Genomic DNA, 72089 nt, shown 5'->3' with positions numbered 1-72089 from the left:
GCCTTCAGACTCCAGAAACATGCACAAATGTGCAATTCAAGTGCAGTTTTCCATGTCAAGCCATAAATGTGCAATTCAAGTGCAGTTTTCCATGTCAAGCCACATTGTTCTGTGTGACTACTGTATCAAATTTCTCTCGATCAAGACAAGGGATTTCTCAGGTTTTTATCGATCAGAAATGAATAAGATCATAACTTCTATGTGGATACTATATAAATTATGTTACTCTGGGTACAACAGAATGCAAGCCTCTAGTATATACGTCGTTCCCTATTTGAACTCTCTAATTCATGTGCAGTAAACAAATATACAATTGACATTTCCACTTTGCTCACTGTTTGTAAACACTTTACCCATGAATTATCGAACAAATACAGATACACAAGTTACGATTTCATGAATATATTATGAGGTGTAATATTAACAGTGTCATTTCATGCCATCTTTGGGCACAACATGTGGCACCATTATCAAATCACAACTTACAATTCCATAGACATGAGTATCCTCTGATCTTTTGAAGTAGGAGATGAAGCTGCCTCGACAACCTGCATGGAGTAAACATGGAGGTACAAAGACATTACTCAATTTACAATTATCATTATGAACGAACTTATCAAGCCCAGGAATGCGAAAATGCTTGAAAGGTGACATAATGAAATTAAATGATAAAGTCAGCAATATTGGTATGTCAAATGATATGGGCCTCTACAGGTTTTTCAAACCATGTTAACCATCCAACTAAGTAAACTTTATTGAAGGAATTATGAAACCCTGAAAGTATTTTAGTTCCAGACTCAGATGGAGTTTTGGACTTGGAAGCCACTAATTGTGTTTTCACCAGATAACATATCTCAAAGACCATATAGGAAAACCCATTTACCATATAGGAGAACTCCTTTCATAGATGGACTCCTCAATAGGTGCCGAACAATATAGTTTCATTTCAACACCTGGTTTTTAATCCCACTCAGTATAGTACAGTTTTTAAGAGATGGGAGACACCAGTGGAATACCTTAAAAGAGAGTCGAAGGAAGAGAACTAGAGAGCAGGAGTCCGAAAAAATTCAAGGGAAGAATTACAATAACACCCCCTATAAAATGGCCAAAATACAAAAATAACACGTCCTTGTATAATTAGTCGACTCCGTATCAATCAAGAAGTAGCTAGAAAGAATGAAAAGACTTACATGCTGTTCAAAATTCTACTCCTATGTTTGAAATTTTCAAATTAAATCGTTTTTCCCCTTTTTTTATTTCTCCCAACAAAACATGTCTTCTATCTTTCTTCTCCTGTATATTTATTATATATTGTTTACAAATTATTAATTAAACTAATAACCAAATGATTAAATAAAATATATTTTAAGTTCTATTTAATTGTATTACATCTCAAAGAAAAGGAAAAGAATGAGAAGATAATAAATAAGAAGTAAAATAACCAAAAATAAGGAAATAGAACAATTAGAAACATCTTTTGAAGTAAAATATTTAAGATACACTGAATACAAGAAAAGTTGCATTGATGGTATTAAAATATAGCAATTAATCTCTTTTTTTTTTCACTTGAAAAAGAATTTATTTATAGAACTTCCAATGTTACAAAATTATAATTTTGTTCAAAATCCATCGACACTAAAAATAAGTATAGTAATATGTTCTGAAATACTGAACGAATTAAATTGGAATATTAGGTTTTGGGAAAGTATTAGATTAGACTGCATAAATTCTATAATCATATAAATACACCATCTTATATGGAGAGGTATTTTTATCCAAATAATAGTCAAACTCTAAACCAAAAAAGTCCAGGGATAAATTAAAATTTTCTTTTGTTATTGGTGGTGACATTAGCACTTTCTGGACCCAAACATGTCAAATGGGATATCAGTTGCAAGGCAAGATTTAGTCATAGTAGGTACGAGTGCAATTATTCAAACATCAATCATTTGTGTATTTTGACCACTCTGCAGGACCTGCCAGTGTAATTATCTCAACAAGGGAAGATATAAGCATATCTACAAAATCAAGAAAAAGAAAATAAACCTCACATTTAGGGTTTGGAAAGAAAACCTGAAGCTTCAAGCAAGAAAACAACCCTCATGAAAGCAAGAGAAGTATAGCCAGAAAAAGGCAAGTGACTACTGAATGTTAAAAAACACATATGTCATGAGAAGATTACTTGGATGGACAAAAAGGTTCGAGCAACAATCACCATGATTCAACCAGATATAATGGCAATTGCCAAAATAATTATCCGAGTATCTAGATAAGCATGGGTTCCAGGACTATTAGTTTTTAGCTCAGGCAAGGTCAACCATCAAGAGTGGCTTGAAGTCAAGGAGGCTAACAATTCAAAACAATGAGGTGAAAATGAAAATGCAAACAAAAACAAACAGATTTAGCCAAGCCAGTCCAGTGAAGCAGAAACCACATAAGAACCCTAGGATGTATATCCATCCTGCAGTTCTCTGAAAGTACATACAAGTGTCCCCCAGGGGGGCGAACATAAGATTATGGACAAAGTGATGAAACAATAAGGCAGGACATCTAACTGTATTATGAGTGAGAAGAATACTTAACCTCAGAGTATCACATGTAAGCCTCAATTTTTTCTCTCTAAATGGTAATTCATGGACCAGAGGATCTCTACATATTGTCTTAAGACTCAAGGATAGAGAATATGTACACATGGAACACAAATATTCAAACTGTCCACGATATATCAAGAGAACAGTGGAATATCATCATATACAAAGGATGACGCTGCAACAGCCAGATGGCCCAAATAGTAAAGGTCAAGAAGTAAAATGAACAATTAGTACTTCTCAACATCGTGGCCCCCATCATCATGTTTTTCTTCTTTGTCATCTCTTCACAGAGATATCTACATCTGTGAAGGCTCCTTAAATTGATGAGTACTCTCAGCAAAATGAGATACAAAATCAATCATTTTTGGCTAGTTAAAAGAAGATGGGTTTCTCGAGAAATATTGGCAACAAACGAGGAATGGAAAGGTCAGTAATGTCTAGATATATAGGAGTAAATGGAACAAGAATTCATGGAGAAGAAGGATGAAAATCAATAGGGTTGCATAGGCAGTGATCACCAAAGCAGCAACAGAAATTGGCATGGAAGAAATCTGGGCAAGGAGCAAGTTTTAAATCTCAAAAGTAAAGGAAAGTAAAAGGAGTGATCTTTTATAGATGAAATTATGAAAACAACACAGAGCTATACCATAACAATTGTACAGGTTTTCAGAATGTGCACACAAGTTGAGCAATTAACCTTAAAGCCAGTCTTTATGTAGAGATCCTGAGCAGGCTTGTTGTCTGCATTTACATGAACAAAGAGCTGCTTCATCCCTGGTTGCATAACCAAGAAAGAGGAGAAACGATATCTATTTCAGTATCCACAGAATTAGACAACAATATATGGAATACATGGGGTAACAGAAATAAGCAATATGGAGCGAAGAATATTGAAAGTCGAGATATCACACCTGCCATCATGGCTACTTCAGTAGCCAAGTATAACATGTTTGAAGCAATACCCTGGCGTCGAGCAAACTTTGCTACACAAACATTTGCAATATAAGCATATTTATGTGTATCAAAGGGCTCTGGGGTAGCCAAAACAGCAGACAGTTTCTTTATTTCCTGCAAATTAAAGAATAAACTTGTAAACAAAGCAATGGTCAGTTTCTCAGGAAATAAATAAAGTAATCTTGTCAAGTTGTTCAATTTATACTCATCCCAAAAATGTGATGCATGCAACTAACAAAATTAAATGGTGAAAAGCAAGAATTCTCTTTACAAACTTTTCCAGGCAAAATGTTGAATAATGCACACCAAATCAAATGTGAGAAGTAGCAAACACATAGTCACTTCCCAGGGTTTTTATATATATGTATATATATAGATACTTCCTAGGTTATAGTGCTGGTGGTCCACCACCACACTGTTCCAATAAGGAAGCTAAATTACACAGCAGTTAACATGTTATGCCATCTTTGCAATATGCAGCAGTTCACAAACTTGAGATTGTACCCCAGGATATGTTTCCCCTTGCAGAAACTGCCTAATACTTAGGTCCAACGTTCCCACTATACTGTTCAGGACTGTTCTTCTGACACTTCTATCTTCTTTCTTCATCTGCAACATAAAACCAAAAAAAAAAAAAATTACTAAAATTTGTGAACCACCAAAGTGAAACTGGAGTTGAAGTACTCTAACACTCATAATATTCAAGATTCTAAGCAATGGAACAAGTGCTCATTCAGCTATACACAAAGGACAAGGTTCTTAGGACATGGTTCCAGTGTCCAGCATACCATTATAGAGAGAGAAGGGGACACACACACACACACACACACACACACAGAGAACTTTCTCTAAACATGAATATTGCCAATTCCTGACTGCAGAATTTGAAATCTTATGACTTAAAAAGAGAACAAGCGACCGAGCTTGACAGTGAGAAAATACTTCTCAAAAACTTCAGCATAAGTATACTGGATGGATTAAAGAAACAATCTTGAGAAGTACAACTGTTAGAAAACTCAAATAGATTTGGACAAAGGAATGGAGCAAGAGTTCGGTATCCTTACTGCAACAAAACAATAGCAGTTCAATGAATTTCCCTCCTGTCCAAAACATCTTCGCTTCAAAGCATAGAACTCCTGCACATATAAGACGAATCAAGTTAAGAAAGTAATATTTCCTGAGACTAGATCATAAGGTTGCATGAAAAGTTAGTTACAGAATGAAGCATACTGGCAAAAGAAAAACAAAAATCATAAAGCTATTTGATGAAAACTCTGGAGGCAGCCATCTAAATCATGAGATAGAGGAATTATTATAATTATATCAGTAGCAACTGCACCATAAATGAAAAGCCAACAGAATTTGACACTAGTTCACCAACAGAAAGGAGCATCAACAGTCTGCAAGGTCAAGGTCGCATTCCAGGATGATCAGTAGGACCTATTAGATTTGCTATTCACTTAATGCTTATCACAGAATGAGGCAATACATATTTCATAGCCAATTTCTACGTCAACCGCAATAAGAAAAAAACTTAAGGGGATAGAGAAAGTGAACCTAGTGCACTGATCAATTCTTTCTACTGAAACTCACCTCTTCAGCATACTTCCTTTTATAACTGTCAACATGCCTGAAATATGGCACCGTTATTGAAGTAAGTAACTCACTCAAAAGATGACATTAATAGGGCACGAAAGAACAATCCCATAATATAAATGCTATTTTGCATCCAAGCGTAGGTTGAAGCAAAATTAAGCCTAAAAGGATATTAAATGCATATTATTACCTCATATAAGATAAGGACTCCCAATGGGCTTCTGCTCGGAGCCATGCCGCTGTCTGCCATTGTTAGTCAAACATGGAGACAAGAAATCTGAAGTTCTTTTAGAAAAATATGTGAACTAAGATATATACCAAGCATATAGAATACTTTCTTGTGTGTACATGCATGTCTATGCAGATGCACATGGTTAGGTGCATCTACATACATCATACGAGTAAGAAAAAAGGAGCAAAACCAACCCAATATTCTTCATCTAGTATAGCCTCACGAGCAACAAAACGACCAAAGTTCCTCCTTTGTAGTCCAGTACATTCCTTGTCAGTAAGCTGCAGCCGGTCAAATGAGAGGTCAGGCAGCTTTGAGCTCTCATTCCTAGAAGGAGCCAAGTACCTGATGCTTTGGTCATTGTTGCAATGAACTTCAAGATTCTTCCATCTATAGTACTGAGCAGGAAATGTCTCCCTGAGATGTTTGGCACCCAATGTAAAAAAGATGTCAAGTACAAGAGTTGAGTAATATCTGATCCACTAAGCAATAAGAGAGTCTATTTTACCAGTCATGTAAAAACCATTTCAAAACAACTTAATAACCAAATCATCATTCAGACTGCTGGACCAAACATCAGGTAAATTGAACTTGAGGGCAATATGAAATCACCAATCTACCTGAGATTAACCATCTTCATCCAGAATTGTAAAAACTTTGATGATGGAGAAAAATAGTTCAGTGTGATTTTTCGGCTTAGTAGCAGCCAAAAGTTTGTCTACCATAGTAAAGAGGGATGGAAATATCTTGAACCTTTGGAGACACGCAAGCAGTATCTGGTAACCAGAGTGCATAGGGTAGGATCTTATAAGTCCATATCATGGTACCATTAATTATACTAAAGCAAATTTGATATTCCAAATGCTCCTGACATCCTCAAAGATGTCTAGGTTTCTATTCTAATTTGTCCAATTGTTCTTGTCGTAATTTACAAAATTAATGTATTTATTTATTTGAATGCCTCTTATACTCTTCTATAAAATACAAAAGTATGATTGAATTAGAATGAACTTTATCATCTTTAATCTTAAAACCACCTTAAATATAGAAAATTTCTCTAACACCAACTTTCATTCCATATGTTTGGTAAAGCACCATTTATGCTTTTCATAGATAAAAATTGAGTTGTAATGAATGTAAATCATTCCCCTAAGAAAAGACTGAATCAACCACCACACACCATTAATGCTTTTCTTAGGTAAAAAGTTAAGTTCTAAGCGAATGTAAATCAATTTCCAAAAACGAAAGAGAGATGCATCAGCCTGCAAACAATATGCTCATTATTTTAAGGTTCATTAGTTAATTCAAATAAATACAGCCATATTGTATCAATTAATCAACCTATAACAAATAGAGAAAAGATTACAGATTAGGAGAAGAAAAAAGAGTCACTGTGGATACGACATAAAAGAAGAAAACTCACATATCCTCCTTCAAAGTGTTGCCAATTCTGGTCCCCATGGAAACAAATGAAAAAAGAAAAATGAAGGGATGGAAGCTTAAAGATACAAATGAACTGACACTCAATATACTGTATCTCGTCATCCTTGAAGATGATCAATTGCATCCTTCACAAAGTTGTCCTTCAAGTTCCAACTTGTACTTATTCGTATATGGGATTTTGTAATTATTGTCTACAAAATTCTGGTATACCTTGATCATATGTAATTGTAAGGACAAGAATACGGAATCGGGCGCCTCCATAGGCTATTCATCAAAATCTTTTTCAACTGCAATAACTAATTCATTAATCATTGATGGTGCTTCTTGGTGTTGCAGAAATTAAATTGCTCAAAAGAACCCAAGATTGAGTACATTGTGTCTGTCATATTAGATGGCTAATAACGTGATAAATGAACACAGGACCCTCTTTTCTAGCGGCTTCTAGAAAATCAACATTGTTTATATCAATTTGAGGTTCAGCATCATCTTGTTGGCTATAGATTGGACTCACACCAGTCTAGAGGCCATGCACTTAGAAATGCGGGCAAAAGGTTGTCAACTAAATCAAGTAAGAACAACAGGTTTAAGTTATGGTAGATCATATGTTTATATCGAAGGTTCCAACTATATATTTTACTGTTACTTTTGACAGGATCCTTTAAAGCAAACGGAAATATCCAAATCTTCCTAAAAACAGTTTGATGCATGCAGTACCAATCAAGAATGAGTTACTGCAGGCAAAAGCATGACCTTTTTTATAATCTTACTTTGGCACGTTAATGAAGGTTTAAGTTCTACGTGATGAAGATAATATTTCTCAACTGTCTTGGTTAAAAAACCATCAAAATAGACATAATTGTACATATCAACAAACTAGGTGATAGTGTGCAACATACCTTGATCTATCATTGACATAAAACACTCAACCTTGCTATTTTTTTCCCGTATCAAATGAGGTGAATGTGTTTGTATGGTTTAACTTTACCTCCTCTAACCCTCAATGCACTGCTGACTTTTTTCATATTCAATGCATTCGCCATTGATTATATATTTTTATGGTGACAGCGCAAGGAAATTTCTTTGATTTAATCATATTCAATCTCAACTCTTATACGCACTATATTTTTGGATAGCTTCAAAGATACATCAACTTAAGTACCTTAAGTGAACAAGCTCGTGCTCCATGCCAAATTCCAAAAATGGTTCTCAAAGAAATTGAAAATTAGCAACATCTTGGCAAAAGATCCATTTTTGGGGTAAGCATATTTGCTTCGCATCAATAGAGTCTGAATAACTAGTTGCCTTTGGTCATTGGTTAATTCTGTTTCCTAAGAGAGAGGGTAAGGTTTCTTTCATGCATGAAATTCCATTTAAATGGAGATTGACTAGTAAGGTAATGGTGTATATAGTTTGCTATTTTTAGTAATTACATATGACCACTGAAAATTTTTCAAAAATATATCTCAGACTGAAATTTGGTGCAACGCAACTTACTTTGTTGAAAAATGAGGCACCACTGATTTGTGTAGACATGAATTGACAACATTAAAATCCTTCAGATGATATGTCTGGGAAAATGCTTTTAAACCTAATTTGATCTTAACCAATTTAAAGTACCATTCCACATTATTAGACAAATTCCCTGTATAAATCTGCTTTGGTGAAGGCCAAAAATTATGCTTTGGTTATACTTATTGAATTAATTACCATATGAGTTTTCTTAAATGGGAAGTCTAGTTATTATACATCTACTTTTTATTTTCTTAATAAACTAAGGGTAATGTTGGAAGAAATAGGTATATTTTGCAATAATTCTATCTCCTACAGAAAAGGTTATACAAGACATTCTATGCAGGGGAGAGGGAGAATTGAATGCAATTGAATGCTGCTCATTTGACACCATACCAGCACTATATAGTGGTTTTGGGAAGTATGAATGGAGAACTTAACCAATTCCACCAAATTTAACACTACAAAGAACTGCTCCAAATTGGTACGAGTGCTCAAATTCTAAATTATGCCAGCATTTGCTCGTTATATATGATTTTATACTTGGATGAGCGTGGATATATCTGATACATCCATGCACTTAAACGTAATTTTGTTACTCTTTAGAGCATCCGATACCATATTTAATAAAAACCCCTTTGATCCTGCAGGTGACCAGGGCAAACTATTCAGAGAGGGAAAGAAACAAGCCACATTTGTTAAACCTGTTCTCCCTGGAATATAATATTTTCATTGAAATTGCTAAAAACATCGAGGCAACAGAAAAGGAAACCCCGACCTTACACCGACACAGTTGCCTCTGCACTTAGATTATGCTTGCAGAATGAAGTGGACAAACCAAGAAGGATATCTACTTCTTCATAACTTCCCTCGACTTAATGTTCATCGTCACAATTCCTATAAGGACTGTCTTGAAGGTTTCATCAGTGGAATCATTGTACTTTGATAGTTTCAGTTAACAGCATACTTCATAATATTGGTTTCTTCAATCAAGCAGTTAGGGTTATGTACAGCAACTTGCTCAACCCTCATCACTTTCTTCTTTCTCTAAAAGCATGTTAAAAGCATTCCCTTTAACTACAACCAATAATATTGGAAATCCAAGAACCTGAAATCTTTGAAGACATGAATTCCATTCCCAAAACAAAACAAATACAACCCATATAAACTTGCAGACAAAGAGCAAGATCAAACATGGCAACTCGAACTTGCTGATCTAAAACCAGGTGCTTATATTGTTTTATCTTGTGTAGCACTACCAAGAAGAATGCACAAATGAATATCATCACAAAGTCACGGAGAACAGATCAAGCAACAAAACATATAAAACAATGAATTCCTTTTTATATCTATTGCTTCATTATAGTTGTATTACCAACTAAGAAGGAAAAAAAAATTAATTGCCTCAGCAGATTCTTCTCTTTCTCTTTCTCTCTCCAGTCCCAACTAAAGATAAAGACTTCTACCTCCAACCCGGCGTCCATAAAAAGAAGCAAGACACCAACAACTATTACAACCAAAATTAACTAAACCCAAGCATAAACTATTAGCATTAATCAGAATAATAATCACATAAAACACTAAACCAGTCACAATAAACTCAAAACTTGTCAACTAAAATTAGCATCTAAACCCACTTTAACAAGCAAACATATACAGCTTCTGATACATATATATGCTCCATAATTACAGTTAAAAAGAATACCTAGTAAACATTCCGACGACAACCATATATTCGCGTTTGCCCGAGGAAGGCAACACGAATTGGCTTTCCGGAACTTTAAATTGAGGCAAGAAATTTCCCTTCAGCTCCATTGCTTCCACCTTATCTTGTTTCTGAACTTCTTCCTTTTCTCTCTCTCCCTCTCTCTCTTCCTTTTTTTCTTTTCCTTTTCCTGTCGCGTTACATGGGTGACAACCAAACCTGAATTCCGATCGACTCAGATTCTTGTACAGATTGTCATGTTGGCACCCAGAAACGAGAAGGAAAACCGAGGAATTGAATGCGAAAAGCGAGATTTGTTGAGTGAATTATAGGAAAATTTGGATTGCACTTGTGAATAAATACTACTCCCACAAATAGGAAAGATTGAAGGTCAACAACCCAACGGCCGGTTCATGATATATATCCACTCTTCGATAATATGGGTCCACGAATTAAACAACGACTTTGCGTCAAAGAGAGAACGCTGTCGCCTGTCGGCATTTCCTGTACCAAAAGTCGCATTTGTTATTCTTCTTTCTTTCTTTCTTTTTTTTCTTTTTCGTATTTTAAGAAGAAAAAGAAAACATGAACTCATGTAAACTTATACTTCATTTTTACAATAATGGTGGTATGTGAAGATAATTAAATTTATAAAATTATTAAATGTTTTTTCTTATATATCATATGAAAGTTAAAATACGATTATAAATTCCAAATTTAAATATTCGTTGAATATAAAAATACAATACTCAGATTAAAATCTGCATAATAAATTAACTAAGCTTAGTTTTGCGTATTGATAACAGACTGGTAAATAATAGAAAAGTCGAAAAAGGTGACAAAGTTAGAGGATTTGTTGATATAGATTTAGAATTCAGGATTGTGAATTTGTATTTGATTCTGAAATAAAATATTGATATCAACTAGTAGAATTTAACGACTTACAACTCATTTAAACACGTATTACTATTAAATAGTATTGAGAGAACATGAGATAAAAGAGTACGCTTGTATCAATAGAAACTCAGGCTATACAATTTTTGAAGTAGATCTGATGATGATATTTTAAACTGAAAAATAATTAAAATAGCTGCAAAAAAGCATGGCAGAATCTCAAGGATGATTTTTTCCCTGATCGCTCGGTTGCAGCATGTGTAGGGATTGCAACGAGGTGGCTGAGGCAGGTTTGCCAAAATACAGGATCGAGAACCTGCTTTATCCTGGACTCAGGACCCGCTCCGTCTTAGACTGGGGATTCATTAGGTTGGACCCAATTATTATTTTTAAAATATAAAAAAATATATTTTTTAAAGCAAATATTGCCACAATTTTTTTAAACACGACACAATAATATTGTTGACAGTTTTTTTTTGTTAATAAATTTATATGTGCATGGTTTAGGCATCTAGATTAAAACAATTTAAAATATGTGTTACTTATATATACATTAAAACACTTATAAACAATTTGTCTTTATAAAAATATTAAATTTATGTATTATATGTAAGTATAAATAAATTATATATTTTTTATATAAAATTTACAAAAAAAAACTGAAAAACTAAAATATAATCGAGGTGGGTCCGAATCCAAACCACTAAGACTCCTAATCTACCCTGGGACTCACTTATCTGCCCCAATTAGGGCAACACTGAGTTCGGATTATTGTCATCCCTAAGCATGAAAAAACTTTAAAAATGCTAGAGATTTTCATAATAATCCTCCGAACGAATCAACAGTCTTGATTGTACTTATTTTACCATTTTAATCAATTTCATTTTAAATATTGATTATTTTTCTAAATTCGAGTCTAGCTAATTAAAGTGCCATCGATATCGATACACAACTTCAAATTACAATAATTGTATGAAAGTGCCATCAATTAACCTTTACCTCCCTAATAGCAAACCATACAAGAATCAAATTGAAATCATTGCTAATAAAAATCGTACGTACTTTTATTGAATCAAGTTGCAAAGGCTACAAACTGAACAAGTACAACACACACATATATACTTCTTATTAGTGCTAGTCAATCCAAGTGTGGGAATCCAAAACCATCAATCACACTTGTCTTTTGGGAGCACTTGTCTGCCAAAGCAAGACACCACACAGGCAATGTTGCCTGCGCCACACCCTTGGTAGCAGGCGACGCCGCCCAGCCCTCCTCGCCCGCTACTTCCGCAATCTAAGGCGCACGAAATCGCCCTCTGACTGCACCCCAGCATGCACTGCCCGGTCGGCGTTTGCCCTTCCGCGCGTTGGACCAGCTCCACACGGCAACACAATGCAATCAAAGCGACGATAGCTAGCCATCGTGCTCTAGAGGAAACGGAAAACATCATGGTTTACGTGAACGTCTTATTTTGAGATCGTATATATATGGGTCGGACGCAATTTGGCCTTTTTATAGAGGGATTATGGGAATCGTGTGTCTCAATATTTTGCCATGCTGATGTTGATTTTTTTGTTTGAGTTAGGAAAAGGGTTTATTTTCTTTTCCGAAGTTCATGAGAATGGTGTGAAGGTTTGTTAATTAATGTCTTCATATGTGTCTTTTTGTGCATAGTATTGTTGTTATCTGCTTGTTTTCTAACTTTTTGCTAGGGAATGCCGGAATGGTAACGTATACGTGTAGATAAACTCTCTCAAACCCATCCATTCCTTTGTAAATTCATTTAATATTTATTGAATTTAACTTTTTGATATAATATAAAAAATATGAAAAAAAAAATACAGTTTTAGTCCTATAGTTATGGGAAGTGGCAATTTTGGTCCCATTGAAATCAAATTTCATAATTTGGTCTTATAATTTAAAATATTTTATAATTTAGGACAACTCCGATCAATTTTATCGGAATGCTTAATTTAATTGGGCCATGAGGCAAGTCACATGTGATTCTCGATGAAGTTGGTTGGAAGTGTCCTAAAATTGCATATTTTTTTAATTACATGACTAAAATTTTCACTCCTCATAGTTATAAGACCAAAATTACATTTTTTTCCTAAGAGTAAAAGTGCGGAGAAAATATAATTTTAAACCTATAACTATGAGGGGTGGCAATTCTGGTCCAATTGAAATCAAAACTCACAATTTGGTCATGTAATTAAGAAAAAGAAAATGAAATTTTAGGACAAGTCCAACCAATTTGCCGAATTCCCAATTTAATTAGATAATGTGCAGGTTACATGCAATTTTTTGATCAAATTGATGGAAAAAGTCCTATAAATTAAAATATTACAGGACTAAATTGTGAAAATCAATTCATGTAGAATAAAAAATGCCACCCCTATAAATTACAGAACTAAATTGTATTTTTCCCTAAGAATTATTTCATATAATAGTTGCACATACATACATTTTTTTTTAAGAAAATGCACAAATAATTCTAAATCAACCAATATATTATTATTATAATATTTAATACATAATATATCAATATTTCTAAATTAATTAATAAATTCAAAATAAACAAATAAATAACATACTACTGTACCTATGTCCAAAAACTCGATTTTGTTGTTTTTGAATTATTATATATTTAAGTTGCGATTGCAAATAAAATGTGGGGTAAGATAATAGAAATAAAATCTATAATCCGCCGGCCAAGAATGTCAGGCTCAAATGATTTGATTTTACAAGAAAATTATATGTTTATAATTTCTTCTTTTGTCTATCTACATATTTTGTGTAGAAATCAAGTAAAATTTGAGGGATAATTAATTTATTTATATAAATTATTCTTATTTTTTATGTAATTATAAAAATTATTTATAACAGAAAAAAATAGAAATAATTTGTGTAATGTTGCCGACGTTTATAGGGAATATATGCATAATTTTTTAAAAGTATAAATGATTTATATCAATAATATTGATATTTCAGATGGATGTACGTGTAACTTTTTAAAATATGGGAATAATCGATAAATAGACCACAAGTTAATTAAATAATATTTTAATTCCTTCATTATCCCACTTTAAACCTATCGTTCTTTACAATCTTGGGCAGTTCTTGCCAAGCCCATGTTTGGGTTTAGGGCCAATCAAGGCCCCATATGGATTTGGGCAAAGAATTTTATTCCCTTCTCAACCCAACAATTAATCAAGAAAATTTCTCTCCATTTTTTACTATCGTATCAAATCAATCACAGAGTAAGTGTGATAAACTTTTCATATGATTGATCACTTTAATTTTCTAGACAGTATAGGGACCAAATCCGATTTTGTATTAAAATTTTTAGTTTCATTTGTACAATTATAAAGAGAAAAAGGTGCTATAAAAGCGAAGTGGCGGTTTTGACACTGCTGCATCGATTTTTTTGTGATCCCCGAAATATACCTCAACGGATAAGATAACTAATTTATTAGTCAACTTTTCAAATTTTATGTTAATAACTTAACTGTTCAATTAATAAATTTTATTTTTATTTATATTTTAAGACGTAAAAGATTACTTTGTATATGTGCACAAGATGCCATGCGGGGGACGATAGTTCAAATAGGTCCAAATTAAAAATACTACCACACAATAAAAATTAAATAATATAATTAATAAATTACAACATTCACAAAATCTTGACAGGGAAAGAAGTGTATGAATAGTCCTTGAGAGGGTGTGTGTGTGTATATATATATAAATACTTTTATTGATGAATTTTGTTTATTTAATATGATGGGTTTACACCTCCAAGAACCCTAGCTAGTATCCATGATGATAAAAAGCAAGGCCTTCAAAGCATATAAACTTAAACCCCATGCATGGCCATTTGGCTGCAGCCATATCATCACTTATATTTTTCCATGCAATCCTTGATACAACATCGTTCGGTTTTCCCACATTTCTTGCAGCACGGAGTTTGGTCTAGATGCACTGAACAAGCGGAAACACACATCTCCCCATGTTTCGAGCAAGTGAGCAGGCAAAGCGCCAAGCCCGTCCCCTCTACCTCCTCTACCATTGCGCTGCACATCACCAGCACAAGCACCACCACGAACGCACTACTACCGCGTTGTCCCATTCGTTTATGTTTATCTGTGTGTTGATTGATGATCAATGTAATAATAATGAGTATTTGGAGTTGTAGTTTCTATAGCATATGTATATATAGAGGGTGCAAAGTTTGGAAGTTGCTTCTCGATTACCTTTTGCTCCCTTGAATGCCAATGGCATGATTGTTTGTTACAGCTAATTAAGTGAACATGGAATTGTCGTTTGTTTCGTTGAATTTAATTGTTTAATGTGTGTTTTTGTTATGTAGCTTCGTGGGCATGTATGTGTGAGAGAGAACTGTAATTTTAGTCCTGTTGTAAGTTTGGGATTAGCAATTTTAGTCATGTCTTGTGTCGTCTGGCGATATGATTATAGGCCAACGATGAATGTAGACCGACGGCCCTATTCATATTATCGCTGATACTACAACTTTAACCCGTCTCACATAATTGTTCAATTTAGTTATGCAAAAACTACATTTGAGGGATTGCATTCATGTACCTGAACTTGAATTAACAAACATGCACAGATCATAAATAGCAGTAGTTCGGTGGATTTTTCCTCTCAATTAACCGAGCCAACTCTGATCAAGAACACAAGAAAACAACCAAAAAAAGAACGTGGAAAATGCTGAGAACTGATAGCTGATTAGTCTCATTTGTGCACATTGTTCATCAGCAACTTCCCTGTTAAGCCACAGGCAAGAGCCTCATTAGGGATCCTCTTCACGCGTCGAACGCCCTCCGCGAAAACGACTCCCATCCCCATATGCAAATGGGGCTCGATGTGGCAGTGGAACGCCCACACGCCTGGATTATCCGCCACGAACCTCAGTGCAGTCCATCCGTAGGGGAAAATGACGGCCGTGTTCCTGTAGGGAGGGTTCTTCAAGTTGAATTTCGAGACGTCGCTCTCTGTAAACTTCCCTTCTCCGTAGCCAAGAATCCAGAAGTCATGGCCATGTAAATGCCAGGGGTGGATTTCACTCACATTCGCCTTGAGGGCATTTGCATTCTGCAGTATGACATCAACTGTTGTGTTGAATTTCAGCACGTAGACTCCGTTTCCGGATGTTGTGTTCTGATTAGGCGCGGGCTTCATTACATCGTAGTCGTGTTTGAAGTTGTCGGGAGGGCGTTTCTTGTCGAAAGCGTTGCTCAGGCCGAACCTGATGGAGCCTAAGTAAGGGGTGGCAGGGAGGACTAATGACACATTGTTGATAGCCCATTTGGTGTGTCCGTCCATGAAATTTTGAGTGTTTAAGAGGACTATTCTCCTGTCGGATGTAGTTGGGGGCTTAGGCGTGCCGGTGAGGGCAAGAATCTTGTTCGAGAAGGCCTTGCTGGAGCCGTAGTCATCCCATCGTGGTGAGACGGGTGGTGGTGAATTGGGGAGCTTTGAGGCCGATGTCGGGCTGTAGTTGAGTATGGTTAGGCCGGGCGGCGTCTTGGGCTCTCGGCCTCGTACGTTGGTCGATATCCAGTAGTTGTTGGAGGGATCTTGATTGGTTGTAAAGAGGACTGAGTAGCTCTCACCGGAGTATATGTCGATGTTGTCCACTGAAAATGGCCGGAGATAGTTGCCATCGGCTTCCACCACCACCAACTTGTGCTTCTGTTAAGACAACGGGAGTCAATCTCCTTAAATTTATTTGGATAATTCTAAATTTAAAAAATTTCAAATCATTCAATTTTAAATTTGATCTATATTTTATTAAATATTAATAAATTTAAGTTCTTCTAGTGTTAGGTAGAGTGATTTAAAATCCTTCAATTCAAATTCTTTCTCTCCAACGTTAAAATTGGGACATTTCAAAGCTCAAAAGCCTTGGTACCTATGAAATAGCCAAATGTTGCAATAGCTATGATACGTCCTTTTGATGAACCAGCAGAGCAAAAATGGCTATCTTATGCACGTCCACCTCACTTTTCTCCACTTGGACAACACGTTTTTCAATTTCCAGTGGAAGAACGACAAAATGTCATCTTTTATGATTTTTTTTTCAAGTTCTGGAGTTTTCGTAACCTACGCGTCTTTATTTTGACAAGACGACATAAAATCTACGAGTAATATCACCAAAATTTTCAAAATTCCCAATTTTATTTCCTCATGTGGTGTACACAGAAATATCTGTCGACTTTTCAATTATCAAATCAATTTTTCACGAAATTAAAATTATAAAACTTGTAATATACAAGGCGAAAATTATAATTATGCTACGATAAAAAGCCTACCCTAGGGACAAAAAGGTCAAAAACAAGAACATGGGTCAATTTCTGTTTGTGAACACGAGGAAGACTGAAATGAGCAAGACTATCTGGTCCCATACTTCCACTAGCAGAAAAGCATGCATTATCTATATCCTTTTGCGAATATTATTCTTGTAATAATTAATCTAGCTCACACAATATCTTATCTTACCCCACTTGTTCCCGAACAATTACACCTTTTTCTTTTTTTTTCATTTGTATAACTTTTATATATATATATATATATGTATATACTCCCTCTAGAGTATCGACATCGTGGAAAAATAATATTTTTTGTTGTATAATTTAGAGTCTTTTATTTTTGGTCTTATATGTTATGAAAGTTTTATTTTTAGTCCCTTAACTTTTAAAAAATCGTATTTTTAATCTTATAATACTTTTTCGTTACATAATTTAACCAAAAAAGAGCATGTGGTTGTAGGGGTTTTACACTTTTTTTTGTCTCGTTGGATTTCATACTTTTGGTCTTATAAATTTTAAAAAATAGTACTTTTGGTTCTATATACTTAACGGCTATGTGGTATTTTTCGTTAAATATGTGATTGAAAGGTGCCATGGGACTAAAAATACTATGTTTTGAAAATTACGGGATTAAAAGTGAGAATCCTATAATAATAGTACCAATGTGGAAAGATCCTAAATTATGGGACTAAAAATGCTAAGATAATTTACATAAAATAGTATGAAAATAGCATTTTCTGTCCCGTAACTTAGGACTTTTCTACTTTTGGTCCCATTAGTTATGAAATTCTCACTTTTGGTCCTATAATTTTAAAAAAGTAGCACATTTTGGTCCTATAACACCTTTTCATTATATATTAAAGAAAAATATTACGTGATCGTTAAGTGCATGGGACCAAAATTGCTACTTTCAGAAAGCTATACGACCAAAAATACCACTTTTTGAAAGTTATGAGATCAAAAAATAATAATTTTAATAATCAATTGGCCTGAAAGTGTAAAGACCCGTACGTGGCATTTATCATTAAAATATCAAATGGAAAGATATTATAAGACCAAAGTTACTACTTATTTTTCAAAATTACAAGACCAAAAATATATAAAATTTTTATAACTAATGCAATTAACAGTAAAAACACACTATATTACACGTGAAAAAGTGATATTTTCCCTAAAAGCAGTGGATGATATGAAAATTCCTAGTGGATGGCTAAGGTACATTGGAATATGAAAGCAGTGGCTGTGGCTAATACACATCTCTCATATATATTCAGAGTGTTGTTTTCTATGAATTGTCGTTACTCTCCAGAAGGAATCTACTGCCCTGTCTTATCAACATACTAATTCCAATTTTCTGCCTAGAGATTCCAAACAATAAGTCACAAAAACTATGTACTTCATCTGCATCTTCATACTTCACAATATAAAAAATTCTTAAATTATTTTTTGTCCTGTAACTTATGCAGATTGGTGGGTGGGGGTGAGAATTGACTATCTTGTAAGATATACCAACTTATAAGATATTTTAAAATAAGTTTAGAGACGTACTTTAATTTCAGGGGATTTTGGGCCCCGACAATCACCTATAGTTAAAATGAACGATTGTGATTGTTCAAAAATAAAAAATTCGACCCATTTAATAATTAATTAGATAGATTATATAAGAATTAAATGAGAAGCCCATTTAATATTTAATTAGATATATTATATAAGAATTAAATGAGAAGCACTGTAAATTAGATTGGTCAATGGTGTGTGTGTAATATATATATATAAATAGATGGGATAAATTAGGGAAAAAATGCAAGTAACCCCCTTGTGATATCGCAAATAAACAAATTACCCCCTTATGAAAAAACAAATAGCGATTTACCTCACTATATTTTTTAAAATACAATAATTTACCTTTCTATGTTTTTAAAATGAAGCAATTTACCTTCCTGTGTAAGGAGGTAAATTGCTTCATTTTAAAAAGTATAGGGGGTTAAGTTGCTATTTCTTTTTTCATAAAGGGTAATATACTCATTTTCAATATCACAAGGAGGTAAATTGCTATTCACCCGATAAATTAATATATGTTGTTACCCCAATGGCCAAGTTGAGGGAAGCCAATGCAGTGGAGCTGGCTATTCTGAGCCTGTAGGTCTTGTTTGGCTGAACACGGAGGATTTGGGGTGCATACTGCTCATTTCCTCTTAACCTGCACTCGTTTGCTGTTGAGGAACTGCTAAAACGCGCCGCTAACGAGCAATTGAACTGCCCTCTCCCATTAATCAGCAACGTCTATCATATTCAAATATATCAGAAAATGGAAAAGTTTTCTATTCATAAGACTATACTTTATGGGTCTCCTACCCCTCCCCCAACATGCTAACATACGCGCACACACACACACAATTACTTAAACTTTTAATATAAACAAGACGTGGGATATATATTTTTACGTTCGACTCGTGAGAATTGTATTGATATATAATTTGTAAATACAATACAAACAACTTACGGTCCGTCACAGTCGAAATCATTTAAATTTTGAAAAAATTACACTGACACGTTCTAAAATCAGGTTAAATTACACAAATACCCCATATATTTTACAAAATTACAGTTACACTTTCTGAGGGGTTTTAGTGTAATATTTTTCAAACTTGTATAAATTTTGCATTCGAAGAGGAGGTATAGTTTTAATTACAACTATAATCTCTAAAAGTGTATCCATCATTTTGTAAAAAAGTCCAAAATATTTATATATTTTAACCTAACGTCAAGGGGTATGAATGTAATTTATCCTTAAACTTTTTGTAATAAAACACAAAAATAAAAGCACGACAAAAGGTTCCTAACTTTTCCTTTGTCAAACTATTTGCTAAAAAGGAACCAATCAATGCACATTGCCTGTTAGTATACCAAAGTTTATCAGTGACAACTTTTTCCATTATTCAAATGCAGACACTCCACATTCAAATGCAAACACTCCATAATCGTGTTCCTCATACAGCTAAAAGATTATAAAGGTGTTAAACACGCTTTCACAATTTCCAATGGGGTTTTGCAATTTTTTTTTTTTTTTCTGTTGGTTTTGCAATTTTTTTTTTTTTTTCTGTTTTCTGGTAAAGAAAGCTGGCCATTGGTCCTTATATGTATACACATAATGTTATATATTTGGCTTGTTAATAAACTAACCAAATTACAAATTTTAGGTCAAAATTTTAAATTATTTGAAACTTTGATATTTAATAGCTATAGTTGATTTCTTAGTGTGTATATATATACTTGCTCACTTATCCACAATTTTGAGAAAAATAATTGAGAAATATTGTATTTTTCCGTCTCATAGCTTAAGTTTGTATACTTTTAGCCCCATTATTTATGAGAATTCTCAAAATAGTCACATAAACTCAAAATTTTTTATGGGATTTTAGAAAATAGCCCATCGATTTTGAAAAAATAACAGCCACATTACTTGCACGTAATTTTTTTTCGTTAAGTTCTTAATCAAGAAGTTGGCAGGAGGATAGGAAATTAGATTTTGCAAGTTATGGGACTGTTTTCGAGAATCTCGTAAGTAATAAGACTGAAAATTTACTAGGTTTAAATTACCAGACAAAAAATACGATTTTTTCAAAAAATAATGAAAAAGATTTTGAAGAAGTAATTAATGACAACCAACTGTAGAAAACCATCGAGTTCTCTAATAAAATAAATCATCTTATATATATATATATATATATATTGTGACGTCAATTAATTTTAGTCCACATATAGTTCAACCGAAAATTCACGTATTTGGGAATTAAGGAACTAAAAATTCTTACTAAAATTAAATATAACTGAATTGAATGACAAGTATAATTTAGTTGTCATTTGATTGACTATTTTCTTTTTTATCACATAACAAGTATATTATATTTATCATATAATCGATTCAAATATGATTAGATCCAATCAGACTGGATTCTCAAATTTGGAATATCTGCAATAAAATCTTTTGAATAATTATAAATGACATGCACAAACATAGATGCATACATATGTATAAAGAAATCAAGTAAAACAATAGTGTATTTTTTTTTAAAATAAAATTTTAAAAAAAAAGGAAAAGGAAAATATTACCTGTGGCTCACCAATCCAGCGCATGGGGTTAGAGGAGAGATCAACCTCTTGTTCATGGGAGCTCTTATGCCACCAATCACTGAGCAGAATGTTGAACTCCCCATCATAGTGGAACGGCTCCTTCTCTCCTTCCGCCACGTCAACGATTAGGGACCCATACAACCCTGCTGATCTTTGCATCCCGTAGTGCCCATGGTAAAAGTATGTGCCCGCCTACACCATATTACATACACACAGAATCAAAAAACCCTTGCTCTGTAAAGTAGCATATGTTCACCAGCTCAGACAGAGTGCTTTTCTTGATGTGAGTGAACAGTTATAATCAACACCAGGACTACATACACCAGACAACATGTGTCCAATAAAAAAAATCTATCTGTCTTTACTGTGCGTTTCTTTTTGAGAAATGTCTTTTTTTTTTCTAGGATTTCGTGGAAAGGGTAAATATAAACTTCATTTGAATTAATAGATTTTAATTTGAACGAAAAAGAATAATTTGAAAGAAAAATTATATAATTTTTTTTTAAATACTCCATCTAAAACATTTTTAAAATTTAGATCCACAAATTTAAAATTATCCAAATAAATTTAAAAAAATTATTACTAAGAATTCGAAATTTATGAATTCAACTCTATCGATTATCCAAATGTAACATTAAAATTTTAAATTCAAAGTTATCAGCATTACTAATATATTCAATAAAAGGGGTTCTAATAATAAAATTTGATCTAAATTTAGAGTTGTAAAACAAAAAAAACTCTAACCCGACTAGATTTGATCAAATCTGAATAATTTTATACATAAATTTTTCATGTAATTGATGTACAGTTAAAAAAAAATGACAAATTACATAGTTAAATTTAAATTACATTTGCCATGTAATTAATTTAATTTTAGCCAAATTCGACGAAAATTCCCTACGGTCTTGTACACTAAAGTTGAATAAAAATTGCTTCACTAATCGTTCTTCCATTTTTATACTTTATGAAAAATATAAAAAGATAGAAATCGAGAATATTATCTAGAATTAGGTATTCAGTAATGCTTATCAAAATTAAGTTTGGCTGAACAGAACAAGTGTGATATATTTATCATATGATTAGTCACTTTTTTGAACTACACACCAATTAAGTATAATATATTTGTCATATAATCGGTTAGGTCCACTTAAAACTTTATTTTCATTAAAAATTTTCTCTCTCTATATATAGTATATATATATATTACTATATAGGATTAAAGGTAATTTTCATTCACTAATTATAGTTAAATTTTATTTTAATCCTTTAACTTTCTAGAGTTTCAATAAGGTCCTCTAACTTTTGAAATTGTTCAATTTTGGGACACTAGTCTGCAGTTTTTGTCCAAAGTCTTTGGATTTTGAAATGCCCCGTCACGTTCAGGTGTCATTTTTTGGTGACTTTGGACAAAATTTGGTCACTAGTGTTTTAAAATTGAGCAATTTCAAAGGGTAGAAGCCTTTTTAAAATTCTAAAAAGTTAAAGGACTAAATTTTTTTTGACTATAGTCGGTGGACTGAAATTACATTTAATCCTACTATATATATATATATTATACCTACCCTGTCAACTTTAAACCTGTAGACAAACGTTTCTCCAGGATTAGTAGCACACTGTGAGATAGACGCTGTCCCATCTGCCCACGGCGTCCCTTTCTGAAAATTCCATCACCCAAAAATCAAGAAATCAGCTAAAATTATCAAATTGTAATTATAGAAAATCATGAACCCTTCATGCAATAATCATGCAAAAATATTTAAGAAAGAAAAAGAAAAAAATTAGAAAGAAACCTGTCGGATTCCGTGCCAGTGGATGACAACTCCTTCAGTGTGGAGCTTGTTGGTGAGCTCGACGTGCACGGTATCGCCGGCCCGAGCGCGGATGGTCGGGCCTGGAAACTGGCCGTTGATGCCCATAACCACGCTTTCCGGGCCGTCTGGAGACCAGTGCATGTACTCCACCTCCCATTTGAAATGCCTGGTTTTGGCTGCTGCTAATGATGAGGTAGCGAAAATTATTGACAGCATGTAGAAAGAGAAAAGGGCCCGAATCAAGCATGGATCAATCAAGAACCCCATGCTTGATGGTTTGGTTGGTTGCAGACTTGCACTATTTTTTCATATATATATATATATAGAGAGAGAGAGAGACAGAGAGAGAGAAAGGGGTAGAGAGAGAAGGAAATTCTCTCTCTCAGTGTGTGTGTGTGTGTTATATTTTTTATGGGTTTGGTTGAGGGTGTATATATAGTACTTTGATTCAGTCATATATAGTGCGTGGGCGCTTGCTAGTATGCATTCTTCTGAAGTTTATCATGTTCTTTCTGGCCACAAAAACAATTATTACTATGTACTGTCGGTGAATATTTCCTTTTCTTTGTTTTTGTCAAAAATAAGAAATGAATTATTCTCTGTGTGCTGTAAATGATTAAAATCATAAAATTATCACAAATTAATCTATTATTGTAGAACAAACCAAATTGCAATAATCAAAACATTTGTCTAGGTTTAGTTTTATATGGTCAAAACCTTTGTCATTGTCTTTTTTTATGATTAACGTGTTGTCCTTACGAAATACAACAGCCAGCTGTCATTGCATAGCTATAATTAGTTAAGTTTCATAATGATTTTTTATTTTTATTTGTTTTCTCATTATTCAAGTTACCATTTCCAATAGACGAATCATATATTAAATATTATTAATTTTGAAGTATTATTTTTCATGTAGCTTTCAAAAAAGAATCTTTACCTAAAAACTCATTATGTTATCTTTTTTAAAATTTAATATAACTACAAATATACTTTTGTTGTTTAAAAAATTATCAATATTAGTGTTAATGCTCCTAAAATACAATAACTCGATCCAAGAGCCAGAGAAGCTGGTCGTTAAAGCGGTCCCAAGACTCAAGACCTTAGCTAGGGGGAAGGCCCTAGCCCCCCGTTTCGCTTAGGCAGGAGTTAGTTCAATCTCCACATGGTGACAATCCTCACAAGCTAGCTCAGCAAGGGACAATTAGGACATGACCAAGGAAGTTGGGAGACTCTTGTGGAATCTAAAAACCCAACCAACCTGCTAGAAAAGTGGGATGTCTATATGTGCAAGAGAATTATTCTTATCGTTGGAGAGGACATTCACCCTTAAGTAACTACATTATGAAAGAGGGGGATTCGGTCGAGGAGGGAATAATCGTCTCTTGAGTCAAATGGAAGACAGATTCCTCTCAACGACTGTAAAGACGATCTTCGCTCCACTTTGGAGGGTGATAGCATTTTGACACTCACACATGAGAAATCCCATCACACACTCGTATTTGCTCTTATTTCATTATGCATTATTGTTTATGACTTTTTGCAATTATTTTATTATGATTCTTTGCTGACGTATTTTTTTCACAGATTTTCGTTCTAAGGCTTGTAAGATTCTAGGGTAAAATAATTCAAGTTGGACTTGCTTTCGACGAGCAACATTTTGCTCGCTTCACCCCTCTGATTTTAACGTTTGTCAAACAATGAGCCTGTTTGATCGTTAGCCACCATTAGGTTTCTATTCAATTTTGTCGTGAACCAACTAAAATGTCCTTTTAGACTATAAATTATAATTTTATATATTTTACAAGGGTAAATAATCAGATACAGCAGAGAGAGGTGAATGTGACATTACCTACCCTCAATTTTCTTTTATATGTTTTTTAAATATATATTTTTAAAAAATTAGTAAGGGTAAAATAGACATTTCCACCTTACTGTCTAAGGCTACATAATTATTTTATATTTAAAAGGATGCTGGTAAATATTTGTAATTATACCAAATTTCAAAAGAATTTATTGTAATTTATATCCTATAAATAATAAAATGGAATTTTTGAAAATTGATGAAGGGAGGGAGTGTAAATATTAGCATCATATCATGTGTGGATGTGGTAAAATATCTTTTTTGTCAGATAAAATAAGGATGGAATTTTTTTATTGGTGCCATAATTATGGCAGGTGAACTCAAAATCGCATCCTTTTGGTCCAAAAAAAAAAAATGATTTTGGGCATTTTTAGTCCCAAAATTAAAGTATTTTTTTAGTCCAAACAACGCCTTTTTAGTTTCAAAACCATAATGCACGTGATTTTTTGGGAATAAAAATACGCAATTATGAGTTTTATGAAACTAAAAACGACACCTATAATAATTGTGATATCAAAACAAATTCAGCCTCTATTTTATGGGATTAAAAAAATATTTTCACCTGCAGAGGCTGTGGACCATTTTATTCTTTTCTTTTTTCTTTTTTCCACCAAAGGAGTGATCATTAATTGAGAATGATGATGATCACTCTTATTTTCTTTTTTATGAGAGAAAAGCAGAAGAAATTTCTTAAAAAATATATAAAGCTTTTCCAAGAATCATGAATATATATATATATATATATATAATCAATTAATAAATATAAATATGAACTAATTATACGTTTCTTGAAACCTTCTTTTTTTTCTTTTTGGGGAACAAATTCTTGCAAACTTTTTGACTTGGAAAGTTTAGCATTTCTAGTCAATTAAAGTGTAGACAAATGAGTTTGTCATCCACGACACTCACAAACCCCTTCAAATTTAGTTAATTCTCGAGTCTTCATAATTTAAATTTTCATTATATTCATTTAATTAGATATAATAAAATAAATAATTGATCAGAATAATAAAATCAATTCAATTAACTTTAAATATATATAAATAGAAAAGCTATTTTAATAAAATAAATTAATTAGAAAATAATCATCTGTGGAAAAATAAATATAATTAAGGGTATTTTTTTTAAAAAACTTAAATTTTACGATCATGATACTTAGGATCTCACTTTTAAATAAATAATACAGATAATTAATTATCACAAGATAAATGTATAAACATTGATTCAGTAGATAAATTAAGAGCTGAAAAAAGAACAGTGATTTCGCATTACAGATCTTAAAAATAATAATAATGATGATCTTACCCACAATTATTATATATATATATATAAAAAAAAAAAGTGGCCTAATTGCCCTTTATTTTAGGTGTACTAAACATTTTCCACTATTTTTACTTTTATTTGGCCCCATGTTGTCTTCTACTTTTTATTATTTAAATCAAAGTAATGATCAAATCAAGTCATTATCCAAAATCCACCCAAAATATATAGTAATAAAAGTTAGTAAATATTTTCCTCTTGCATAATTTTATTCATAAAATGATTAAAAAAATTGCTTTTTTTAATATTATATATATGACATCGTAAAGGTAGTAAAATGCCATGTATGCCCCTAACAAGATAACACAATTACCTAAATAGTACTAAACGATTCATGTTTTTTTATAATGGGTTGAATCGGATTAACCTGAAATATGAGTCTTTGAAGAGTGACACGTGGCACCATTTGGGAGCTCCGAGGTGGCTTTCGTATATTGCACACCAACTATAAATAACTCCAAATATAGTATTCAGGTATACTTACACTGTTTTAATTTTTTTTTATTTTTTTGATCTCTAATTTGATTGTCGAAATGTTTCTTTTAATGAGACCTCCAAATGACTTCTTAAACGTTTGTTGTTGGTTTCAGAATTAACTGTGCAGGCACCCAAGGCCTCAATTGACAAGCAATGACCTCGACCAGAATACAGAGTAGAATAAATAAATAAAAAATATATTATTTTCAGGTTGGGGGAATATCAAACTGATAAGCAACGACAAAGAAGATATACCTAGCTTGTAATATGTTAAGATCTACAAGGTTTTTTTTTTTTCTCTTTTTAATGGGAACAATGATTACATAATTATATTAATATTAATGAATTGATAAATATATTAATTGGATTAATAAATTGAAGTTATAATTAACTTACGTCAAGTAAAATAAATATTTATTACAATATTATTAATAAATTTACATTAAATGAGATAAATATCCACGAATGACCCACAATTGATGATTTTGAATGATCAGGTTCTTGTAAATGTTCGATTCTAATTATCTCCACCTTAATAATTACAGCTCAGATATAATTAATATACATATATACACACACATACATAGACATCATACGAAAGATTTCCGAATTTTGTTAACAATTGACCTAATTAATTAAGATCAATTAGGAACAAATATGTATCTTATTTGAGTCCAATCCAACACTTTATTATTTAAATTTGTTTGAATTAATATTAAGTTTGAAAATGATGTTTGAGTTTGAATTAATAGTAACCCTTTATGCTCATCCTTCTCTTAAATTGAATAAAAAATTGTACCCTGTCCAACTTTTGAATATCAATCTTCACACGAATTGCTACGGGTTTTAAACATAAATTTTAAAAAGTGCAATAAGTTAAACATGATTTAAATAAAATTTTAAAAACATATTTCATTTAAATTATTTCACAATATCATTAAAATTAACGATAAGATTTAGATTATCAATTACTGTTTCTAAAACGGAAAATAAAAACATAAACAAACAGCGATTTACATACTTAGACTTATGATGCAATAAGTTGAAAATGATGTGAATATTATTCACATAGCTATATATGAAATGAAATTATTAATTTCAAAATAAGATTCAGACTATCAAATTTCTGCTGATGCAGTAACTATATATATGTTGTGTACAACCCAGAAAACAGCATAACAGATAAATGGGATTGTGGTATTGCCTTCAACAATCAAAACATTGTTGGGATTCCTAGTACAAGTCATAATCAGACCATTGTCATATCAGCTGCATTACCAAAAACCTTACATCTTTGCACCATTTTATTACCAGATCAGCAGCTAAAAACCGAAAACACATATCGGTACGTAGCTATGTACCGCGTTCGTATTCATGTTCATACACCACTCGACGGTGTTTGCTAGGATGACGTTGCGGTCCATGTTTAGACCCGCGATGTAAACAGGAGCATAAATAATGCGTCTATGTATAACCATTCTCAACATACTCGGTTGCTGATGGTTTGGTACAAGGATTTAAGCTGTGTGTTCCACTTGTCAATTGCAGTATACTTGTTCGTTCCCTTTGACCTGCATGCATATTATCCCAATACTGAATATACGATACAACGGAAACAAAAGGGAAGCTGAAAACTCAGGCGGCAAGAGTGAAACTGATAAAGATATAAGTGGAGCTCAGTTGACGAGTCGACCTGTCGCCACACGCTAATAGCCGATTGACTTGATCAATGTGCCCGTGTATTTGATTATCTAAGATGAGGGACACCAACAACTCCTCAACATCTTTCTCTGGAACATTAAGCTCCTGTGGAACAATAAATGCTATTAGCAGATGTACAATTTCTTGATGGGCTATGGCCTAAGAGATAGCATTTCTTCTTTCCAAAGATAACACTACCAAATCAAAGATGCTGAGAATTAACTGTTGGTAGTGTACTGCTCAAACTACTCAGATGATAGGCTTTCGGAGTTTTTGCATTTCCTTCTACTTACCCAATATTTCTATTTTCTCTTGTTCTTGGCTTTGTTCATGAAATTGACCTTATTGGAATGCATATCAATGCAAGCCAGAGGAGCACATAAATATACCAAAAATGGCTAAACCTCGCCTGTGTTTTCTCCTCCTTTAAGGGGAAAATAAGTCGAAAATAGGAAGGAAATAAGGAAAAATATAATATAGAAGAGGGAGAAGAAAATAAGAAGGGTTCCTTGCCCAGAAAAGGATTTTCTGTATTCACCTTTGATATGAATGGGATTCGAATTCTGGTGTAAGGCTTAATCAGCTTAAGCAACACCTGCGTCCTCACATTCTTTAGGAGATCTTCAATGTAGTTTCAAATGAACGGATCATCCATTATTGTCCTTCGATTGCTCTACAAAATTCCCACCTCATGATTACTTCAGAACAACAAAACTTAATAAGATGAGATACATCTCCTAGCAAGCTGACATTAGACATTAAACATTAAAGACCTTCAGAATCTTTTCAAACTCCAAAATCTCATTCCGTTGATATGCTGCTATTAGGTTCGTCATGGCTAGAATCTCAGGATCATTTTTGTATCGGCAAAACAAAAGAAGGGTAGTGAGGGTAACCTCCAGTAAGCTTGAGAGCAGAATACAGAAGCTCAAATCCATGAATCAACTTACGGCTTTGCCTCTTGACCATCGAATGGATTGACCTCTGATTCCATCAGCATATTAGCCAGAACCAAATACCTGAGAGACATGAGGACCCTCAACTAAGTTCAAGTGGAGTTAAAAGGAATGGAGTGGAAAATAACACCAAGGATTCAGGATATTTGATTTAATTTCTTTATAATTCTATAAGCTACATCACTCTATTATTTCCTTTACAAGAATTTCGGTTTAAATGTTGTCATGCAAGAATACACCCAGAAAATACAAATGTCAAACATCAAAACCTTATATGTACAAATTTGAGCAAACCAGCAACCAAGAATGAGAAAATAGAAAATGATTGCCACAGCAGCACCATCTTAAACATTTTATCATCAATATGAGTACTATTCAGGGTGCAGGTCTCTTCTATCTGAAACCTTACAGCCATTTTTTAGTTAGTTTATACATATATATAGATATATATGTGTGTGTGTGTGTGTGTGTGTGTTTATAAAAGCAACTTATCCTATTCACATTTTATACAAGGATAAAATGGAAAAAATTCAAACAAAGTGCCAACCATAGGTCAAATTAATAATACCACACAGTAATGACAGGAAGGCTATATAACAGAGCAGATTAACAAAGAAGCCTAACATCATAGATTGAAAGAAACAAGGAAAAACTAACATAGACGGTTGGCCAGTCCTTAAGTTTGTGCATAAAAGATGTTCCTTTACATGGGACACCAATGAAACTATAGTGCATTACCTACTTTGTTAAACCAATAGCTGATTGAGTTAACTACAGGTTATGAAGAATAAGCAAACAAGCCCACACAAATATCTTACATTTAATTGATCACATGGAATTCACAAGGTTGTCATTCAGGATATAACATAAACTTGTTGAGATTAAAACTGATTCAAGGCTCTGTTTTTCAAGTAAATAGTCACGATTCACAACATATTAATCACAAATGTTATCCTAAACTTAGTTTTCTTTATTCCCCTTTGTCTTTCTAGCACTTTCTTTTAGATGACCTTTCAGTCAGTTACTAATTTAAAATTCATATTTTCTTATGTTGTCAAATCTCAGTATGGGTCACTCGCTTCCAACTCTTCACTCCTCAGTTTACTCTACGTCTAACCAAGTTGTTGAAGTTTAAATCGTAACTGCCATAATTATGGAATAAAACTATATCAAATATACTAGCAAAAAACTTCAGTTTAGCTTTACCCAACAGTATGCACTAAGCACGCAGACATATATGCACAACAAGAAGTAATTAGAAGCAGATGTATAGAAGTAGAAAACCACGAAATCCACACACAACACCAACTCCCTATCAAGACATGCATATAATAAGAAATTCAAAACATACTTTAGGCATTGGATACGCCTCTGGTTCCCAGCTTCATCATAGTTCTTAAAAGCTTCAAAGAAATCAGTAGCTGCCTCAGCCCACTGCCGCTCTGCCATATGCATTTTTCCACCACATTCACGAATTATCCCCATGATTCGTGGATGAGGAATAGCTGATTTGATAGATAATGCTTTTTTATACAGTTCCTGCAATAAATTCAGAATCCGAGTGACTCAATAAATGAATTCGAAGGACAAGAATCAACCTTTACATCCTTAGAAGAGGTTTCATAGCTTCAAAAAGTAGAATGCCGATGAACAGGAAGGAAAACGAAAAAAAAGAAAAAAGAAATTCGGATTAGATAAAGAAAAAGATAAGTAGTGATTCAAAGACACTAAAAACATAATTAAAGAAAGTAAAGAAACAATGAGTTTGATAGAAGAAGCATGCTGGTAGGATTTCTCTCAGTCCACAAATTCTATAACAGTATGACAATGCATGAATTCGCAGTTGCAGGAAAGACATCTTACTTGGCATCCAATTAATTTACAAACACTGATCATTCTTGTGTCCAATGTCAATAACAGAATTCTTTCGTCAGAAAATTGTTCCAAACATAACAAGTAATACGAGTGGAGCTATCCAGCGGGAATTAGAAAGAAATTAGGATAGCAGTAACCATAAAGTTGAAATCAACTTTCTCTTGTAAGCAAGAGGATTAGTACATTTAATAAAAGAAGAAAGGAGGAGGTTTCTCCACACAGAACTCCACATAATCACAAAAAGAAAAGGATAGACAACCCAAAGTCACGAAGAACAAGAAGATGATGAAAGGATAGGACTCTTACACCAAGAAAAAAAGGCGATAAACCAGGGGAGCGAGGGAGCAAGGATTGTGTTGATCATTTCTTGTCACAAAGTAAATTAGCATACCTGAATCCAGACGAGAAAGAAGGAAAGGCCATAAGAGTTGGTATTTCTTATCCTTGTCCAACAAAGGAAATACAAACGTGGCCTTTCCGCTCAATAACAGTAGCAATCGCAATAATAAAACATACTTAGCGGACATTAACAAGACTACTAAGAAAACAACAATGAACAAAAAGCAAACCAATTAGGAGTCAAGGTCGCCCCAGGACACATGTGAGGCCTGTAAAGAACACCCTACCTTCAGTTTTTTGTTGTTCTTTGTCTCAGTGTACATTTGGATCTCAATTGCATACACCTCCAATAACTGTGTGCCTTTCTTCTGATCATCAGTACCATCTTCTTTTTGACAAGACTTGTGAAGCTCCTTCAAGATCTGATGAAGTATGATGACTGACATTCACATCAATCGCCAAGTTGTATAAGAATAATTAATTACCTTAATCATCAAACAGTTACCTTACTCATCCGCCCATATTCACCCATATCAAACCATATTTTGCACAGTTTCAGATTTGTCTTAAACCAGAGTCTCTGGCAAAAAGAAGGACATGAAGTTTTTTACGGTTGACAGAAGAAATCACAAATATCAAATTAAATAGATTTTTTTACCTCATTCTTTGCCTCTTCAAGTGCCTTCAAGGTGGTCTGGTAGAACTCTTGCAACAGACCAAAGTTCTGACTTGCAGATTCAGAAATAAAATCCATAATGTTGTTTATGCATTTCTCACTGTAATTTCGGGTGACTGCAGACTTAATATAAGTCAACATGTCTCTGTAAGCATCCATCATTTCTTTGTACTTCCCAAGCTTATAGTAAAGCTTAACTGTTTGTTTTAAAGCTTTAAATCCCCTGAAGAAAAAACAAGACAACATGCAGTCAAAGACAGTAATTTACTCATGATAAAATCGTGAGAACATAAGCCAACACATATTAATACGGTTAATTTAACATATTTCCAGATTAATATACTTAATAATAACACATTTCCAGAACCCAACCAAATAACCATTAAACATCCTTTCCAAACTTAATACATCAGGGAATAAAACAAAACAACAAAGTGATACTCTTGTCATACAATCTCGGAGTAAGCTTAGTGGACTTGATTACTATGATCGAGTATCACTTGATCTAGTGCTTCATGAAATAAAAGTGAATGAAAATTCAAAATGCACATCAAGTCACATTATGAGAGTGGAAAAAACCAACTGACAAATAAACAAGTAATACACCATAAGAAATAAAGGTACTGGAAGAAGATATGTTTCAGCAAACGGGGAATTCTTCATTAACTGATAAATCTATAACTTCATAGCTCGCAACAAATGCATAAGTAATTATGGCAACGCGTATTGTAAGAACAATAAAACTCACCATTCAGCCTTTTCAGGTTCCATCTGCACCACTTCTGCAAAACCGTCAAGTGCTGCTTCGGGTTCTGTTTCAACCAAACCTACAAAGAAAAGAAAACAAACGGGTTATCGTGTTAAGCTAGAATAAAATAAAAGCACACAAACTACCTCATATCAAAACCAACTGCAATACACTGACCACATCCAAGAAAGAGCCACATATATTTATAAAGCCTAACTAGTGGATCCCCAAATATGCAAGAACCATAGTGTAACAAAGTCCCAAAAATTTTCGAGGACAAGACACTTTGTGAAATCTTCTTAATGCATTTGTCCATGTATACACCACAATGTGCAATCAAACAAACTTCCATTCTTCACAGACACACATAAACATTAATACAAGCACACTTGTGAACAATAAAGATGAGCCAAACGCTGTTCTAAATTCGTAAATTGAATTTCAGAAATTGCAAGAAAAAATAGTTTGCAACAATAAGGGATTGCAATAAAATGAAAAGATCCCACCTTTAGAATTATAATACTGGTTTTCAATATCAACATCCTGTTCCTCCGGTCCTCCTCCGAGTACTCAAATCCATAATCCTCCATGTCAGTATCTGACACCAAATACAACAGTTACATCCACATATCCACACATTACTTATTCTATCAAAACAAGAAAATGAGATCAACAAGAAATAATTAATGAAATGTAGATCATAAACAAACAGAGAAACGATTACCGGAACCCTGATGAATCGGTATTGCTTTTACAGTTTTACTTGGAGTAATTGGCAGCAAGACACAACAATTCAGAACACTCCACTCCGCGATGCTGAGAGAGAGAAGAAAGTGCACAAACTCACTCACTCTGTCGGAGTTGGAATTTTCGGTTTCTTGATTTGGGATTTTGATCCAATGGAAAAAGGGCGCTTGTCCTGAATTGCTTTGATCAATTGTTTGTCTAAGTTTTCTCAAGAAAATAACTTGAGAATATACAAAAGCCCAAAACAACAAAAATTCTTACATCGATAAACGAAATTTGAAAAATAAAATAATAATTCACGTCGAATTATATTCGGAAAGTAATTAACAACTGAATTCAAAATTTGAAAACAAAATATCAAAAGATAATTGCATTATCGCTCCCAAGCCCTTCTAACTCAGGTAATCTGCAGGATACTGTTTCAATTTTTGCTTACAAATTAATACTTGGTGGTTTATGCAAACATAAATTCATTAATTAATAAAACATAAAGTGAAATTTCATACCATCTATTAATATTTTGATACTTAAGTCAGTAAAATATTTTACAAAAAAAAGATAAAAATGAAAGATCGTCGTAATAAAGTATTTTGCAAACGAGGGTGGTGTGTTAAAATTTGTAAGTGAATCACAGTCCAGTTGAAATGCAAATCAAAAGTAAGTTATCTACCTAAATCTTTATATATAAGTACAAGATGAGATAAATGAGAAGACTCATGAGAGTGATTAAGATACTCCAAGATTTCTCGAAATGTCTACTTTTTATCGTGATATGTTTGGTCACGTTGTGTGCCACATCAACCGTCTCGAACACCATAGGGACAAATTTGCCACATCATAAAAAACTAGTTGAAAATAAAGAAAAGTGGTTATATGTCATCTTTATCTAGCAAACTACTGCAATCATATTCATTTGTGTTGATTTCCCTTTGTGGTGGCGTGCCATTTGAGGTGTGGGAATGTGGTTGAAATGTCCGTCGAGCTAGATGGGTCATCAACCCAACGTAGTTGGACATAGACCGATTGTTGTCTCATCAGCACACTGAAGCTGGTGCTGAGTTGGTTGGACTAGTTGTTTCATCAATTGTCGCTCTTGTCTTGATTGGATTTGATTTTTAACTGAATTTGTATTGAAGTTTATCATTAAACTTGAAAAAAGGATACTCCAAATATCAATATCAATGAAAAAGCTAATTTCTCAAAAAAAAATTTATCTTTACTCTAGTATTAAAGTGTTATTAATAAAAAAATTTTGGATACCAACATAAATTTTAGGTAAAATTATATTTTTGGTCCTGTAACTTTAGATCATTAGCACTTTTGATCCTGTAACTTGCTCCATTTACACATTTAGTCCTTTTTTTTGTGAATTTAGTTCTAAACATCTCACATTTGGTCCTTTTTTTTTTTTTAGAAAATTTAGTTATGTATTGACAATTTTGGTTCTGACGACTCAATTACAGGACGAAAAATGAGATTATTACAGTGTGAAAGGGATCAAAATTATCAATACAGCACTAAATTTGCCAAAAGAGGACAAAATGTGATATATTCAGGACTAAATTCATCAAGAAAAAGAGACTAAATATATAAATTGAGTAAGTTATAAGACCAAAATATACTAACAACCTAAAGTTATAGGATCAAAAATATAAATTTGCCTAAATTTTACTTAAAAACTAATTAATAGAATTTAGGCAACCTGCAAATATCCATACCGACCAACACTAGCTAAGTATATATCATCTTGACGCAAGTGCACCTAAACATGCAGCAGGTGCACCACATGATTTGGAATTAATTAAATACTTATTCCACTTCCAAATATCAAATTGAATATTCGTAATTATGACAATGTATATTATATGAATTTTAAAATATGTTTGGCCTCCTCTCGTCAAACTAGTTGAATTTGGGATGATAAATATTCAACATTTAATAATATGTATGGATATATATATTTATATATATGAATTTGTCAAAGTATATATGTGATGGGGATTTTATTGAAACACGGATGTCGCAAGATGTGGCCGTACAGATAGTCGCGGATCAGTGTGGACCGAAGACATTACAGAGGTTGCCAGGTGTGGTCGCTTAGTTGGTCGTTGTCCGCTGTGGATCATGGATATTTCTTTCGAGTCAGGATAATTCGGATCCGACCCATATAGGGACCCAGACAGATGGCATGTTGAGGAGACGCTTAGTCATTGCATGAGCACCCTTTGAGACGACACGCGTCGAAGGATGGGACCCACAAAAGAACCCTATAAATAATCCACTCCGTGGCAATGAGAGGTACTTTTGAGACACTACTTTTTACTCGCATACTTAGATCACTGAATTTTTCTTCGACCCGAAACTTACTTAAGCATCGATGTCGTCGTCGGGACGAACCCAACTAACTTAATTTTCTTGTTTTATCTTCAGATATCAGATTCGGATTGGTGACGTGAAGAGATCATGATCGTTAATCGTTATCAAGCGTGATTTACCCGAATCAATATGAGTAAAAGGAAAAACAATAATTAATCCAAAAAATAAATAGTGTCATTAATTTTCTATATTTGCGCTTGTATTTATTTTTAAAATTATACGAAAATTATAATGTATAGTACTGTATTATTTTTATAATTATTACACAGTCAAAAGATAATTATATAATTAGTACTTTTATAAACTATTATTATTTTTATTTGTGTTTGTAGGACACTACATGAATATTTACAAGTAAGTTTGATATGATGTTGATTTAGTTTTAAATAAATATCATATATAGCCATCTGTTAAATAAAATATCAATTAATTTCTCGTCAATATCAAGTAAATTAAAATATGTGCAATGTGTATATTAAATTTTCATATCACTATCTCGTTAATTAATTCTACATATTTCATAAACTTATAATCAATATACTCTCCAAATATAATAATTAGAGATTTACTGAAAAGAGCTTCATCACTTAATATATTTATAGGGTGAATAGCAATTTATCTCCCTATGATATTGAAAATGAGTATATTACCCCTTTATGAAAAAAATATAGCAATTAACCCCCCTGTACTTTTTAAAATGAAGCAATTTACCTCCTTATATAGGGATAAATTGTTGTATTTTAAAAAATATAGGGAGGTAAATCGTTACTTATTTTTTTATAAGGGAATAATTTGCTCATTTGTAATATTACAAGGGAGTTGCTTGCATTTTTGCCTATATTTATATATATATATATATATATATATGTATATATGTCTATCAATAGTTGAGTTCACACCTTATAATATATGCATAGTCAATTGTAATCAATATATCCCTAAAAAGACAAATTAATGATGACAATCATAGTCACTTCACATCATAAATAATGTACAAATTTAAAATTAATATACACCATAAATTATATCTACATCTTCTGAAGTTAGATATAATTGCAAAAATATTCCATTTTCTTTATAAAATTATAAATATATTCACTAAAAGAAATTTAATATTTAACTATGGTCAATTGCTATGGTTAAAAGTAAATAACCATAATAAAAAAGTATTGACTACGGCTACGTAATAGTTACCGATCGTAGTTTTTGCCCGTATGGCTAAAAGTCATGATAAAAATATTTACTATATATGCCTCGTAACTATAAAAAGAAATAGTAAATTTTATTCTAGTGATCTCTCGCTGCTATAGTTGTAATTATGCTAATTGCATTTTTCATCCTCTAATTATGCTTGTTCGACATTTTATTCCTTTTATTCAAGCATAATTAGAGAACAAAAATATGCAATTAATCATTTGTAATTACGAGTACACCCCTTATTCAATCAACAAAATTTTACACAAACAATATTACATCTCAGGTATATTACATTAACACCCTCAAAGATGTATCCATAATTTTTCAAAAAATATAAAATACTTATATAATTAAATCTAATTTTGATAGCTGCTAATATAATTTAATATATCCATATCGTCGACTAGTACAACTTCATTTATTAATCATTTCCTTGGGACATTTTTTATTTCGAAAAATGATTTAAATAATATATGAGAATGCATATATAAATATATATATATATATATATATATATATATTAGTTCATCAATTTTGGACAATAGAATATAAGTTGGTCAACATTCTAAATGTAATTAAATTAACACGATTACATTTGATTAGGCGCTAAGACAATAATTAATTAGAATGGTCAGATTCTCGCAATCCACGTCTAATCATTAAGCCACACATAAAAGCAACCTCTATCAATAACATACGAAATAAAATCAGATGGGGCTTAATAAATAAGATCATGCCCTAATTATCGGTCCACACATTGATCCATCTTTCTTTTTTTCTTTTTTTTTTTTCCCTTCTCTTTTTGCTATAATTATTAAATATTTTTTAATAGTTTAAACTTTTAAATGAGAAGATCATTCGGTATATGATATGAGAGTCATATCAAACATGATCATGTCCTGATTCGGATATTCTCATTGCGAATGATTTTATGGAAAAAGAGTTTCATGTGCACTCCAGGGAATATAAAATTTAATAATGGTTGACTGTAACGGTTAAAATAAATAGTCGCAGTAAAAAATTAAATAGTTATTGGTCGCGGCTACGCTATGTGTGCTGATTTTTGTAAGTGTGGTTACAATATTTATCATATTGGATAAGCTAAGTTTTTTCATCACTTATATTTAACCATGATTAATAATAGTAATTTAACTTATTTTTTTACTTTATATTAATTAAAATGTAGGGGATAGTAAATTTTCTTTTAGTGGTGCAAGACTTGACCTAAAAGAAATAAAAAGGATAAATGCTATATTTGGTCCATTTTTAAGTTTTCGTTTAAAATCACTTTCAATCTTATTGACCATTTTACCCTTCAAGAATCAAAATTTGGACACATTTTCGCTGCAAAATGGTAAAAGGGACCAAACTGAAACAAAAATTAAAGCCTAAGGATGCTAAAGTCAAGAATTGAACTTGAGGGACTAAAGTGATTATAAACAAAAACTTAAGGGACCAAATATAACATTTATCCAAAAAAAATACCGTCTATCACTAGAAAAAAAGATAAGATTAATCCCTACACAATAAATCACTATGATTAAAAGTCGTAGTAAATTAATACTATGTACCACAGTTAAACAAAATCTATACGAAAATTTAAGTTTGGATCATGGTTCACCAAAATGCCAGAGTTTTTAGCTGCAATAAATATTTGACCCTCGCTTGCGGAAACAACAAACAATAATTGATTTTTTACTTTCAATATGGTAATTAATTATAGTAACATGTCATATTTTTTTTCCAGTGTATATGTAAGGTCAGAGCACATCAGGAATATTAAATGTTATAAACCAATTATTTAGTAAATATTACTCCATGGCAATAATTACTCAGTAGCAGGTACAATAAGGGTAGCCTCAACAGTAACAAGAATATTATTTTTAAATATATATAGCTTATGTAATAATTTAAATGTGACAATAAACATAAGATGAGATTTGATTAAAAATAAGATCATTTTTAATTATAGTGCATTTATCAACCGGATTTTTTTCAAGAGAAAAAGGAATATTCTGAATAGGGAAGACTGTTGTACGTATAGAGGGCAAGGAATTATTTGAACAATGAATTGAACTAAAAGATCGATGTGAACTACTATATTTATTATATAATTTTGATGAGTGTACTGATCAATCTCATTTAATAAATATAATTCAACGGTTAGCAAATAATATTTGGCAAAATTAATAACTATTTATGTATTTTTTTTAATTATATATCTAATTAATTATAGACTACCAAAATTGTCAATTTCTTAAAAGATATAGGACAAAAGTTGTAATTAAAAATTATAATTTGAAGTACTGTCACATCATCAAATTCACCAAGAACTCAATTTAGATTCTAACATGGCTGATGTCGTGGATTTTTTCGATCAAATTGGCCGAACCTAAAATTGCTATAATTTTTAAAATGACAAGACTAGATTGTAATTTTTTTAATTTAAATAGGACCAAAATTTTCATCCCCTAACTTACGGCACTAAAATTACAATTCATTTGTTATAATATAGGGAAAAATTCATTTTTCTAAATATGCACACACGGGACGCATTATGGGAACAACGGATCCCACCATTCTGTAGTTAATTGCAATTTGATAGTAATATTATCACTAATTATAATAATTAAGAAAAGAATTATAGAACGTGGGTAGCTACTAGGCCGAGTACTTCTCAAGTCCACCCGTACACACTATCGTTCGAAATATGGAATATCCAGCTTCCGACCAGACCTTTAGATCAGGACAAAAATTCTATCCTAATTTCTCATGGCCAGATATAACCTTATATAAATCCATCTTCATCATCCACCCACTTTCCTTTTTTATTCCACCTGTTCTCTGTTTATGCTTTCAACTCATATATCGAGAGAGAGAGAGAGAGAGAGAGAGAGAGATTTTGGTCTTGACCAGGTGATCAATGACAGGAGTACCTTGCAAGGTAATCTATTCAACCCCCACTCTGTCTGTGTGTGTGTGTCTGAATTCAGACCCCAAGTGATTGAGATCTCATTGTGTTTGTGTGTGTGTTAGGATAAAGTTTTAATTTGCCTGATTTTGCCTTTGATCATAGTAATATTAATGGAGCAGTATGTTTTGGTATAGCAGGAGGGCATGGAAATGGAAATGGAAGAGTACTTTGATGAGATGTTTGGTGTTAAGGCTAATAAAAGTAATATCCCTGCTCATCATGAGATCTTCACCTCTCACCCTTTCTCTACTAACACTACCAACCAGTTGGTGGAGTACCCTCCTTCCTGGAATCTTTCTTGTACTACGCAACAAACGACACCCAAGAACGTCCCTTCTTCTTCTGCTTCTGCTTCTGCTTCGGCCTATCAGCTAATTTATGTCGAAAACAAGAACGCGATCCCCAGCCTGGAAGAATCATTAGTTCATGATCAGTTTGTTAGCCCTTATAATGGATTGACTGCTAATTTATCATCCAACACACTACTGAATTTTTCATCCCCAGTACTGATTAACCAGCATGATGATTTATCGAAGAGGGTTAGTTGCAGCAGCTTGCCGGTCAGGAGCACGTTACAGGCCCGAGATCATCTCGTGGCCGAGAGGAAACGCCGAGAGAAGCTAGGCCAGCTTTTCATTACTCTTTCCAAAGTTGTGCCAGGTATTAAGAAGGTAAACATCTCCTCTTCAAAAGCTTGACAGAATAAAAATTTAGAAAGAAATAGGGTTATATTTTAACAGTACTGATCATGTTAATTATCATCTCCAGATTAACAAACCTCGTGATTTTACTGGATTAGGGTGGTTGTTTTTTTCGAAAGAGTGAAGGGAAAAATTGGGAGAAGCTTAGGAAACTAAAATTTTCGTTTTCATGATCTAGCTATAAATTACCATGCTGTTTATGATAATTTATTTTGTAATAATAAGTGTGGATATATAGCTAGGCTGGTTCAGTGATAAATGTTCTGGAAACAATTACTTGAATTTCAAAATTAGGGTTTCTCTCTGGAAATCTCATTATAGAAATATTGAAATTTACAAAGTGTACTTAACCATGGATGGACTACGAGAATCAGTAATGAGGTGTCTCGTGGTTCATAAATAATATATATTACTTGAAAATTTATTATTTTTTCTTCCACTTGTAAATTGTTCGTGAAAATAGTTTGGAGTTAAATGTTAATTGTTTGCAGTTGGACAAGGCTTCTATACTTGAAGATGCTATTGACTACATAAAAATCCTGGAAGAACAGATTCGAGTTCTTGAGATAGAACAGGTGGAGAAACGGTCAGAGGATATCGATAATTCTACCTCTAAAGAGAGCTCCAACATTATTGATGACAGCATGAACGAGCTATCAGCTGCTTCAGCAATCAAGGTCAGAATTTCAGACAGGAATGTGCTCATAAAAATATTGTGCAAGAAACAAAAGGGATTCATGTCAAGAATTCACATGGAAATGGAGAAGATGAATCTGTGTGAGGTAGACGTAAGGGTGATGCCATTTGGGAGGGATGCACTAGACATCACCATTCTCGCCCAGGTATGTATTCGATTACAGATCTGGATTGCTTTTATATACATGAATATTGTCTATTTTATGTTTCACTTTGGTCTATGTATGCAGATGCAAAGCGAATTATGTGTTACAGTAAAGGACATTGTTGATCACCTGGACATGGCTTTCTTCAGTCCACCTCACATGCAATAGTAACTTTTGTTAGTCCCTGGACACATCTTCTGTAATTATCATTATAATTTTTTGCCATCTGCGTCGGACTATTATTACTACACACACACACACACTTCTCGTCATTAAAATAATAATAAATTTGTTCATAAATATGTGTGTGCGCGCTGCGCTTGTTCACTATAATTGTTTTCAACCTCTAATACCACGGCTAGACCAAGATTCTTAGTCTTGGGAGCTCAGGAAAAGTCAATTAGGATGGAATTAATTAGGTTGTGAACTAGTGTTATCTTTTACTATAGTTCTTCTTGGTAATTTCAAAATTATCAAACATTCCCTCAAAATTTATTAGACTAATTACGTACCAATTCATTCCATCAACAGACCAATTGCGATAATGTCCACTCTATACAGGAAAAGAGAAAAAACACTTAATTGCGACTCTCTTTGGTGACGGATCTTTAATAAATCCATTACGACTCAAGTTTTGTGACGGATTTTGAGACAACCATTGCTAGGTCACAGTACACCCCCATTGTAAATGATCTGTGACAGTTTGCGAGGGAACATACAAACCGTTGCAAGTATTTGCAACGGACATTTAATTCCATCGCAATACATGATGGTGTGACGGTTAACAGAACAAACAACTTCTAGCAACGTTTGTGACAAGCTTTGAAACGGATACAATGGTTTCCTATTGTGTCAATTTGGAACAAGATCTGCGATAGTCAACCACTGCAAAACCACAATTTTTATTGAATGGTTTTCAAACGATAGTTTGTGACGATTGCTTGTTCAATTTCAAAAGACCGTCAGTAGGCTTGTGTGCAATGGGATTTTGATTATGTGCATGTTGGATTTGTGATGGTATGACCGTTGTTATATCCGTCACAACTATTAAATTAATTTTTTAAAACTTTTTATTAATTTTATAATAACTTATTAATTACAATAAATTTAATTTTTTAATATATTAAAAAAATTATATTTATTGCAACATTTAATTCAAGAAAATAAAATATCCTAATCTAATCCCCAGGGCTCTTGAGGAGCCAGAGAATTAGGCTCGACAATGAACTGCTAGGTTGCTACGTCGGCCTATAGGCGAAAGGAGTATCATATGATGTTGGGACGTCGTCATTTGATGGAGGGGTGCGGATTCCTATATATAGTCTAGCATCGTTATCGTGATCTTCTGGAGCTAGTCGATTAATCTTTTATTGGTCTGCATATCCTTTTGCTTCGATTCTTGCAAAAGTTGACGTCGCTACTGACGTTCCCTGACGGGTCGGCCTTCGTGCAATGGGTTTTGGAGCCATGTCGAAGATCCAACTCTTCTTCTAGTCCCCTATTTTTGCCGACCACAACTCCTGGGAATATAACACTATGTTTGTTTTCATTTTTAAATTATTTTCGGGATAAGTCAAAACATATCCAATGTTTGTCATCATTTAGAAACACCTTATCTAGGTGTTTTAAACTGTTTTAACATAAATACATACACATATATATACACATACATATACATAAATATATATAAAAAAAGACATGATTTGATAATGAATAGTAATTTTTGTCTCTCAAAACACAACATTAAACACACAATACTTATTTTAAATTATCTCTAAAAATAAATCCAAACATACATACTATCTCTAACACACACTTATTTATCTTTGTTTTTCTCTCTCTATCTCCACAAAACACAACAAAACACTTAGAAAACGAATCCAAACATTATGTAAAGTTTCAAGGGGTTTTTGGGAGGCACACTCCTCCCCGCGCCGTTGCTGCCCTCCGCCTCCATCCACCGCCATTCTCTTCTCTTTTTCTCTCAGTGTATATAAAATATATATGTAATTATAATTACAATTATAATATATTTTGTTAAAATTTATATAAAAATATAATTTTAAATTCAGACAATTGATTTGAATTAAAATAAAATTTGTGTCATTGATCTACTAATTAAATTTAAATATTAGATTCAAATTAAATTTGACGGTTCTTAAATAACATTTACAAATATAAATTTATAATTTAAAATTTAAAAAAATAAAAATTAAAGATAAAGCGTGTGCAGTTCACGAATCGCGTGGGGTATAATTTACTTAACTTTAAAGAACCTTTGGTATATTTTGGTATGTATTTTTCCCCACTCCAGACAATGTTGACCAATCCAACATCACCTACCTGGTTGACTGCGTTCTTGTGCAGCTGAGATGCGCAAGGGGGGTAAATGACTATTTTTCTGTCACTTGGTTTTTTGTTTAGAAGGTTTTTGGGTAAAATTCATTTCAGTCCTCAACATTTTCTATTTTTTTAATTCACTTTAAATTATTCTATAAAAATATTATTTAAAAAATTCAAGAAATTAGCTTCCCGACAATTTTGTTAATATGTCATCGACCAAGTTATTATCTAAATAATTGAACAAAGATAAATTCTTCTATTTTCAAATAATTATATTTTTCTAAATTATGTGTTAGGGACCAAATTACAATTAAAAACTCTAAAGGACTACAATGATTTTTTTGTTAAGAAAAAAAAAGAGAAAGAAACAAATTATAAAGGTAATATATATGGAAAATCACCCATCGAAAGGACTGATTTGAGGTGAATTTGAAATGATAAAAATTATTTTAAAATTAAAATTAAATATCGAGGACTAAAATAAATTTTAGCCAAAAAAAAAAAAAAAAGATCGCCTGTTAATTGCATGGGAAGGCAATTGCATTTAACCCTCCAAGAATTGTGCCCTATGAAAGACCATTTATGTTAATTTTTCATTAACGTTTTTTTAATGGAATTATATATAGAGTTGAGGGCGGACAAATCCAATTATATATATTGTGAATCTATGAGAGAGATATATTTAGGTCAGCATTCTCACCCTCCATTCTGATGATCTATTAAGATATATATATTATAGTAGTTAAGTATAAAAATATAAGAAGATAATTTAAAGAAAACACACACATGTACAGCTCCAGAGTGTATAAGTTCTTGGGATCTCTTGGTGATCTCATACTATGAGTGTTGGATATATTTATTATAAGTTATATAATATATACTTATATTTATATACACAAATATTCATACATGTATATGTATATAACTATATATTAGCAATGGGGATGTATCTAACTCAGCTTCAAAAAGACTATAATACCCCCATGGGACAGGCAGTATACCGTACAAGGTCAAAGATCCGCATCCTTCTCATTCGGGTCGGGTCGAACACTGATCCAATCCAACCCGAGACCCAAAAGGGCCGTCCGATGGCCTTTTACTTGAGAGCCTAGAATGACGACACATGGATCCGTACGAATATGGACATTTGGCTCCTTATAAATACACGTACCCACTTCATATTTTGGTAAATCATTTATTATTACTGAAAAAATTACAATTTTAGTCCTACAACTTAGGAGGAGTGGCATTTTTAGTCCTGTACAAATTGATTTTCGCTTTGTCTTGTAAGTTCATAATTTAGCAATTTTAGTTATTTTCCGACCAATTTGGCCGGATATTGCAATTTACTTGCAATTTTAGTCATGTAAATAAATTTATATTGGATAAAAAATGTCAACTGTCCCAAATTATAGAACTAAAAGTGCCAATGCCCCATAAGTTACAGAACTAAAATTGTAATTTAATTGGGTCTTATGCAAGTCACATACAATTTTTCGGTCAAATTGGCCGAAAAATGATGAAAATTACCAAATTTTTAAAATTACAACTATATTGCAAAAATCAATTCGTATAGGATCAAAAATACCACCCCGCATAAGTTACAGGACTAAAATTGAATTTTTTTTCATTATTACTTTAGCACTAGCTTTGTAAGCTTTCTTTTTTATCTTTCGATTTGATTAAGTATCAGAGAGCCTTTGTCGGGGGCAACCTACCGAGCCTAACGAGCATCTTTTTCTCAATTCTCAAACACCGGATTACAAGGCAAGCAACCATGACCCCTACCCAGATCAATTAGGAACTTTTTTATCATATTGTAAAAGTATACAGAAATAATAACAAAAATATCAGATACTTGTAAGAAACAAGATTTACTTAGCTCAAAATTTTTTCCTACATCTACAGTATGCTCAAGATCGATTTCTATAGCTAGTGTGGTTGTCCGTGAATCACAATAAAACGGTCACTCATCAATTATTTATTAATATACTAGGAGTAAATTATTAGATTTTATAATTTTACCCTCAACAAAAAAAAGTTTCTGAAGATTGAATTATGGTTGTCAAGCCTGGATGTAATATTTGGTCGGACTCCATACTCCAACAATAAATACATACATAGGTATATATATATTTTACATATATATTATTCTTTTTGAGGTTTTTTTAAGATAAGTTGGTGGAGTTGTTTAAATATTAGGTAATTACGGATATATTAAAGATGCAAGATACTTGGACAAAAGCTAATCATAATATATATATATATATATATATATATTAATTGGAAAATCTAATATTTAAGATCTGCTACACGTATAAACATACATATGCCCCCACAAGAGATTGTGATCTCTTCTAGTTAATTATAAATACCCTTATGATCCTATGTAGATTATGTTTAATTATAAGAAATTTCTTGGTTAGAAATATATACTTGTTAATATTCTCGACATCATAATTGTGGTGTTCTTTATTTCTTGCCAGCTTTGGATCACAACTAAGGACAGGATTATATACATATTAATCAAGTGATAATTACGTGGTCCCTCAACCATAGCTATTTATGTACTTTTGGTTTTCAAAATATTTGAGATTGCAGTTTTAGTCGTCAAACTGTACATTTTTGGTCATTTTTATTAGTGGGCTGTTAAAGTTGACGGAATTTTGCACATGCCGCTAGTTAATTTGGAGGCGGAAAAAACAGCCATTTTCCTCTCGTTTTGTGATCAAAGTACCTATTCCTCCCATTTTTTTTGTAAGTTTCGAGAGAGAAACAAACAAAAAAAAAATGAGTTCGAGCAATAAATTTTCTCTATAATCTTAATAAGATTTCTCATAACTAACCCATAATATATCTTCAAATTAAAACATTAAGGGTCCCCCATACTCACTGTTATTTTGTTTTTATTAGTAGTTAAATTAAAATTAAAACAAGAAGGCCAAGAAAACAAAAACCAAAAGATTCCCATCAGATATCATCAAACATAATAAAATCTAGCGTTGCAGATCCGATGAAAGATATAAAAAGCTAATCAAAATCAATGCTTGATCAATAAATAGAACTTCTATTTTTGTTTAAATTGTAGTGTAAGAATGTAGAAATATAAATGAAATTATGTTGCCTATATATATATATATATTGATTTTTTTAGATGGACTTGCGACGGACAATACATGGTCTTGGCAATATAGCCATTAATATTGATTTGCGACTGCAAAATATTATCGTTGCTATTCCAATGCTGGAAACATTCATAGTCGAATTTGTGCCAAAGTCGCTAATGCGCAACTGATTTTTGCACGACTTTGCAATGCACCTTCTCCTTCTGCTAATCCGTCGCAAAATTCATTACATCCTTGTCTCAAGTTTCAGTCGCAGTTTCTGGGGCGCTTATTGGACGGAAGCTATGTTGCAGCATGTTTTGCGGCAGCAACTTCTCCCGCCATATTTCGATGAAACTTGCGATGACAGTACTATCGAAAATTTTTGTCATATTATTGCAGTCGAGTTTTGCGATGGTTTTCTGCACTTGAGTTATACAAAATTAGAATGAACAATACCTCACGTTATAGGACACTGATTGAGTCGAAACTGTGTCAACGGGTCTAGTATGAGATTTTAATTAACTGAGCTCCTTCTTAATTCTCATACTCACTTAAAAAACAAATTATATCCCTACTTTGATGAGTTCAAAACTGATTAAGATGATGGTGCTCCTTGTTTCTCATGCTTCATTACTTAAAAAAAGCAAACTACATCAATCATTAACTTAGTTCACAACATAAATAATTAATGCATAATTGTCCTAATTATTACACACTTAGATGTCAATCATACTCAGTTCACGCTATAAAAAAATGCACAGTTGTAATTAATATAAACATGTCCTCGTCTACTTCATTTCTTAATCTTTCTCATGGGACATTATTTTATTTCCCAAAATTACTATAAATAATAATATATTGATATTTCATCAATTTGCACAATAGAATATTAATAGTTGGTCTAAATTCTAATCTAACTAAATTTGAGTAGCCGCTAAAATTAATTAATTATTTTTTTGATAGTATTTGGTTGATTACTAATTAACTAATTAATTACAAAGGTCAGATTCTTGCGATCCACATTTCGTCATTAGGTCATTTATAAAAGCAACCTCTAACAATAAAATATAGGAAATAAAATAAAAACGGGACTTATTAAATAAGATCATGCCCTAATTTTCGGGTCGGATCGATTTCTATATTATTCTTTTAGGTCGTTTCATTATAACGATATAAGAGAAAGAGAGAGAAAGAGGGGATATTTGTGATAGAATCCCTACAAAATTCATCAAATAAAATAGGGATAATTATATTATTATTTTTTTTGAAATTTGATGTAATTACATGTAAATTTTTACCGTTTGAAAAATTACATCTACCATCTCTGAGATTTGCTTCTATTTAACAAATAAGTCCACCTGTTAGTCAAAATTCACTGAATTTGCTAATATCAGTAAATTCGGTAAATTTGACTAACGAAAGAACTTATTTGTTAGTCGAATGCAAACCTCAAGAATGCTAGATGTAATTTTTCAAACCATGAAAAGGTTACGTGTAATTACACCAAATCTTAGGGGAGGAAAGAGTACTGATCCCAATAAAATATTTACAATGGATTTTGGGACGAAAATTATATGGAGATATATTGGAGTGGACTTCAGTAATCCGTATATAACTTTGGCATGAAATCGAGTAAATTACATTTTTTATCCCTTAAGTGGACCTATTTCTAATTTTAGTCCCACACAATTTGAGGACCAAAGAGGGGCTTCCGTCCAAAACTTAACGCCAACTTGAAGTTTTGGACGGAATCCCCTCTTTTGTATTCAATTTGAAAAAAAAAAAAAAAAAACCACATATGGGACTAAATGTGCGAATTAACCTGAATTGGAACTAAAATTGAAAAGTAGTTCTATTTGAGACTAGTTTTCAAAAATATATATCTATATATATATTTATTACTTTTTACAGAATCTAAAATTAGCCACATGGTGGCTTTCAGCTACAAGTGCAGCGACTGATTTTTCCATAATTTTAAGCGACGGTAATTTTAGTTATAGTAATAGGGTCTTGGGGCAGATCTCGAGTTTTAGTGTTTTGGATCCAAACCCAAATTGAATTTGGTTCTTTTAATCTTTTATATGTATTTATGTAAAATATATATACACCATATATTAAAATATGTGTATACATTTATTTATACTTATATGTAATAAACAAAATTAATATAATATTTACAAATAAAAATAATAATTATGATTGTTCAAAATTTGAAATTAGGAGTGTTCAAAATTTGGTAAATAGATCGAATCGAGTTTTGGTTTGGTTCTGTTTAGCATTAGGTCATTTTTTTAAAAAATCGGTAACTTGGATCGATTTTGGTTTTATGGATATACCAAATCGATTGAATTATCAAATTTTAAATATATATTTGCTTGATGTTTCTAATTAGTAATTTTATAAATATATAAACTATATTATAAGTAATATATACTATTATAATTTTAGTAATTATATATAAAAATAAATATATTATTATATTATAAATACACATATCACTAGATTTTTTTTTTTTAAATTCGGTTAGTTCAGTTCAAAATTAAATCGAACTAAAAAAAATTCGATTATATTGAACTAAACCATCAATTCTGTACGTCATTTCAGCATATCAAATTTTTAATTAACCAAATTATCTATTCGATTTGATTCAGTTGATCGAATTGCACATTCCTAATTTAATAATATAAGTAATCTATAAATATTTTAATGTATACATATATATAAGTAACACATGTTTGAAAAAAATTAATATTCTTAAAGCTTAAAACATGTACTTATAAACTTATAACAATTTATTTTTAAATAATATCATTGTCTTATATTTATAAGATTGTGATAGTATTACTTCTAAAAAATTTTTTTTTTTAATTTGAAAAATATTAAATCGAGGGTCCATGGGGTCTAGTCCGTTGAATTTCGAGTTTGGCTGGGTCGGATCTCGAGCCCAATAAATTTTTAATGGGTCGGATCTAAGATTTTGTACTTTGTCAAATATGAGGCTTTTTTGTTGATTTTTTTTACTAAAAAAACCACATATTGTGCGTATATAGAAATATCACATATGCACTGCATGTGATTTTTTTTTTTCCAAAAAACTTAATTGATGAATAGTTATAAATGACAAAGTGTAAAATTTTGTAAAATTGATGTGGCAAATTGAAAAAAAAAATTAAATGCCAAAAATATAAAAACAGTTATAATTCAGATAATAAAATATAATTAACCCTTATTTTAATGATTACGGTTGATGTACCATTATCGATACGAAAACTTCGCTCGGAAAGTATATATTTAATTTTTTTTTATTTTATACAAGTTTTTTTTTAAGTTGATTATTTTATTATATTTTTGTAGTTTAATTATTATTAACTTATTTTAATATTATAAAATAAAAAATTATATAAATATAGTACTTAGAAAAAAAAAAGTAACTTTGCTAATAAAGAAGACAATTGATTAAAATGACAAAAAATACCAATTAGGGTAAGCCGAATATCCCAAACCAACAAAGAAGATTCCCAATATGAAGAAATTAATGTATGAAACGCTATAGATCGAGAGGGTCGAGTCCCGTTAATATGCATATAGTAGTTTATTTTAATAATATAATTATTTAATTTATTATAATATTAGTTATATATATTTAAAATTAATAATAGATATATATTTATTATTGATGATTGAAATTTATTATATAGTTATAATTAATTAATTAATAAAAAAAGCGAGAGAAAGATCCCACTTGTTTTTATAATTAGATCCCATTTCATATGATAAAGGATTTGCATATTAATGGATCAAACACGTGACTGAAAAAATATAGTGCTAATATCTTTGACCAGTCCACCATCATATTATTATATATATAGTTTCTAGCTATCAAATCGAGCTTAAATTAAATATGTAATAAATAAAATCTACATAATAGGAAAATTAATGATACTAAATTAATTAATCATATATACACATATAAAATATATTTTTAGTCTCATTAGATAGAAGATTCAACATTTTTAGTTTTTTGTTTTAGATAATTTTTAAATTAGTTTCAAATTAAAAAAACTCGACACATTTAGTTATCTACTTTATGAAACTTTTAGAATGATCCCAAAATTAAAAAAATCCAACACATATAGTTTTCAATTTTTTCGGATTTATGGGACTAAATGTGTCGAGTTTTCTCAATTTTTGAATTATCTTGAAAAGTGCATAAAAAGACGTGCAAATCTTTTCCCACCTATTAATCCTATCTATTTCCATGTATAGGGATGGCAATCAGACCTAATTTTTTGGGGCCCCGCCCCATTTGGTACTCATATTATCAGGTCTGAGCAGATCCGAGTCCTAAAATATTGGACCCAGGCCGGGTTTGGGGCGGGATATGAATTTTATACAGGACCCATCCCGATCAATTTATTTATTTATTTATATGTAATACATTATTAATAAAAAAATATGATATTATAGGTAAATTTTAAATAATTTTTTACATATATCCAACTCTCTTTATAAAATACCAAAAGAAAATAATTGAATGCATTATTTGTATTATATAATTTATTTTAAATTAAAAAAGCTATATTAAACTATCTATATTTACAATGGTATTTAGTATTACTTATACAAAAAATTAATTGAATATGTTATAGGTATTACATAATTCATTTTAGATAAAAAAAAACTATGTTAAATTATTAAATTTAAATTTATATTACTTAATTTAAAAAATAAAAATTTTAAATTGGGTGAGACGGAGCGGGACAATCAGGGATGGGGTGGCGGAATCGGTCCATGTTTCAAGGAGGTGGGACAGATCTCGCGTCCGGACAAACCCACCCCAAAATCATTTCGTTGCTATATAATATTTCATACTTATGGTAAATATTTGACAAAATTGAATAAGTATGTAACTGAATTTGAATAATAAAAACATTTAAATATTTGAAAATATTCATTATATTTAATGTATTTCAAATAATATATAATTTTGTGATTATAAACTTTGTTAATATAAATTCTATTAAAGGTTATTTGTCAAAACTATTACATGGAACCTAAGTTACATAAAACTATATTAGTCCATCATCTAATTCAGTCAGATATACATTTAATTTGTCGGGAAAAAAATTGTCAAGCCTGATGAGGATCAAATTGTTAAAAGATAGAAAAGCCCTTCGATAAGGTATAATGATCATTTTCACTAAGATCCGCGCAGTAGATCACGGGTTGATTCGGAGTTTAAGGATAGCTGGGCACCACATGATTGAAGCTAGGGGCCCCAGATTAAGGCACGTGGACTGATCTACAGTGTCAAATAAGACCCTATAAATACTTCAGATCTGATTCACTTGAGGTAATTAACACTTATTGCATTGACTCTTTAACTTCAAATCGCATATTTCTATCTCGATCACTAATTAACTTGGGCGTCAGAGGGTTTTTATCGGGACGGATCTGACTAGCCTGGCATACCTGTTTCATACCTCAGGACCCATCACAAATCTGGAGAGATTACGTGGCCAAGGTCAAGCTCATTGATCGAGGCCATAACCAAAAATGTAGTTTGAAGGAATAAATTGAATTTTCATATATGGGGTTATTTTTAATTATAACAGCGTTAGCATCTTTAATTTGGTTCGGAAAATGTCAAGTAGTGCGTAAATATTACACAAGATCATACGACCGCAAGGGTGTCAGTATAATTATCCCAAATATAAGGAGTGATTTGCATTATCTATAACTTCAAAAACTGTGATCTAGAAGATGTTAGTATAATTATATGTATATATTGTAATACATATATATATATATATAGAGAGAGAGAGAGAGAGAGTGGGCAGTGGGAACAGGTGAGCGCCTACAATATTTGTAACAATGAAGTAGTCAACACACTATTAGTGAGAATAGGACGTGGGTGGAATACAATATTTTTATTACACACAGCAAAAATTCCATCCTCAATCATCATCACTGCACCAAACCCTTATAAATCCGATCCACCGGCCACACGTAATTAAGGAAAAAAGGGAGACACGGCCACTGAAGTCTTTCTGTCTAGCTAATATATATCTTGACCAACTCATGCTCATCATCAATTAGCTAGCGTCGTTCAATTCCACCACCAGGTAATATATATATATATATATATATATATATACACCTTCCACTGTGTGTCTCTGTGTGTGTGGACTTCAAGCAGGTAATTAGATCATATATAGATCTGGGTGTGATGTGTTTGTGTGAATTATACTGAGTTGTGGGATATATATATATATATCAATCGGAGAATTTAATGTTGTCTTGATTAATTTGGTCTTAATTGAGGTGCGACAGGAACTGGACATATATATGGAGATGAAAGAAGAGAACTTTGGTGAGATCTTTGGTGTTAATAAGGCTGATGATGATGAGATCTTTACCTCTCACCATAATTTCTCTATTAATACTACCAACCAGCAGCTGCAGTACTCGGAATACCCTCCTGCCTGCTGGAATAATTCTTGCACTATGCAACAAACGATGACGACGACCAACGTCGCATCCTCTTCTGCTTCTACTTCTGCTTCGGCCTGTCAGCTAATTTATGTCGAAAGCAAGAACGTCCCAGTACCCGTCCTGCACGAAGAATCATTAGTATCATCAGTAGATAGAGCTGCCTCCACCTTTCATGATCAGTTTGTTATTAGTCCTAGTTATGGATTAAGTGCTAATAATTTATCATCCAACACAATCCTGAATTTTTCATCACCGGCAGTACTGGTTAAAGATGATTCTATTATCCATAACATTAAAAACCCGCAGTATGAGTATGATTTAGGAACAAATGGGAAACATAGTTGGAATAGGGTTAATAGCGGCAGCGTGGGGGGCCGGAGCAGGTTGCAGGCTCGGGAGCATCTCGTGGCCGAGAGGAAACGCCGGGAGAAGCTTGGCCAACTCTTCATCAATCTTTCCAAGCTTGTGCCAGGTATTAAGAAGGTAAGCTTTGTCTAGCTACGTCTTCAACTGCATGTAATATTTGAGAAAAAAAAGCTGTAAGAAAAGTAGGGTTATAGCTTGCTGGTGACAAACATATATATATGTCTCGTATTGCAATTATTATAGTAATCTCTGATAAGTTCTAGCTCGGACCCAATTTGGTCCATGATTCACAGTATTGGCCGATACATAATCAGACTTGCCAATGTTTTGATACAAGAAAATTATCTGAATTCGATATATTATCATTAATAATAGCTGATATTATTGTCTGAACTCGATATTGTCAGAGTAAATATGACACAATTGGTTGATATGTGTAAGTAAATAAAATAGAGTTTTTTTTTCATGCATGTGAAGTCTTTGGCTTGTGTATATATAGTATATATGTGTGTAAGAAAAAACTTGAACTTGAATAGTGCATGGGTATGATGATAACTAGCTTTATTGTGTCCCATTATGGGATAGGTATGTTTCAGGAATTCAATAACATGGTTCAGGAATGAAAAAGTTGGAAGAGGAGTTGGGCAAAACATGGAGCATGCATTTGCTTATAATGTATCCTATGAATAATCTTGCTTAAATATTATATAAACAATTGTTTAATAGTATTTTCATTACAAGAAAATAGTTTGATAGCAAACGAAAAAAAAAATTAGCATTAACAAGTAAAGTTTTCGTTGCTAATCATATTATAATACAAGAATTTACTTGCTAATATTTAGTAACGAAAATTTACTTGTTAATAAATTTAGCAATGAATTATTTACAATATATATTAAATAGTGTAGATTAACAATGAAAATTTTATGTGCGAATTACCTCGACGCTAATTCACTTAGCATCAAATATTTTCTTAGCTATTTTAGCTGTTTTCTTGTAGTATTTCTGACATGTCTATATATTTTTGTAGTAATTTATTAAATGCTTCTATGATTAATTTTATCGATACTTAATATGATAAAAGTTTTGGTTTACAATACTATGCAGAAATTTGTGATCTACTTAGCCTTTTTTGAATTTTATTTATTTTCAAAAAATTTCTAAGTGTTGTATAATATATTTATTTTTCGTATCGTCAAAAAATATATATCCCGCATGCCACGACCAATGTGGAAGCATAGCTACAAATATTATTGACGATACAACGACTTTGAACCATGATTTGGTCAGATATGAAACAATCACATGATAACTAGTATATATATTACACTTGCTATATAATTGATTCGATTCAACAAATCTGGTCCGATTATGTAAGAATTTTTTGTAATCACAAAGTGTAATTCAAACCCAATTTTCCTGGATTTATGATTTTTTCTGATAGTTCATGAGTCGGGTGAAACGAAGATAAGAAGAATGATGCATGTATATCATGTCATGGACTGTTGTTGTAGTAAGAGTATATATATACATATATATAAATATATATATATATATATGCATGCTATTGTTTAGTAATGTCCAAGTAATAATTTTGAAATAGGTGGTTAGGGTTTTTCCTTGAAAAAGTATTGAGGACGAAGAAAGTAATTAAAAGGAAAATGGACACATATTTATATGATCAACCTCACAAATTATCATAACCCTCCTTATATATAGTAAATAATTAATAAAAACATGTATATATATATAGTAATTAATTAATTACAGGCATGTTATATTGGAATTTTTGAAAGTCTAGTTATCAAGATTTTATTCCTCCTAAGGGGATATTTATGATAAAGATTGGAATTATATATGTTCGACATATGTATGTATATATATATAAATTACACCAATTAATTATTTGTTAAAAATACATAGTTATAAATATATTGTTAATAATTGTTTGCAGTTGGACAAGGCTTCTATACTTGAAGATGCTATTGACTACATAAAAATCCTGGAAGAACGGATTCAATCCCTGGAGAAAGAAGAGGCGACAAAATGCTGGGAAGTAGATCGTCTCGACAGAGAGAGCTCTTACATGGATGGAAGCACGAACGAGCTCTCGTCAGCAATCAAGGTCAAAATTATGAACAGGAGTGTGCTCATAAAAATGCTGTGCAAGAAACACAAGGGGTTCATGTCAAGAATTCACATGGAAATGGAGAAGATGAATTTATGTGAGGAAGACATAAGGGTGCTGCCATTTGGGAACAATGCACTAGACATCACCATTCTTGCCCAGGTACCTACTTATACTTCACTCATGCATCAAAACATACATGTATATGTACGTCTTTTTCAGGACTTTAGGTTAAGGTTATTTGCATTTTCTTGTTATGAATTGAAAGATAAAAACTACCCAAAATGAGAGAAAATTGCAATTATGGGTCCGAAATATCGGATGATTTACAATATTAATAATGTACTTTTTGAAATAATCAACACTAGTCCCACACTTAGGAAAAAATTGTAAAGTTAATCCCATCGTAAAAAATTGCGCAAAGACCACCTGCATTGCACTTGACCGTTAGTTTACCAGCTGAATGAGTTGCGACAACTTGCTTGGACGATTTTCAGGGCTAATATTATAAACTATCCTATATTTTGGAACTAATTATTGCAAACCACCCTATATTTTAAAATCAAAATTGTAATTTTCTCATAATTATATATATGTGTCGAAAGAAGGAAAATAAATTCTTGGGGTCGAAGAGTTGTACGTATGACTCGGTAGAAATGTTGACAAAATGCTATATATAACCCCAATTGTTATGCTGGTCGTTCTTTTTCTTAATTATAATAGAGATTTTCACTATTTTTCTGTCATTTAAAAAAAAATACGTCTTCTATTGATTAAGAAGCTTCAATCAAGTCAGTTAATCATGATTAAGGAGCTTTAACTTTATGATTTGACTCATTTCATCTTCCTCCTCCATGCATTCTTCTTCTGTTCTTGATAAGGATACTTAATTTATGTCTACTGCTTTCATTATTATACCCCGCTTTCCCCTATTCATATAATTATGAGAAATTTGCAATTTTGGTCCTAAGATATAGGGTGGTTTGCAATACTAATTCCCAAATAAGTAGGCTATCACAATTCATTCAGCCAATAAACTAACACCACATACAATGGCGTGCCTTTCCATCAATATTTTGACGGTAGGACTAATTTTGTAATATTTTTCAAAAGTGTGAAACTAATATTGACTATTTCAAAAAGTAAAAAACTAATCTTTCAAGTCATCCTATATTTTTGGAATTTACAATTTTCTCAAAATGAAATATGCTAGATATAATTGTGTCCAGTTAGCTGCATACCTTTAATGTCTGTGTTGGTTATATACTTCCAAGTAAAAAAACACCACCAAACGTAATTATCGAATGAGATGATCACAATAATATTAAGCTTATATAAAAGTATTTTTTGTCTTGTAACTTGAGCAATTTAATGTTTTTATCTTTTAACTTTTTAGGATAGTCTTTTGGTCTTGTATCTTTCTAACTTTCGCAATTTCCGTCATTTTTTTGCCTAAATTCACCTTTCTCACCAATGGAGGTGAACTCCGGTAAAAAAAAAAATTTGATTGAAGTCGTAAAAATTAAAAAGATGTAAGATCAAAATACTCTCCCATAAAGTTAAAACATAAAAAAGCCAAATAACCTAATGACGGGATCAAAAATGTTTTAATCATAATATTATTAATTGAAGAGTACTAACCCTAGAAACTTTAAATGTGATGATAAAAAATAATGTGTTTTTACTTTGTTTTAAAAAGTGGAGAAACTCTAATTCAAATCGGGTCTAGCCAAATTATCTGAATTAATTGTGTGGATAAAGTGTAATATACTTTCGATGTACTTCTTGGTGCACGTACAGTTCAATGAGAGTCGCAAATCACATGACAAATGTATCATACTTGCTGATTTTTTTATAGTGAGTTAGCATTAATCCCAATAGCAATCAAATTTCTGACATTATCATTTTCAGTGTTTTGGTTTATATACATAATTTATGTTAATTTCACTTAGGTCTATACTATTTATACGTGCAGATGCAAAGTGAATGCTCATGTAATACAGTGGACATTGTTGAGCAGCTGGAGAGGGCATTCTTGAATCGACCTCATCATGACATGCAAGATAATTAGCTTATATATATATATATATATATATATATATATGTGTGTGTGTGTGTGTGTGTCATATGAGTCCCACAGGCACAGAGCTCTTTGTAAATTGATATTGCTGCTGTGTTCATCAACCCTTAATTATTAGTACATGTAATTGTAAGGTAAAATTATATTTTTAGTCCTATAAATACGGGTTCAACATTTTTAGTCCTATCTCTCATTTGATAGGATTCGACATATTTAGTCTTTCGCTTTACAGGATTTTCAAAATAATTCATAAATTGAAAAAATTCAACACATTTAATTCTATGCTTTATGGGATTAATGGGATCATTTTGAAAATTTCGTAAAGTATAGGACTAAATGTATCGAGTTTTACCAATTTTAGAATCATTTTAAAAATCTCTTAAAATAGAGGACTAAAAGTGTTGAATTCATATCCTATGGGACTAAAAGTATAATTTTACCTAATTGTAGTAGACGTTTCCACAAGATCAATTAGGATATCTGTCCTTGATGTTTTCAACTATATATATAACTAGAGATGCACTTAATCATATATATATATATATATATATATATATATATATATATATATATATTATATATAGTACCTGGTTGTTGGATTTCAAGAGGTGATATCTTGAATTGTGTTGTTTGTTTTTTAGAAAAGTTTAATTTTAGTCCTCTAATTGAAGGGTTGACAATTTTAATCCTATTTAAATTAAATTTTGTAATTTGATTTTATAAGTGAAGGGATTTATAATTTGGTCATGTAATTTTAAAAATTATGATAATTTTAATCTTTTTTCGGCTAATATGGCCTGAAAATTCTATATCATCGAGCATGCTAATACCTAAATTGAACTTCCAATGAATTTTTATGATTTGGCAATCCATTGTGTTTTTTTTTCCCTTCATTTTTTAGGAAATGACAAAAAAAAATTACTACTTGATAATATGGCAAGTTTTTCCCAGATGTAATTTTCTTTTTGCCAAGTCATTTCCTAAAAAATAAAATTTGGATGTCATATTATCAAATTCATCGAAAGCCCCTTTAGGTGTTGATATAACTGATGGCGCAGAATTTTTTCAATCAAATTGGTTGGAAAGATTAAAATTGTCATAATTTTCAAAGTTATAAGACCAAATTACGAATTGTAATTCATGAAAGATTTTTTTTTCACCTATTTTTATTATTAAATAAATTATATATTTGTCGATGAATGGATGTTATTCTATTCATGCCATTGTTTATAATAATTATTTATGTACCCTAAATTTACTCTTACCTCCAAATACGTTTTGTCGGATTTTATCCATATTATATCCAAAAAAATCGACTAGATTATACATCTTATGAGTTCTGCGTCATAATAGATTCTAAAAAAGAATATTTTTCAAAATTTAAATTTAACTCAAAACTCAAACAAAATTTTCTACATTCTTTTATCGGCTAATTCCCTGCTGGTCTACAAGGTTGTGTTCATGTTTGATTGGGACACAGATGATTTGACGTATAACAACATCTCAAAATATTTAGAGATATATAACCACCATCAACGAATAGCCCTCCTATAAACATGGGTCTAGTGGGTAAAGGGAGCTAGGTAACTTGATATTTCAACTTTACTTTGAATCCGACGTACGAATTTCAACTCATCAACACTCGTTTCTCTGCAATGTCAATCATTACACGCATATTCCATACAATTTCTATACATTCGGCCGTCAAAAATATTATAATTTACGTCCCACAGTTTACCCTCTTTTCGATTTTGATCACATTGTTTTAGCACATCAAATTTAGTCGTCTCATAAATCACAAAAATTTATAATTTAACCCCACCATAAATTTATTAAATATTTAACGAAGCATGTGTAAATCACGTATTCCTTATATTAATTATTCTCATTTTTTTACTAAAATATAATACCTCAAAAGTAGGACAATAATAAAGAATCATCCACTAGCTCTATACGACCTTTTGCATCTGCTCCAAGCGCGTTTTTTTAAAATGGAGAAAGGCCTAATGGATCCTTCTTGGCGTTTTATATATCAAGGTCTGACCACTCACATCCAAGCAGCTGGGTGGAGAAATTCAATATCAAAAGTTCAGGCTGGACGAATCCAATTATATATCTTGTGAATCTATATAATCATGGATAAAATACATCAAAATTACACTTTTTTAATATATAAAAATAATAATTACATGATTACATCAATATCTTAATAAATTAAGTAACACATTGGTTCGATATACAAGGGATTTTTGGTCCCCATAAGTTATGCTCGTTTCACTTTTGATCTCATTCATTACGGAATTAGCATTTTTAGTCCTGTAATTAACTTACAAAAACAACACTTTTGATATTCATCCACTTTTTTGTCTATAATTTAATGATGTAGCGCACGTGTCTAGTATGTCATCATTAAGTATTTTTTGTTGGAGAGAAAATAGATTTTTTTTCCAACTTGGAAAATATATAATTACATTTGAGTTGGAAAAATAATTTTGAAGGAAATTAGTGCAAAAAATATAGTTATCTCTCTTCTCTCACAAAAATTAAATCCTATCATTCCCATATTTTTATAAGCTGAAGTCAAGTAGAAGCAATACAAAGAATCATGTCTTTCACAAGTGAATTAAGTAGGTCAAATGAAGCACTCATATGCTACTATTAAAAAGAAATAGTGAATTTTTCCTCTATCCTAAAGTACTTAATAGCAATGTGCTAGTGTGACCTACATCATTAAATTATAAATGGCAAAATATATGATGACCAAAAGTGCTAATTTTGTAAGTTATGGGACTGAAAATGCTAATCCCATAATGAATTACACCAAAAGTGACATGGGCCTAACTTATGGGACTAAAAATGCTATTTTCCCTGATATACTTCAATATAACTAATTAAGAACAATGAGTTAAATTAGGAAAAATTGCATTTTTTGTCTCATATATTAGGATTTTTTTAGATTTAGTCTTATTTATTATGATTTTTTTATATTGCATCCCATAAGTTGTAAAATTTTTCAATTTTAGTCCCAAGTGCATTTTTCGTTAATAAAGTTATGAAGCCCTTAGCATTTTCGTATATTTTGAGTTAATTATTGGATGAAAAATACACGTGAAGACAAACATTGAAAAAAATTTCAACTTATGGAATGCAACGTAAAAAGATCATAACAAATGGGACTAAATAAAAAAAAAAAAAAAAACCTTAAATATGATGATTTTCCCAATAAATTACAATAATGAGTTCCATAAAATGAGACAAGTACCCCTACTTTGAATTTTATTTTACAATTAAAGGCAATATTTTAAAAAGAGTAGCACAGTTGGTCCAATTCGTTCCAAGAAATACCCGCGGGTTGTCACATTCTAACACGTCCCTTTTTCCGTCAAAATTGGCATTTTTTGCTAGAACTTGAATCAAATGTGCTGCTTTTAATAATTATTATCCCTAATTATAAAATTAAAATCAAAATGAATAAAAAATTACCACAACTACACAATTATAGGACCAAATATATATTTTTTCCTATACTTATATCGGCACTTCAGTTCTTGTACGTCTCATTCAGGAGACATTTTTTTTTAATTTTCCAGACACTTTAAATAATATATGAATTAGCAGTTCATCTGTTTCATCAGAATATATAAAATAGAATATAAGTTGGTCTACGTTGTATAAGTATAATGTAATTAAAGTAATACAACTATATTTAAATATTAGTCGATTAATTACAATTGATCAGATCCACATTGCATCATCAGGGCATCGTAAAACCAACCTCTTAACAATAAATTAGAAAATAAAATCAGAAAGATGCATAATAAATAAGATCATGCCCCTAATTTCCGTCGACGTGGGTCAATCTCTCCCCTTTTCTTTTTTCAATTTTATTTTATTAGTCGTTTTTATTATATTATTGGGAAAAAAAAAAAGAAACCAAAAAAAACACCTATAATGGATCCACTGTGACTTCATAAAAAAATTTGCGATAAAAGGCAAAAAGACGCATCGCGAGAGCTACGGGCGAACGATAATTAGTGCTCCATCTATGATTTCTATAGATTATGAATATTCAAGATTAACCTTATTTTTAGATTAAAAAAAATATGTGACTTGTTTAAGATAAGAACATATATACTCCTAGACACATACATATAGGTAATAAGTTGGGATTTTGCATTTTGTCAAAATACTTCCAAGTATTGGTAAAATAGTTCATGCAAAGAAAACTTTGTGACGGACACATGATTGTCGCTACCTGCACGAAAGTTGTGACGGATTTAATTGCGACAGCCAACCCCAGCGAGCACAATTTATTAAAAAATCCATTGCAGAGTGACGATGAATGTTTGCCAGAAGTGTTTGTCATGAATTTCATTGGTTAATTTGACTGGAATTTGGCTGAAATAAGGTGATTTGTCGCAAATGATATTCCAAATTTGCGAAAAAAAAAAATTATTGCAAATCCGCACCAATCCTTGCTACAAAAACTTTTTATCACAATTTTACGACAAATTTGAACCATATATATTTTTGTAAATTAACACCATAGCTGTAAAGTTGTCGTAAAATGGCAACAACATTTCCAACATACATGTCATGTGTTGCAGGTATTCATTATTAAGTTGATTTCAATTATCGCCACCAAACTTATACAACAACCTTTGCGACAATATTGACTTTGTCGCAGAAATTAGGAGACTCGCGGTCATTTCCAATAGAAATGATGGTCGATGCAAAGACTATCCAAGTGAACTGAGTACAATTTTTATTTGATATATACTACACTGCACATTACATGTTCGTAGCAAAAATTGTTCTAAGTTTTGGCCTCTAACGGCTATTTTCCTTCGGTCGTTGCTAATTTGTAGCTAGCAGTCGTCGTCATAAATGTAACGCTTATATTTTTAAACGTCATAGGCCCATAACAAAGTACATCGCTAATGTGATGCGGACAGATACATATATTTATTCATCGCGAAATCCGTTGCAAGCAACTTGCTATATATAGGCAACACTCATTTTTGGATGAATCTAATTATATGGAGTTAAAGTTGTGTGAGTCTAGTTTCAAGTCCATTGAAAATTTTTGCAGAGTGTTCTGACTGTTTTACAGAGAACTCCAAAAAATTAGTATCGTGGGAATTAGCAAGTAAAATTTAATTGAGTTACGGAATTATGGAATTAATTAGGTTGTAAAAAATAACACTGTTTCACAACCTGATTAATTCCATCTTAATTGACTTACCCTGAGCTCCCATATATATGAATCAAATTCTCCCTCCCAAGACTAAGAATCTTGGTCTAATTAGAGGTTGAAAAGAATTATAGTAAAACAAGCGCGGCGCGCCACACATATATATGAACAAATTTATTATTATTTGAATGATGAGAAGTGTGTATACACATATACCAATAATAGACCGACGCAGATGGCAAAAAGTTATAATGATAATTACAGAAGATGTGTCCAGGGACTAACAAAAGTTACTATTGCATGTGAGGTGGATTCAAGAAAGCCATGTCCAGTTGATCAACAATGTCCTTTACTGTAACACATAATTCGCTTTGCATCTGCATACGTAGACCAAAGTGAAACATAAAATAGACAATATTCATGTATATAAAAGCAATCCAGATCTGTAATCGAACACATACCTGGGCGAGAATGGTGATGTCTAGTGCATCCCTCCCAAATGGCATCACCCTTACGTCTACCGCACATAGATTCATCTTCTCCATTTCCATGTGAATTCTTGACATGAATCCCTTTTGTTTCTTGCACAATATATTTATGAGCACATTGTTGTCTGAAATTCTGACCTTGATTGGTGAAGCAGCTGAGAGCTCGTTCGTGCTGTCATCAATAATGTTGGAGCTCTCTTTAGAGGTAGAATTATCGATATCCTCTGACCGTTTCTCCACCTGTTCTACCTCAAGAACTCGAATCTGTTCTTCGAGGATTTTTATGTAGTCAATAGCATCTTCAAGTATAGAAGCCTTGTCCAACTGTAAACAATTAACATTTAACTCCAAACTATAATTCATTCCTTTTCAGTCTGATTCGATATACGATCATATAAATCAACAAATACGTTCAAACGGGACCAAAAAACAATACTACCTTCTTAATACCCGGCACAAGCTTGGAAAGAGCGACGAAAAGTTGCCCTATCTTCTCCCGGCGTTTCCTCTCAGCCGCGAGATGCTCCCGGGCCTGCAATGGATTCCGGACCGGCACGCCGCTGCGCTGATCCCTCTTCGGGCTAATTCTCCAGAGTGCTAAATCGTCGTATTGGTTGACGTTATCGACAGAATCATCCTTGATCAGTAGTGGAGATGAAAAACTCAGGATAGTGGATGACAAATTTGCAGTCCCATTAGGACTAAACTCAAAATTAGGTGTTTTAAAATCTGATTCTTGCATCAGCAGGACAGATGATGTCGGGTTCTTGTTTTCGAAATAAATTGCCTGTCGGGGAAAAGCAGAAGAGTACGAGGACGAAGACGAAGCCGAAGAAGAAGAAGAAGGGTCTGTTGTGATCATTGTTTGTCGAGAAACCATGAGCTGATCCATACAGTAAGGCCGAGAGCGAGAGGTGTAAATCTCATGAGGAATATCAGCAGCCTCAACACCAAACATGTCATCACAATTTCCTTCCATCTCAGGCAACAATCTCTTCCCTGCACGCATTCAACACAGATGTTTTGAAGTTCAAACAAACACACACACTGACACACACACGTCTAATTCAATTTTCTATTTCGAATCCTATGATATATCTCTTATGCAAAGACTACTATGCTATTAATTTTATTTAAGGTTGAGATTTTAACAGGCAAACAAGTGCATATGGTAAATAAACTAAAATAAAAAATGATAGAATTTGAGACATAAAATTAATCCAATCGTCGTCCGATCTTGGAGTTTAAAAAAAAAGGCAAAATTGTACTTTTGTTCTGAACTATAGATCGTTAGCATTTTTTTGTCCTATAACTTATACTATTTACACATTTAATTTTCTTTTTTTACCAATTTAGTTCTGAACATTTCACATTTGGTCCTGTTCTTTGGCAAATTTAAACTTGTGTTGATAATTTTAACGGTAACGATCTATAATTACAGAACAAAAACTAAGATGACCAAAACTATCAATACCCAACTAAAATTTTCCAAAAAAATGACCAAATATGAATATCCAGGATTAAATTCATAAAAAAAGTTAACTAAATATTTAAATAGTAAAAATTATAGAATTAAAAGTGCCAACCACCTACAGTTATAGAAACAAAAATATAATGTTGCTCAAAATAAATTACCTGAAAAGTCCTGTTTGCCAGTAAAGGAAGAAAAACTTCAAAAAAAAAAAAAAAAATCCCTCTTTGATATGAGTAGAAATTACTTAGTACCAACAGAGAACAGCATGTAAGGAAAATGATGAAGATTGATTTATATATAAAGTATTATTGATAATAGCCTCATGACAACTTAGGATGAATTAATATTTGATTATTGTCCTCATCTAACGGTGGGAATTAATTAAGGTGAATTAACTATCTTATATTTGAAATTAAATAGCAGATATGAAAAGCACTATCCTCCCACATTCTATTTTTTTAATTATTTATAATTAAAGATGTAGGCGCTCCGCTGTTCCCACTTCCCATGTGTTTACTTTTATATTAAGAAATTAAAATATTATTAATCAATAAATTATCGTTTCAACGTTAAACGAACTGAATTCCAAGACAGGTTCTTGTCTATTTACAGACATTTAAAAAGATAAACTCGTACTGTTTTAGAGACGTTTAACTCTTTTGTCCTCGGCCCATCGAATAGGTCTAGTCTAATCTTAATGTGTAATGATACCAGTTGTAATGAGAATAATAAATAAGTGTTGATATATTTATTATATGATTACTTGTATTTATTTATTTTTATTTAAGTGCAGGTTATTTAAATAATGAATATGGATAATTTGTTTAGGGCAAAATATTTTTTTTAGTCCCATAAAATAACTACAGAATTTTTTTTGTACCACAACTATAATAGGTGACGCTTTTAATCCCATAAAACTCAAAATCACGTCTTTTTAGTTCTGAAAATTATGATTTTGGGCCTTTTAGTCCCAAAATTATAATGTCTTTTTAAACTCAAAACCACAACGCACGTGACTTGTTGAAACTAAAAATACGTAATTGTGAGTTTTATGGGACTAAAAGCCATACTTACCATAATTGTGGTATCGGAACAAATTCTATTTTTTTTCTTATTTTATGAGATTAAAAAAATATTTTGCGCTTTATTTAGTACGTGATTAATTTGAATTTGAATCATAGAATTTATAATATAGTAGTGGTGAAATTAAGGTATGAGAAGAGGGTGAGGGCGGAGCACGTGTATGGTTTGAATGGCTTATTAAAATTCATTTAATTTTTTTAAAGATGTTGTCCTAAGAAGTGGGATGGGAGCTCTATCTCTTCTCTCTCTGGTTTCGGACATGCCTGCCTGTGGTTTCAGACATTAGTTTCTTCCGGAGTGAGAATCTTCCTTATTCGGTTGGAAGATTCGGCACATAATTTGATTAGTGGGATAATTGCGTTGTAAAAAAATTAGTAAAAAATTCATCAAATTTTGCTGATATTAATAAAAAAAGTTAGAAAAAAATTATATTTACTCGACTAACTTATTACTGATTTATAGTAGGTCAAACAAATCTTTTTGTAACCAAATTACTCCTATATATTTTCACACGTTAATACATGTGATGAGGTATATTTTCACCGTTATAAAAATAGTTTCGTCTAAAAATAATTTGTAAGTTGTAAAGTAGAGTAAAGCAGCCACGTGACTTGTAAGTTGTTTTTTGCGTCAATTTCTTGAAGGAGATGATCGGAGAACTAAAAGTGAGAGTTCTAATTAAATTAATTATGTGACTATCTCCGTGCAACCCATAAGTAATATGATTGAAAATATATTGCGTCTAAATTATGGAACGAAAAATGCAATTTCTCGTCATATATGCTAATTAACTTAAGAAAGAATTAAGGGGTCTTTGTTGCACCAATCAACTTGTAGTAGTACTATTAATTAGAATAATAATTCTTTAAATTTAAGATGTAAGCAGATATTATTATATTTTTTCGAGAAAAAATTAATCTCAAATTAATAATTATGTATCTAATTGTAATTAGTTGGCAAGGAATAATTAAGAACGTCATAAAGGGATGACGTGCTACCCAAACATCATATTGTATAATTACCATATATGGAAACAAGCATATGAATTAAATCAGCAAATTTCTCATTATAGAAACATATAAAAAAAATTATTACAAAAAATCATATAATATTACGTATGAGAACGACAAATTTATCAATAAATATATATAGTATTGATTTTTTGAATTTAAATTGAATAATATAATAAAATGATATCTTATTTTTTAAAAAAATACGATCTCGTGTGGGGCATATATATATACAATCAAGTGTGCATGTCTGTATATATTTTAATAAGTGCACTAACTTATCCAATACAAGAAAATGATAATGAAACAGAAAAGTATTCCGACTTCTCGTACGTACCCGAAAGATTCAACTGGCAGAATTATGCGGTAATTAGTATTATACGTACATATATACGTATACGCTATATATTTTTTGAGATTATAGTTTTACTAAGTTTAATAAAATAATAATTTATTTATTAAAAAGATATTTTAATAAAAGGGTGGTTAGGGTGGGCACTGGGGAAGATAATTTTTTTAAAATAAATAATTTAATAATTTAAAATATTTTTTAAATAAACAAATTATTTATTTTATTAATTGTATATAATTTATATAAACTACATAAATTATTTTCAATTTTAGTAAAGTTTAGTTATAAATAAAAATAATCTTTTAATTTTAATAATTTTCCTAATTTATATATAGATTAAATAATTTAATACTTTAATTATTAAAAGGTTCAATTTTATAGAGATTCAATAAAAAAATATAATAATTTATATTTAAATTAAAAAGTAGTATAAATAATAAAAAAATATATGGGGTCATATTACACATTTTAAAAAAAAAAATACTTTGACACCCCTTCTACCTTTTGATAATTACATAAACACCTCTAAGGGCATTTTTATCCTTGAAAAACTATTTTAAAGGTTGACATAGTCAATAGGGACATTTTTTTATTTTAAAAGCTGTAAAGAATGGATTCTGTAATTTTTCAAAAGGTACGGTGGTTTGTGTAAAAAGATAACAAGTGAAGGGGTGTAAATATAATTATCCCAATAAATAAAGAGTAACCAACTTATTTAAATTTAATGATGTTAATTACAAAATCATCATTACTAATATTTTATAAAATTTATAACATTATTTCATTGAAATAGTTTAAGAGCCTATTTTTAAAACAAGACTTAATATTTTGAAAGTTCTAAAAAATTCTTATAAGATGAAGATAATAATAAAAAAAAAGTATTTTTTTAATAAACTTATTTCAATATATAAATTTATTTTTTATTTTTATTTTTTTTTTAGGGGGGGGGGGGGGGGGGGGGGATAAATTAGGGGTTTGTTGTTGGTGGTCTAGTGGTCTGATGTTGATGGATCTTGCATACGTTGAAGTGGAATGAGGCCTATATCTCGTGAACCCTTCAAGAATTAGTCTCCCAAGATCAAGATCAATCCTGCAACCCAATTATGATCAAGTTATTTACGATTAAATTGGGCTAAGTTCATTGATGACCCATAATTTTCCTTATACGACTTCAAATAAACCTAATTAATGACTTGAGAAAAGTTATATAGTTGTAAAAAACAGCCAAATAAATTGGGACAGCTAAATAATATTACAGCCACCCCCTCATACTTTCTTATTGCTCATAAAATTAAAAATACTTCTTTTATTTTAAGATCAGTTTAACAACGCCTAATTTTATTAGCCTCCATCTGATTTTCATCTATTGCTTATGGTAAAATAAGCAATTTGCTCTTTTAAATTTATATATTTTTTAAAAATTCTTTAAAATATTTTTAAGGTAAATTGCAACGATCTCCCTTGAAATTTGGCATAATCACGAATGCTCTCTCGTTGTTTGAAAATTACCAATATCCCCTGATTTTAACAGCCATCTAACAATTAGTCCAATCCATTATATTTTCATTCATTTTATGGTGAACTGATAAAAATGCCCTTATGGATTAAAAATTATAATTTTATTTATTTTTTTAAAAAAATATTTTTTTTATGGTCTAAGTGGATATTTTTTTATAATTTTTAAAAAAATTTCGTTCATCCCATTTGATTTTTTTATAAGTTTTTAATCTTTCACAAAAAAACTAAAAAAATATAAAACGGACAAAGTTGACAATTTCATAACCCCATCCAAGGTTATATAATTTCATCAAATATCGGAGGGCATTTGTAACTTTTCAAATGATGAGGGGGTACTTGTAATTATACCACACCTCAGGAGAGTAATGATGAGGGGGTACTTGTAATTATACCAAACCTCAGGGAGGTCATTGTAATTTATCCATATTTTAATGCACTACCACGCTCTATGAACTATTTACTTTACTCTCTTTAGATTTTTTTTTTACATTTAATCATAATTTTTTTTATAAAAAAATATTTAATAAGGGTAAAGTAGTAATTTTTATCTCATCATTTAGAAACGATATAATTTTTTTATTTAAAAAATATATTTATAATTTTTCGAACAATAATAAGGTGTTCACAATTATACTCCATTTTGGGGAAGATAGTTGTAGTTTAAGCAATACAAATATACTCACCATGACAAAAATGTGGCCATTATGTAAGATTCATGAGTTGTTCTTTGGCACTTATTCATGCTAATATTAATAATTTTTATACACAATTCTAGGGGCGCTCGTTGCTTGTCATGGGCCTCAGTTTCGCTAACTGAGCTAAGTCTCATTAGCAGATCTTGATTTTTTTGAGAGAGTGTAATTTTTCAATAAGTATGAGCGGTTTGTGTAAATAGTATCGATGTTTCTCGTATGTGTATGTGTAATTTTTCAAAAAACAGTAATAATCTGTATAAATAAACCATAAGTCAAGAAGTGTCACTAGAAAAAAAAAATTACTATTGGCTACAATATTAACGGCTATGGCTAAAAAATATGATGTACAATTATTATTAACCACAGTTAAATAAAATCGATACAAACAAATTATTCGTCATAGCTAAGAGCCATAGTAAAATCATTAGTCATGACAAATATTTTAACCACCTTTGCAAATAAAGACACATGACAACAAAAAAGTACGAGTTAGAATGTGTCCTTATCCCAAAAACAACCGTCTTCCCAAAGATCAAGAGGCGGCCCACCTGCAAAATTTCAATTATTCATGATCACACATAAAAAATATATACGGCTGAATAATTAAACTCATAATTAATAAATCATTTGATTAAGTTTCTAGTAATACTTTAGTATCTTTACTCAACTTACAAAATTTGTCTGATTGAAACACTAAAAAAACAAACAAATATTAGGAGAAACATCCTAGTTAGGCTTAAAGGGACTTGAGCTACGTCATATTCCCAATAATTAAGGAGGTCGATTCGTCACATCCATAATCACTTCGGTATTATTAGTGAGGTGAGATGACACATCACGACTAAATTATAACTTGTTTTCTCATGGTTAATTGCTTTTGATTATATTATTTGAAAAATTATAAATATTTTTTTATAATTAATTATTGTTAATTTATTAAGTACTTTTTATAATGAACTGTCACGAATGAATATTTATTATACGGCCATTAATTTCAAAAGGTATTTATAAATTTTTCAAATAATAAGAAATATTTGGGTTAAATTCAGTTTGCACTCATGAAGTATGTTACCTTCATCAATTACGTCCCTAAACTATATAAACCTTCATTTACCCTCTCTATCTTTGAATAATTCTTTAAATTAAATAAAAATGAACCAAAAATACCCTTAATTACTAATAATATGATATATTTGTATTAATGCCCTCTATTATTAAATATAACAATCAATTTGAAAGTTTATTAAACGACAATGTTTACAAATTAATACTAAATTTGTATAAATTAACTAAGTACAAAATAATTATTTCAATGTTGAGTGTATACATAGTCGTATTGATAATTAGCAAAAGTTTATGAATTTACTGATTTTTAATTTAACGAATAAAGAAGTATTTTTGCATATTAAAATTTAGCTACCTGTATTTTAAAGTGTGGGCTCTACCCAAATCAAGAAAATTAATACCATATATATGTGTCTAAGTTTGGATCTAATGTAAAAATATTAGGTAAGGATATGGGTCATAACAATCAAAATGGATCTGAGTTTGGATTTAGGTATTGCACACTAATTAACAGACATAATGTCTTGGACCTAAAGTTAGATCAAGGAGTGAAATAGTTATTACATGAAAATACAAAAAAATAGATTAAAATTACCTTATTAACTCCAAATACCTCACTTGTCATTTGGGTGCCAAAACAATATGCTCGACGATCACTTGCAATATTTTTGTCTTTAAAATTATATTTAGTGTAACGTACAA

General features: G+C 31.6%; 5 protein-coding genes and 1 pseudogene across 7 annotated transcripts in view; 2 read left to right on the top strand and 4 right to left on the bottom strand.

The window, feature by feature from the left end:
* LOC105163723 overlaps nt 1–10421 on the bottom strand; it is a 10862-nt gene extending 441 nt beyond the window's left edge. For both annotated transcript variants that reach the window (XM_011082166.2, XM_020695084.1), the window contains exons 1-9: nt 10031–10421; nt 5568–5790; nt 5332–5384; nt 5139–5175; nt 4610–4681; nt 4050–4154; nt 3503–3659; nt 3289–3365; nt 487–548 (exon numbers count right to left, since the gene is read on the bottom strand). In XM_011082166.2, the coding sequence (XP_011080468.1) occupies nt 487–548; nt 3289–3365; nt 3503–3659; nt 4050–4154; nt 4610–4681; nt 5139–5175; nt 5332–5384; nt 5568–5790; nt 10031–10140 (896 nt within the window). In that variant the 5' untranslated portion in view covers nt 10141–10421. The remainder of the gene's footprint in view (nt 1–486; nt 549–3288; nt 3366–3502; nt 3660–4049; nt 4155–4609; nt 4682–5138; nt 5176–5331; nt 5385–5567; nt 5791–10030) is intronic.
* On the bottom strand, nt 15516–23614 carry LOC105163722 (L-ascorbate oxidase). The gene is made up of 5 exons (XM_011082165.2): nt 23179–23614; nt 22951–23043; nt 21368–21580; nt 19340–19537; nt 15516–16637 (listed from the first exon to the last, which is right to left on the bottom strand). The coding sequence occupies exons 1-5, from the start codon at nt 23464–23466 to the stop codon at nt 15678–15680; spliced, it is 1752 nt and encodes a 583-aa protein (XP_011080467.1). The 5' UTR covers nt 23467–23614; the 3' UTR covers nt 15516–15677.
* On the bottom strand, nt 28034–34716 carry LOC105163721 (annotated as a pseudogene).
* LOC105163960 (transcription factor bHLH18-like) lies at nt 40281–42297 on the top strand. 2 transcript variants are annotated; one of them, XM_011082497.2, is made up of 4 exons: nt 40281–40416; nt 40584–41117; nt 41639–41989; nt 42074–42213. In XM_011082497.2, exons 1-4 carry the CDS (start codon nt 40396–40398, stop codon nt 42155–42157), a joined length of 990 nt encoding a protein of 329 aa, XP_011080799.1. In that variant the 5' UTR covers nt 40281–40395; the 3' UTR covers nt 42158–42213. The 2 variants fall into 2 exon arrangements, with proteins under 2 accessions (XP_011080799.1, XP_020550664.1); XM_020695005.1 differs by having other exon boundaries at nt 40298–40416; nt 40581–41117; nt 42074–42297.
* LOC105163959 (transcription factor bHLH25-like) lies at nt 53546–58499 on the top strand. The gene is made up of 4 exons (XM_011082496.2): nt 53546–53564; nt 53773–54417; nt 56255–56590; nt 58404–58499. The coding sequence occupies exons 2-4, from the start codon at nt 53788–53790 to the stop codon at nt 58497–58499; spliced, it is 1062 nt and encodes a 353-aa protein (XP_011080798.1). The 5' UTR covers nt 53546–53564; nt 53773–53787.
* On the bottom strand, nt 63907–65236 carry LOC105163719 (transcription factor bHLH19-like). Its single transcript, XM_011082164.2, has 3 exons — nt 64630–65236; nt 64164–64514; nt 63907–64079 (listed from the first exon to the last, which is right to left on the bottom strand). Exons 1-3 carry the CDS (start codon nt 65197–65199, stop codon nt 63996–63998), a joined length of 1005 nt encoding a protein of 334 aa, XP_011080466.2. The 5' UTR covers nt 65200–65236; the 3' UTR covers nt 63907–63995.

The sequence above is a fragment of the Sesamum indicum genome, linkage group LG6 (genome assembly GCF_000512975.1).
Source record: "Sesamum indicum cultivar Zhongzhi No. 13 linkage group LG6, S_indicum_v1.0, whole genome shotgun sequence".
Taxonomy (NCBI): Eukaryota; Viridiplantae; Streptophyta; class Magnoliopsida; order Lamiales; family Pedaliaceae; genus Sesamum; species Sesamum indicum.
This window is presented reverse-complemented; position numbering and strand designations above follow the sequence as displayed.

What these genes read in the sequence shown, in the direction of transcription:
- LOC105163722 (XM_011082165.2), bottom strand. Translation starts at nt 23,466, where the DNA reads ATGGGGTTCTTGATTGATCCATGCTTGATTCGGGCCCTTTTCTCTTTC. An exon ending in ACAGGTTTAAAGTTGACAGG is followed by an intron (nt 21,581 to 22,950) that starts GTAGGTATAATA and finishes AATATGGTGTAG; the next exon opens with GCGGGCACATACTTTTACCA. An exon ending in CCCTCAACTTGGCCATTGGG is followed by an intron (nt 16,638 to 19,339) that starts GTAACAACATAT and finishes TTGTCTTAACAG; the next exon opens with AAGCACAAGTTGGTGGTGGT.
- LOC105163960 (XM_020695005.1), top strand. Translation starts at nt 40,396, where the DNA reads ATGACAGGAGTACCTTGCAAG. An exon ending in TTGTGCCAGGTATTAAGAAG is followed by an intron (nt 41,118 to 41,638) that starts GTAAACATCTCC and finishes AATTGTTTGCAG; the next exon opens with TTGGACAAGGCTTCTATACT. An exon ending in ACATCACCATTCTCGCCCAG is followed by an intron (nt 41,990 to 42,073) that starts GTATGTATTCGA and finishes CTATGTATGCAG; the next exon opens with ATGCAAAGCGAATTATGTGT.
- LOC105163959 (XM_011082496.2), top strand. Translation starts at nt 53,788, where the DNA reads ATGGAGATGAAAGAAGAGAACTTTGGTGAGATCTTTGGTGTTAATAAG. An exon ending in TTGTGCCAGGTATTAAGAAG is followed by an intron (nt 54,418 to 56,254) that starts GTAAGCTTTGTC and finishes AATTGTTTGCAG; the next exon opens with TTGGACAAGGCTTCTATACT. An exon ending in ACATCACCATTCTTGCCCAG is followed by an intron (nt 56,591 to 58,403) that starts GTACCTACTTAT and finishes TTATACGTGCAG; the next exon opens with ATGCAAAGTGAATGCTCATG.
- LOC105163719 (XM_011082164.2), bottom strand. Translation starts at nt 65,199, where the DNA reads ATGCGTGCAGGGAAGAGATTGTTGCCTGAGATGGAAGGAAATTGTGAT. An exon ending in TTGTGCCGGGTATTAAGAAG is followed by an intron (nt 64,515 to 64,629) that starts GTAGTATTGTTT and finishes AATTGTTTACAG; the next exon opens with TTGGACAAGGCTTCTATACT. An exon ending in ACATCACCATTCTCGCCCAG is followed by an intron (nt 64,080 to 64,163) that starts GTATGTGTTCGA and finishes CTACGTATGCAG; the next exon opens with ATGCAAAGCGAATTATGTGT.